Consider the following 64,115-nt stretch of genomic DNA (forward strand, 5'->3'; position numbering starts at 1 on the left):
GCTAGATTAAACAACTTTCCTGTCTAAAATGTGGTGCGCACACATGCATTTTGTGAGATAGTAGTTGTATGTTTAATCTTGAAAAAAATGTGATTTTTCACTTACATTTATGATTTGAATTTTACATGTAAAAAGGAGTACAATCTTGGATTGTATTGTAATGTTTTACATAACACCTGTTCATGTTGGAGCAGGAGTAACAAGACTGTCCATTGATTAATCATCAATAATTTGTTCAAGTTGCCTTAATTGGCATCAAAGATGTTGCCCAAAACATTAGCTTCAGCCTGGGAGTGATTTGACTCTCCCTGCAACAGCTATTTGGTTAGAGCATAAATGTATCAATTGGTCTTGAAACTGAGAATGCCCTTTTACTTTGAGACTGATTACTGAAGAGGATTTCTTCCTTAACAAATTACTATCCACCGTATAAGGTCTAATTTATACGGTTTAATCATCCTAGTAATTAGATTAATTTGATTATAAATAATCTCTCATTTCCTTTTAATAAAAGGAAAAACAATTTTGGTTAGTTAATTTTATATTTAATATTTTCTTATGCTTTTGCTGAATTACTTAGTTCAATTAACAAAATGTATAAAACTGGCAACCTGTGTGGTTTGACTGTGTTTTCCTCAGAGCTCCATAGTTCAGCTGTGAGGAGCCTAAAGATAAATACAAAAGGCAACTCTGTTGCCTACCTAATACAGGTCTGAAGTACTGACAGATAGTTGTTGCATAACCAGTTGTTAAAGAGGAACAGTGTTGAATTTTGAAACAGATCATTTTGTTCAATAAGCAATGTCTGTTCCATGACCTTTGAAGACCTGGTGTGGTAGATATGCGCTGGTTAACCTAAAGGCTGACTAGTACCCCATAATATGTTTATACACCTCACAACATACTTAAGAAAACAGAAAAATAGTCCATAAAAGACCAAATATTATCTAGGGATGTGTGAACGGGGTCGTCAAAAACAAAAGCCATGATAAACAGTAACCTTTCACCATCCAGAAACTGAGAAATCTGAGAAGGTTTTGAAGGAGACACCATTCTCTAATCAAACAGTATCTTCTCATTAGATATTTAATCAAGACTGCAATCGACTATTACTTCCACACAATGTCTCTGCAAGTTCTGTCAGTCTCCCACAATTCTCTATATTGCCCTGATACCACCACACAATGCAATTGTTGATGCCAGGATAGGGCCCTGCCGATCTCCAGTCTCTCTTACTGGGCGCCAGGCCAGTTTCACCTTCCAAATCCTTTCCACTATGGATTTTTCCGAGCAGATGAGCATAGTTTACTGAGAGAAACCACTAATAAGAATTCCTGAAATGTATGACATAAAATAGGAGAAAATAGTCCAAGACCAAGTTGACATATTATATATCCCTAGGCAGTGTTTCAAAGAAAGAGGCAGAATAAGCAAGAGTGGCAGGCCTGAGGAAGTAACGTGGTATGGGAAAGTCACTGTTGATAAAGTGTGGTGCAGGGCAGGTATTTGAGCCCTAGTATCGTGAAGGTCCTGTTCCCTATGAACTGAAAAAAAGGCTATCTCAGGTTAACTATGCAATACCTGAAGCCAAGTAAGAGCTATCAGTGACTTTTAAAAACTCTTCTTCTGGTTAAAGAAAGGAGGGGAGAGATGAGACAGAAACTGCAGCAGCTTTCTAGGTGGAAAACTGTTTTGCCTCCCTTTTAGGAAAAGAAACTAAGTTAGCATCTACTTGGGAAAGGACTGGCAGCTAAAAGCCAATGTGATAAGAACACTATGAAGAGGGATCAGTATTTATTTGTATTATACTATGAGAGGATTTTTTGTTTGTTTGTTTTTTGGTGAAGGGTAGGAGGCTGTTTTGCTTAAGAAAAATTCTTGGGCTTAGCCTGAGGCCCACCATGTAAACAGAAGGAAAATAAAATTAGACCAAGTTTTTCAGTCACTACATGAACTGGCTACATTTGCAAAAGTGCTGAGCTCCAGCTAAGTAGAATTAGAGATATTGGGTGCTGGGCAGATTTTCAAAATTGCTCACTGATGTAGGTGTCTAAACGCAAGTCATTGTGAGTTTCTTTGACAATCTGACCCAGCATGCTATTCTGTGTAGGTTATACAGCACTCATTAATTTAGTATCTGAGTATCTTCTGCTAGTGCATTGAGCAATGTGCCTACATAGCTGTCGCATGTCACTTGTTCTCTGATTCTTTCCCCAGAGGGAGAATTGTGTGAAGTGGAATGTCTTGTTTTGATAGCATGCTTTTTCAAACAAACCTCTGTTTCTCAGTTAGTTTTAAATCTCCCTCCCACAATTCTGTGTTATTCTTTCAAACTTTCTCCTAGCAGAATTCTCTCTGAACACAAAAGACTGATCCATTAAAAATATGAAAAACATTTATTTTTATCTTTACTTAGTTAACCAGTAAATGAATATAAAAGAAGCTGAGATATGTCTCTTATGTTTTGAAGCAAGCACGTGCATATCTAGTGAGTTCATGTGACTAGATCATTTCATAATGGCCAATCTTTACCTTGCTGATTTAGATTTCAAATACATGTTACATGGAAATCACTGATTCCATTCCTTCTGAAGAATTGTCCCTATGGTCATCAATGCTATACACAAATATAATGTGGACTAAAAGATTTACCTGGTGTTGTCTGGGCCCTTGTGGGCACTCAGGGTAGGAGGTGGGTGGTGAAGCAGTCAGGGCAGGGATCTGGGAAGTGAGAGGTGGTCTTGGGACTGAGGCACGCAGGATAGGAAGGTTTAAGGCAGGGTGGTGTGCAAGAATTGGGAACGGGGGAACTTCTCAGGGCTACCTGTGGCAGTGAGGGTGGTGTTGCTCCATCTGCAGCTCCCCTGGGAGAGATGGGGGTTGTGCTCCCCTGGCAGCTCCTCTTGAGGTGGGGGATGCAGTGGGGACCAGGGTTACACTTCCCAGTCCCCTCCAGCGGGTGGTTCCTGGATAGGGGTGCTGGCTGGCCTGTATGCCTAGTGGGTCTTTTGAGAGGGAAAAGTGCTGGGCTGCCTGCTCCCCCCCCCCCCAGCCTCTACTTGTTTGGGGAGCGCTGGACCACAGATACCACTCCACCTAGCCTCTTCTTGTTGAGGGTGGGGGGGGAGAAGGTCTGCATTTCCCGCTCCCCCTCCAGACTCTACTCATGGGGTGAGAGGTGGGGGAGCAGGATCAGGTCATAATTTCTGCCCTCTCACCCCATTTCTATTTGTGGGGAAGTGGATAGGTGGAGGCAGGGCATTGGGGCTGGGCCATGGCCATGGTTTTCACCCCCTCCCGATGACATCTAGGTGGCTCTCACTCCCCTGCCCCAATCTGGCACTGCAGCTAAGGTCCGGAGGAGGTTAGGGAAACTGCGGTGCAGAGGGAGCTACTTACCCCAGCTGGCCATTGTCTTACTGTAATGGCACTAGGATATCACACCACAAGTTTCATATCAACAGCAGTGCTAACAATATGCTTACGTCCTACTCTAACTCACTATTCATTTAAACAATGCACTTTTTTCTACAGTATTGGTTTATATGTCGTATGAAATGGTGTCATGAATATTGCTGAGTGAAAAGTGCGCAAACATTCTAAAGAATTTGTGTGAAAATGATTGAACATCTATGATCCTAATTATTATTAGGAGATAAAAAATATTATCGCTTTTAGTAAAAATATACAGGCTCTTCCACAGTAATTTACACCACTGCAGTGTGTGAGGTGAGGTGTGGTGAGCGTGTGCAGGAATGGGGAAGGACAGAGAATGCAAATAAGTTAACAATTACCCTGCAAGGAAAATGTAATTGGTGGAACACCTAAGTTACATTTTAACAGGTTATTTGGGTCAGGCAAAACTCTTTTCTAATTGTCTATTAACTCCATACTGTAAAATGCAGCTATTGAAATAAAAATGTAACACAATCCAGAACCTGAAGTCAGGTTGATTTTGCAAAGCAATGTAGAAACTGTCTGAATTATATTCCAAGGTGATATACCATATTAATTTCTTGCTGTCTAATGAATAGTAATAAAAAATGGAATCTAAATTACTGTATGTGTGATGCCTAGAGTCCTCTGTCTTAAATTATTACATGAGGATACCAATTAATTTGGACTTTATCATAAAATGCTAGCCTTCTAATAAAACTTATCAAAAATGTATTAAGACTTTGTTTAAATTTCTTTTCAAGTGACCTCTTTCCCCTATAGCAAATAGTTTAAAAAATGAGATCACTAGCAAGAACAGCATAATTGAAGTGAATTTTATAGAATACTAGAAGGTTTACCTGACATTGCTCAGGTCCTTAACTCAATACATTTTTGTTTTTCTTCATTTGAATCATTGTTCTGGGGTGGGGCTGGGGATGAGCGATTCAGTATGCAGGCTGTCTTCAGTAGAGCGGACTACTCCAGCCTTCGCTTACTGCAGCAGTTTGGGGCCATGTGTGAAGCACCTCTGCTTGGTGGCTGCAGGGCCAGCAGGCACAGCCAGGGAAGGGGTGCATGTCTCCCAATCGAAGTAGGTCCAGGTTCATCGGCCTCCTGCACTCCCAAGGCAGATTGAAGAATGAAGCAAACTGTGCACTTTTCCCTTGCTCCCTGACTAGGGGGAGCAGCCAAGCCAGCAGTGTTCCCATGCAAAAGGGGAGGGGGTGCTGGAGAAGAAAATGTAAAACAGAGAAGATCTATGTCATGTATTCCATAACAGTTAATGTTGTATTCAGCAGGACAAATGACTTGTCCTTACTACAAAATGTTTGCAAATAATTCTATGGCAAACTTCAGGGTATATCAAAACTTGTGGGTCTCATATTTTATTCCCAGATTTAGTGCTTTTAATTAGGTAATTTCTGCATGTCTGCAAGTTCCCTTTAGCTTCCCAAAATGAAGGTGTGTGTTTGTTCTGCTACCTACCCGCCCCCCACCGCCAATATGTGGTTTGGCACAGATGGGGTGCCTAAGGAGGAGGGCTCAGATGGCATCGTGGCATTAATGACAGGTAGGGGAAGATATGGAAGTAAGATCTGGACTGGCCAGCCAAGGGGAATGAGGTTTAGACAGTTATGTACTATTCCTTTTTCCGGTCCTATTCCCAGCCTTAAAAATTTTGGGAACTTTAATACCTGGCCTTCAGCCCTGAGGGTGCTGTTGCTGAATGCCAGGTCAGTATCCCAGAAGTCAGCTGTCACCCACAATTTAATTCTGAATGAAGGGGCTGACCTGGCTTATATCACTGAGACCTAGCTGAGAGTGGAGGGAGATGTCAGCCTTTCCCAATTGTGCCTGGATGGGTTCTTGGTACAGCATCAGCCGTGGCTTAATGGTCGGTGAGGTGGGGTGGCAATTGTCTATCAAGATACTATCTCACTGGCTAGGGTTGTGGTCCAACAAAGTGTCAAATTTGAGTTGTACTTGACGTTGGGTGGCCAGGATACGTTGGGTATGCTGCTTGTGTACCCCCCACCTCGTTCTATGGCAGATGCTCTGCTCGAGCTGGCCGACATGGTCTCAGATGTGGCATTGAGGACACCGAAACTTTTGGTCTTGGGGGACTTTTATATCCATGCCGAGGCTGTTCTGTCTGGTCCGGCCCAAGATTTTATGGATACCATGACCACCCTAGGATTATCCCAAGAAATAACTGACCCAACACATGTTGCAGGTCATACGCTCAATTTGGTTTTTTGGACTAAAGGTGATAGAGTTCTTGGGATAAGGGATGTGGCTACAGTCCCTTTGTCATGGACTGATCACTACCTGGTCAAGTGTAGACTATCTGCTGCTCTTCCCCTCCACAGAGGTGGAGGACCAATTAAGATGATCCACCCTTGGAGGCTGATGGATCCGGAGGGTTTTCTGAGGTCCCTGAGGGATTGTTCAGCCATTATGGCAAATAGTCCTGTAGATACCCTAGTTGATATATGGAATACCGAGGTAGCCTGGGCAGTTGATATGATTGCTCCTAAGCGCCCTCTTTGGACCAGTCAAGCCAAGTTTGCTCCCTGGTTTTCTAGGGAGCTGATGGCAGCAAAACAGTCTGTGCGACAGATAGAATGACACTGGAGGAGAACTAGAGTTGAGTCTGATCAACTGTGGGTTAGACCTGAACTGCGAGCTTACTCTGTGGCGGTGCTGACAGTGAAGAAAAACTACTTCTCCACCCATGTCGCGTCCGTACAATGCCGCCCAGCGGAATTGTTTCGAGTAGTGCGGGGCCTGTTGCAGTCTGGCACTCATGACGCAATAAAAGAGCCTTTGGCCCCCGACTGCAATCTGTTTGCAAAGCATTTTGCTAATAAGATCACCGGTATCCGGTTGGATTTAGACTCTAGTTGCTGTGTAAGTGGGGCACAGAATGTATTGAGTGCACCACCCAGTCTTTTTTCTCTGGATCAGTTTCAGCTATTGCAGACCGAGGATGTGGACAGGGTGCTTGGAGGAGTGCGACCAACCACATGCTCACTTGACCCCTGCCCTTCATGGCTTATTAAATCTAGCCGGGAAGGGATAACTGGCTGGGTCCAGGGGATTATTAATGCGCCTTGTAGATCTGGTATGGTTCCTGCTGCCTTGAAAGAGGCAGTGATAAAACCATTACTCAAGAAGACCTCCCTGGACCCACATGACTTAAATAACTATCGCCCAATTGCTAATATTCCCTTCTTGGGCAAGGTACTTGAGAGGACAGTGGCGCTGCAACTCCAAGCTTTCTTGGAAGAAACAGACTAGTTGGATCCATTTCAGTTTGGCTTTAGGCCTGGTTTTGGAACTGAAACAGCCTTCGTCACCCTGGGAGAAGATTTATGCCGGGAGATAGACAAGGGGAGTGCATCCCTGTTGATTCTCCTAGACCTCTCAGCAGTTTTTGATATAATTGACCATGATATCTTTCTGGGATGCCTGGTGGAGTTGGGAATTGGTGGCACTGTTTTGCAATGGTTCTGGTCCTACCTGTCAGGACGCTTTCAGAAGGTGGAGCTAGGGGGCTGCTATTCGACCCCGTGGTGATTGTGCTATGGGGTCTCGCAAGGTTCCATCTTGTCCCCTATGCTGTTTAATATCTACATGAAGCATCTGGGAGAGGTCATAAGGAGTTTTGGAGGACGGTGCCATCAATATGCAGATGACACCCAACTCTATTTCCCTCTGACATTAGAACCAGGTGTGGCAGTGACTGATCTAAATTGGTGTCTGGAGGCAGTGATGGTTTGGATGAAGTCAAATAAGCTGCAGTTGAACCCAGATAAGACTGAGGTCCTGTTGATCAGGAGACCATCTGTGCGTGAATGTGGCATGGCACCTGTTCTAGACGGGGTTACTCTCCTCCTGAGAGTAGCTTGGGAGTCCTCCGGGACACTTTTTTAACATTTGAAAATCAGATTTCTTCGGTAGCAAGGTGTGCCTTTGGGCAACTTCGTTTAATCCGCCAGCTGCGACCCTTACTGAACAAACATGACTTGGCCACAGTGATCCATGCTCTTGTTTCATCCTGAATGGATTACTGTAATGCACTTTATGTAGGGTTGCCTCTAAAGAGCCTTTGGAAACTTCAACTGGTCCAGAATGCAGCTGCTCAAGTTTTAACCAACAGTAGTTATGCGGAGCACGTTATGCCAGTGCTTCGGTAGCTGCACTGGCTTCCGGTATGTTTCCGGGCACAATTTAAGGTTTTAGTTATGACCTATAAAGCCTTAAATGAGTTGGGTCCAGGGTATCTGAAGGACCGTCTTCTCCCATATGAACCTGCCCAGGGATTGAGGTCAGCAAGGAAGGCTTTCCTTCGTGTTCCCCACTTGTGGAGATAAGATTAACATCTATGCAGAACAGAGCATTCTCAGCTCTTGCTCCTATGCTGTGGGATTCTCTTCCTTGGGATATTTGCATGGCGCCAACGCTAGCATTGTTCCAGCGTCAGGCTAAAGCCACCCTTTTTACTCATGCTTTTATTAATGTTTGAGTCTGTATGTGTGTGTTCCTCCTCTCTATATATTTTTAGCCATTTATGTCCCTCTGAGGTCTCATATTTTAATTTTTTAAAATTGTTATATATATTTGTATTTTTTATTGTTTGTAAGCCGCCTTGAATATTTTAAATAGAAAGGTGGGGTAAAAATATTTAAATAAGTAAATAAAATGTCCAGTCTTCACAATCTGGCATGCAGTGAAAAACATTAGGAAAATAACACTCTTGTAAAATGTCTTTTTAAAGAAAACAGAGCGTGTTATTTGTTACATTTGGGATTTGGCTGGAATGGGTGAGCAAAGAGAAGAGGGAGACAGTGGGAATGGGGTAGAGTATGGGTGGAGCCACAAATAGCAGGTCTCAAATAGCAGTTTCACCTACCAGCCATTCCCCTATGAGCATGAGGCCTATGATCTGGAAACTTCTGTTAGTTGTCTAAAGAAAGCCTTGTCTGCTTCGTCCTCCATCACTCTTGTTACTCTTACTAGTGACTCTCAATAGGCTCTTCTCTAGTTTCACAATGTAGCTCTGTGTAATCGTACTATTCTCTTAGGTAGGGGTGGTCAATCATTTTTTACCTGGGGCAACTTCAGAAATTTTTAAAGTGGCCTCAGACTGCTCCAGAAGGGGTGAGGCCTCAAAAGGAAGGGGCATGGCCAGTATACTTTCCTGCTTCCCCACCCACAGACCATGCCTAGGTGCCAATGGTGGTGGGAGGAGACTATGTGCGCTCCCCATTCTGCACCAGGCCAATCCGTAGACCATGCAGCTGTGGTTAATTTTGAAATAATTGGTCTCCAGGGCTTCCTGGTGGCCACTCTGTCCACATCCTGGCCTGGCCTGGCTGGCACCTTCCCATGAGGGCCTGCAGGGCCATTGAAAAGTACCCCTTCTGGTTGATATAATCGGAGGCCTAGTGGTTGAGGGACTGGTTGGGATATGGGTGCTGTCAATGACACCCCCCCACACAGATGGGGAAGTTCATGGCATCCAAGTTAGTGGTAATGGGGCTACATCACGCAGGATGGTGTTGATGGCCCTCGCCACCTATAGAAGGATTCAAACAGAGAATCACAGGGTTGCCAGAGCCCTCAGGAATTCCACGAGCCCAAGCCCCTTCCCACAGCAGGATCAACCCCAACTTACCCCATCCTGGCAGGGCTTTGTGAAGGCAGGACTGCCAAACCTCGAAAGTTCCCCATTCCCTAGGGAACCCCATTTCAGTAGTTCATCACCCTCCTAGGACAATAGTAAGAGTCAAACTTGCTTGAGCATGGCTCCAATGGTCTATTTCTCCATGCCAAACGGGTTCCCGATGGAGCAATAGCTGTCCAGCATGGCGATCTTCCAAATAGCAATGGTGACCCATTTCTGGAGGGGAATGGAAGGTTATATGTGGGTGCAGGACTGGACAGCTCAGCTAGATTGGCCAAGAAACATTAAGAAATAGGGTGTGACCACATTCTCAGTAGCTATTCCTGTAGCTGTATGCATATGCACTAGCTGGGTGCATCTTCACAGAATCCTTATCTCAAAATGAGCTACATGGTTTGAGCTACACAAATTGTGTAGCTTATTTGCAGTGTATTTTGAAATAGCTTATTTAATAATTTGGAGATGTCTACACAACACCAAATTTTGAAATAAACCACTATTTTGAAATGTCCTTTAATCCTCCTGGAACAAGATTTACAGGGAGGTTGGAACAGCATGCCCGTTATTTCAAAAGATATTTCAAAATAACAGGTACACTGTCAAGACACGGAATAGTTATTTCAGGATACCAGAAGTATTCCAAAATAGCACTGCAGTGTAGACGGATCCTTTGAGAGCTGAACCAGCCAGAGTCTTGGGGGGGGGGGGGGGGTTGAGGGGAGTATAGTATACATATAGGAGCTAAAGGCAGCCCTATGGGCTCAGCAGTGGACTGACAGAAGACTGGTGCACATATCTCCTTTTAGAGTTGGATCTCAATGTTTGTACTACTTGGGATACAGGCCAGTGCTATTCCAGATTTACTTATTCAGTAAGCTCTCCATTAGGATAATGTTTGAGCCATATCAATGTGTTATAGAGCTAGAGGGATAGCTACGCCACAGGAGGCTACGCAGGTTACAGGACTTGCAGTTAATTATTAGTTACAGAAGCCTAGTTACTTAATACTATCTGCCATGTTAGGTGACATTTTAGAGTACCTTCTATCCCCTGTCTCATGGAGCTATCATAATGGAGGGGTGACCTGACCAAATTTAAGTGAGTAGAATTGCAACCTAGTGTTTTGGGTCACAATAAGCCCATGCATCCATTATGACAGAGATGGCAGGGCCAATTCTGCCAGCCTAGGCAGCTGTAGCTAGAACAGCCTATGTTTAGTTAGCTACTTTTAAACTGGGATTTTATTCCTGTTAGAGCTCAGTGAGGTGAAGATTTGTAAATGTTTGCCTGACTTAGCTGAGCTCATGTGGAAAGATAGTGTCCTACAGAGTGAGATAATTATGGAAATCCAAGGAAGGATGTTTTATATACCGATTCCCATACTTGTACACTTTTGATTTTATATCTTACCAGTTACAGGTTTTCTTTCTTATCACCAACTGAGCAGACAAGTCCCCTAAGAACTGAAAGACAGGAATGTTGCTAGCTGTAAGGTTCCCTAGATTTTTGTGTGCAGACAAGGCTTTGTGGTGTGGGGGAAAAACTGAAAAAAAGGAGGTGAGACTTGCCACATATTGTAGCCACAATACAGACACTGAGAAATCTTCTCTAAAAGATAATCAGAGGTGAATGGATGTACAGATTGGACCTGCCTGGTCTTGCACTGTCGGGACCTGACTGGTCCCAAATGAGGGAATTTGCTGGACAATGGGAGGTCCCCTGAGATCACGCCTTCAGCCCACTGGCTCTCCCCACTGCTGGTTCCTTTGGTCCAGCCAGGCTTCCTGTTGGCCAGCCCCATCCCCAGCTCCAATACCTGCTGGGTAGCACATTCCCTTCTGGGCTGCTGCATCCACATCTCCGACCCCACTGCCAGATGTCACATGGTCCCAGCTGTGCTGCTTCTGTCACTTTGCATGGCCTGGCCCGGCTTCGTCTCCTGGGCAACCCTAACTATGCTGCCACCACCGCCGCAGCAGTTCTGGACCAGCTGTTGCTGCCCAGGACATTACGGCCCCCATTACGGCCTGGTCTGATGCAGCTCCAGCCAGGCTTTCCCTCCTGGGCATCATGGTCCTGGTTTCACTGCCGGGCAGCAGGCAGCCCAGATAACTCTCCACCACTGCCCAGGCTGCCTCAGTACCACCGCTGTCCTGGCTGCTACAGTCCCGCAACCACCAGACTCATGGGGTTCCCAGTTGCTGGCTCTTCTGCTCCAGGATTCTCTCATCCAAGAACATCCATGGTCATGCTGGACCATGGATCTTGCGAGATAATAGAGTTCCAGTTAAGGGAGATGCAATCTGTGCTAAAATGCAGAAGTGTAGATGTTACGTTGAAGCACTGCATTTATATATATGTAACAGCAACAAAGTGGGTAATTTTGTATAAGAACTACTAGATTTACAACCTCACAGCTTTGTTTAAAAATTATTCATCAGTATTCCAAATATTTACAATGTTTTTGCATTAAATATTTGTTTGTTAAAAAACTATATGGCACCCTGTCTTTCAAGCTAACTGGGAACTATTACTATTACATCTTCAAAAAAAATCCCCTTAAAAACAATGAGTCAAGGTTTTATATATATTAGCACTGAGGTTTAGCTCTGTGTAATTTTTTCTGAAAAGTCCTGACATGTCAGAATTCTCGTCTATTCTACAGAAAAGAGTTAAGCTGAGATGTAGGAAAAAGATACATGTAATGCAGGTAAGTATGATATTACTTCAGCACCATGCTCCATGTTACATAAGCATTATATGAGCTTGGATTTCCACAGTCTTTAAAGTAGTTGTTTGTAGAATTTAGCTCAGGAATGACTGCAGACTGACTGTCTCTAAGCCTAACTCACTCACTGCCCCATAGAAAATCTTGGCCTGCAAGAAGGATCAGGAAAGCTCTCAGAAATTTAAAGTGACAACGGTCATTTTTAATATGATTCTCAATACACCACATTCAAAAGCTACAAGTAATGCATCTCATGACTCTCAGTTCTTTAGCCTAATGCTATAAATGGATGGGAGGTAATGAGGACACTAGTGCCATTTTAACACTCAAATGAGGTATATTGTATATCCGAAAATGTAGTGCTTAGGATGTGGAGTCTACAAAGTAGTAATGGTTTTGGACATTGGGATCCATAAATAGGGCCATAACCGAGAAAAATAAAGAATTCCATATAATATAGTTGGGAGTAAATTACTGCCATGATATCCAAGAAGTAACATTTCATCGACAAACCCCTTGAATGATTAATCGGGTCTGTTCTTGCTCTTATTGAATTATGCATTTTGCTGCTGACTTTAAGAGTAGCCTTTAATGTGGTTCAGACTCAACTGACAAATCCTTTCTTGTGACTAGAATGTGCCTTGAGGGAAAGTGACTTTCCCAATATTACAGGTGAAATGATTGAAAATTGGGTTTAAGGGCTGAAGATCCAGATGATCATTTTAGCCAAAGAGAGAAAGCAAAGTTAAAGTTTTGTTCAGGTACATTACCAGTATGAAATTAGTTGTAATAAGACTCTCAGTATAATAATCATCTTAGTTAGAAAAAAGGTCCACACTTTCTGCTATGCCAATTTTATGCAAGAGGCTCTTCACTAGCTGGGGATTGCCAGAGCACAGTATGTGTTTTCTATACTTTTCCGCACCTTACCTGATCCTGAAAGTATCTTATGTGCTGGAACTACAAGGAGCATAGTGAAAGAGCCAATTCAGAGCCCGAGACTCCACCTATATCAAAGCAATCCTCAGCTGGATAGGTGTGATGATTTTCTGCTTCCTTGGCTGGATCAATGCACACCAGTAGAGGATCTGGCCTCTCTTGTTCTTTAATCCAGAAAGGGAGAAATTTAACAGACACTGAAACATGATAGTAAGCACTTCTTGAAAGGAATGTAGAAAGATTTAACTCATACTTGCAATATTAAATAAGAAAACAAAAGTTAAATATGATGGCAGAATAACTAATGTATTAAAGCATCTAAATACACAAGGACAAATTTCCTTGTTACATTTGGTTAATGTCTGTTATGAAAACTGTAACAGTAAATAGAAAGCTTCTTCAGAAGAAAGGAAGATGCTTCTCCCAAAGTCCTTCGATGTCCACACAGACAGGATTCCTGGTATGGTATTTCACATTAGCATTTTTGGGCTTTTGTGCAGGTAGCAAAGGGTGTGTTCTGATATCATTCCAGGAATTTTGAAAAATATTGCGTGAGTAATACAAAATGTTTAAACCCATGAGATCTTACTACAGAAAATGCATTTTTTTGAGAAAATCAAAAAATTCGTAGCTTGAATTTCAGACTGACTGTGAGAGGGAAGATGACCGCAAGATGAGGGAAAGAGGAGAAATTGCACATGACAATTGGAAGCCAGTCACAATAATATTAGTTAGCCAGATTATAGAGCCCCCACCTCCTCATCTAGGACAGGACTATATATCCACTTTATCATCAGAAGCTCACAAAGTTTCCCATTTTATTCAGGATATATATGTTTTTGCAATGATTAAATACTGTACCATGTATTTTGATTAATTGTTTCAGACATCAAATTCCTTTCATATTTTACAGCATTCCATAGAATAAACATGTATTGACAGTGATGTTCGGTTACAGCTCAGAACACACACTCGACTTTTCTGTGGATTAAGAAGCAAAGACTCTTATAAGAAGTCTAATTACTTTGTTTTGATTTTTGTTTTTGGCACTTCTTCCAGCGGAGTACCCCAAGCTCTTTTACCTAAAGTGATTTCTTCCTGGGTTCAAGAAGAAAGTGGGTTTTTTTTTTCACTTTGGTGGTGGCAGGGAATCTGTGACCTTGGGGAGTTTTTAAGCAGAATTCTCTAGGGGCAAGGTATTTTTAAAGTCTCTTACAGGGCCCGACCTCCTTGAAGTGTCAGCATAAGGAACAGCCTTGACATGATGGCAATACTCCCCTAATGGGAGGAGAAATAACACAGGGTCACATGCATAGACATTAGTCTGTCCTTATGCCAGGGGAAATCTTCTCCAGGCCATTGTAGGGACTGGACTCAGTATCTCTTCTGGGAAAAGTGGAACAGCTCTCACTCTTTATAACGCCATGGGTAAATCACCAAGTAAATATTTGGAAAAATATGTATTTGAAGAAAGTAATAGCCCTAAAGCACCCATTAATAACTATTGTGGGTTTTTAAAACTGTTTAAAAATGCTTGATTCCTTGTAAAGGGATTTCACTCACTAAGAAATTATTAATATGTATGAATGAGTGAATGAATAAATGAATAATGTGCTGCCTTAATGAGAATGTGTGCTATCATGGAGGCTAATATAGAAAATGGATTATACCTCCAACTTTTGCAGAAATAGGGTTTAAGTCTTGGCAGTGTGCATAAAATTATGATTACTGGTGATGAAGTGTATGTCTGAGGGCATAAGGATGTTTTGGACTGTTTCTAAATTATACACATTTTTAATTATAAAATTCATTAATTATTTTAGATGAATTACTAAAAGTAGCAAAAGACAAAGAACTGCTTATACAAATATACTTATGCAAAAATATGTAATTTAAATTATTATTGTAAAATGTAGGGTATAGAATCATAGAATCATAGAATAATAGGACTGGAAGGGACCTCGAGAGGTCATCGAGTCCAGCCCCCCGCCCTCAAGGCAGGATCAAGCTCCGTCTACACCATCCCTGACAGATGTCTATCTAACCTGTTCTTAAATATCTCCAGAGAGGGAGATTCCACCACCTCCCTTGGCAATTTATTCCAATATTTGACCACCCTGACAGTTAGGAATTTTTTCCTAATGTCCAATCTAAACCTCCCCTGTAGTGTGTATATATAGCCATTCTTTTTCATGGTTTGCCAGCATTACATCAGAAAATGTTTCTAGTTATATAGAATACAAAGATAAAATGGGGGCAGATGGCATCTTGTCATACATGCCCATATAAAAGTAGGTAGTGTTATTCCTTTTTCTTGGGTTGCCTAAATCTGTGCAGAAGACTGAAAAAAATGCCATGGGACAATTTCTTCCACCTCCATTTAAATGGTCAAGAAATAGGCAGGCTTTGACCATTTGGATTGGTGGGGGAAGAACTCACTACTGGTATAAGCTAGTAGTAGATTATTTTTGCCATGAAGCAGGTGGGGTACTAAGGAGTTAATTTTACCTGTTAAAATCTCACTACCCTGAAAAGAACAATTATAGTGCTGCCCTTACAACGGGCTTGAAAGTAAGATAATTTGTCCTCAGATGATTCCTTTGGGGCACTTTCAAACCAACACAGCATTATGTATATGGACGTATATGGACATATATGGACGTATATAAATGAATGTGATTTATAGATTTTAAAAGCTGCTTAACCCCCATAGGTCTATAAAACCCTTCCCTGTAAATAGCCTCATGATTCATAGTCACATGCTTCTGTGACTGCTTAGATATGTCTCCTTAGTGTAAAAAAAGGGTGCTATAGTGAACTTTCTGCTCAATATTTGTGTTTTATTTATCTCCTCCTTTCCCTTGTATGTTTATTTTCCTATTCTTATTCCTCAGAGGCTGACACTACTTTTAAAACTATTTGCATTTCTAAAAACACACCTTTTTATTATATGGTTTTCTTTGTCATATTCTTTCCTCATGTCATTTTCTTATTATGGAATTAACTGGGAACAAGTGCATGAATGTAAGCTTCCATTTTTCATACTAATTTCATTTTTCCTGTATTACAAAAGAATAAAGGGAAATTGGGAAAAAAAGTGTTAGGTTTGATGAAAGATGAAACAAACAAAATTGTTTTTAGATTGAGGGTTAGAAATTCTGCTAATAGGAACAGGTGCTAACCTGTAGCATGACTTCGTATTCATATTCTGATTTTAAGTATCATTTTAGCACTGTTGTACTTAAGTGATAATATTATTCCAAAAATTAATGGAGTTTTTTTAGAACGCTTAAACTTTGCTGTAGTCAAAAGCCAGCTAATATCAGCATTTAATTATACAAGTAACCGTATTACTTTTACAGTAATAGAAAAGCTCAGTGTAGCTGTCGTTTTATCACTTTCTTAGAAAACAGTTTACTGCGGTAGGGACTGCCACAGTTGTTACTGCAACCCTAAAGCTGACGTAGAGGGGGAGAAGGGAAATGGAGGATCTGTAACATGGTGGTTGATGCTGCCCAGTACCAGGATAACTCTACAGCTTGCACATGACAAGCTATTTTTTCTATTTTTGGTTCTTATGCGGCAGTTGAACCTTTGCTACTACACAGTCAACATAAGCAGCCTTGCAAACCTTTCCTGTCATGTAAGATGCTATACAGTGGATAGATGTGTAAGTCCAGACTTGCTGAGTTCTTCCAGCCCTATATTTCTGTTGTTGTATATTAGAAACCATACAACCCTCCAAAGCCATGACTAAAAATTCTGGAATCATTAAAATAAAGAACTTTCTTTTGAAATGCTGTTAGTGGTATCATAAGTTGTGAGAGGGTTAGACACCAGTTCAAAATCATTTATTGAATGCCCCAGCAAACAAGGGGAAAGGAGGCCGAGGCCTACCATGTAACCTTTAGCCTAGTGGTTAGAGAATGTAGAATCAGAGAGCTGGAAGAGACCTCAGAAGGTCATCAATTCCAGCCCCCTGCTCTAGGCAGGACCAATCCCAACTAAATCAACCTGGCCAGGGCTTTGTCAAGCTGAGACTTAAACACCTCTAGGGATGGAGACTCCACTATTTCCCTAGGTAACCCATTCCAATGCTTCTAGGAGGCCTAGTGAAATAGTTTTTCCTAATATACAACCTAGACCTCTCCCCCTGGAACTTGAGACCATTGCTCCTTTTTCTGCCAACTGTCACTACTGAAAACAGCCGTTCTCTATGCCCTTTGGAACCTTCCTTCAGGAAGTTGAAGGCTGCTATCAAATTCCTCCCCCCCCCCCCCCCCCCTCATTCTTTGCTTCTGCAGACTAAACCGACTCAACTCCCTCAGCCTCTCCTCATAAGTCATATGCTCCAGCCTCCTAATCATTTTGGTGGCCCTCCACTGGACCTCCTCTAATGCGTCCACATCCTTTTTTGTATTGGGGGGCCCAGAACTGGACACAATATTCCAGATGTGGCCTCACCAGAGCTGAATAAAGGGAAATAATCACTTCCCTGGATCAACTGGCAATGCTCCTCTTAATGCAACCTGTCATTAGCCTTCTTGGCTACAAGGCCACACTGTTGATGCATATCCAGCTTCTCATCCACTGTAACCCCCAGGTCCTTTTCTGCAGAACTACTACTTAGCTGGTTGGTCCCCAGCCTGTAACAATGCTTGGGATTCTTCCATCCCAAGTGCAAGACACTGCACTTGTCCTTGTTGAACCTCTACTGTGACTGCTGGGAAAGGCGTGGATGGCAGCTCCCATTTCAGCATAGAAAAACCATTACAAAGGTGAGATATGCTAGTGCTCTATAAACCAGGTGAAGTAAATAAGAAAGTTTTATTCACTCTTTCACATGACACAAGAGCTAGGGTGACCTGAGGACTGGAGATGTAAGCAAGTAGTCAGCTAGTCGACTTGCTGATATGCCTAGGCTTATCAGTTAGTTGAGTCGACTACTCACGCCCCCCTCCCCCCGCCCCTTGCTGCCTCTGACACAGGGGGAAAGGACGAGCAGGTGCTGGGGGGAGATGGCTTAAAATCTGGTTCTCCCCAGCATCATCTCCACTGTGCCACTTCCCCTCCCCGCCCCATGCTGTGGCCTCTATCAGTATGTGGCCAGCAGCAGCCCCTGTCTGAGGGGACCCACGGGCTTGCGCCACGTCTGGGACCTACCCACGCTGAAACTCTGCAGTTTAAATGTCATGAAAGCCAGCTTGGCTGCTACATTTAAACAGCAGAGCCACAGCAGAGGTAGCACATGGACTCAGCATGAGCTGAAACTGAGTGATTCTTCCCTTATAGACTAATTGTGTAGTTGATAAAATTCTATCGACTACACAATTAGTGAATTACCTGCAGCTTAACATGCTAACGGTGGACTTGAACAGGCAGCAGGTTTAAAAAACAAACCAAAGGTGGAACTTCTTCCTGCAAGGCACCATCAGCATGTGGCACTCCTTGCTATTGGACACTGTGAAGGTCGACATCAAAGCGAGTTCAATAAAAAAGTGAGCAATTACATGGAGAATGGCTCCACCAAAGGCTATTAGATAAATCTGAGACACAGTCCCATCCTCCAGGCATCCCTAAACCTCAGACTGCCTGGAGCTGCCAACAGAGGACGGTTTGCTTGCTAATTGTCTTCTGCTGTCCATTGCCTTTGAAGCATCTGGCATCAGCCACTGTTGGAAGACGGGTGACTGGACGAGCAGGATCAATGGTCTCACCCACTCTGGCCATTCGTACCATGTTAATTTCCCTCATAGTGTATGAGGGTCCCACTCTATGGGCCAGAAGTGGGGCTTCTCTGGTGTAGTATGGGAGCAACTGGATCATATCCCTTTTCTGCTCCCTAAAAAGGGTGTGTGGGGAAGGAGGAACATGCTATGGCACCTGGTTTATGCAGCTACCTCTGGTGATGGAGGCTGGGGATCCTTTGCGCTTTCCTGTTGACACAGATACTTTAGTTAAATATTATTTGGAGAGCAGCAACTCTGCATTGTGTAGTCCAGTGGTGAGACTACTTAGCTTGTTTAGTGGTGCTGTGAAGCCTCCGTCTGCCTGCTTTAAGAAGGGCTTTGGAAGGGTTTCCAACACAGTTGTGCTGCATGTGCCCTGGGGGATATGGGGCTTGCTTCCCTCTTGCTTGTGGAAGCTGTTTGTTTAAATGTTGGTTAGACCAGGTGCTAGTGCTGCCTTCCCCTGTAGCCTGGAGGTTTGGCTGTGGGCTTGGAGTTGTTAGCAGGTGTTGTTTTGAGTCTGTTCTAGTACTTTTGGTTGTGTCTGTCCTGTAATAAGCTTGGACTTGCTGCTCTCTTGTCTATTGAAGCTGCTCTGCTTGAGGTAGCGGCTTAAACAAGACAGCAGGAGGCTGGAAGCAGTTCATATGCATTGTGAACTGATAGGCATTTATGACAGTTTGTTTTTTATCAATAATCAGGATATGCTATTGAGAACTGGACTTAAGAGGATTGGTGTTGTCAATAGTCACTGCCAGCTGCAACTTCTTAGGCATACTGTTTAATCAACTACACCACTAGTTGATTAGTTGATAAGTGGGGGAGGCGCAGCCCTGGCAGCAGGCTCTTAATACATTTAAAACTCAGATGTGCATAGAGAGGGGGACCTGGCATGAGCCAGGACATCTGATTCCTGGCTCTCAATGGGTTCCCCCCAATGGCACACCAGCCTTAAATGTAAACAGTCTGGCAAACAGCAGGGGGATTTAGCGCAAGCCAGGAATCAGCTATCCCATCTTGTGACAGGTCCCCCCTGCTGTGCTTCTGATTTTTAAGAGCCAGCAGGCATTTAAGCAGGCTCCCCCCAGCACTGGCTCCTGCTCCAGAGGCAGCGAGAGGGAAAGCAACAAGTCAAGGGACAAGTCAACTATCCAATAAGCAGAGCTGCTCTCCACTGTGGGGATAGGACAACCCCTGGCGGCAGCAGGATGGACAGGAGGAAGAGTGGAGTCCCTACATCATTGCCTCCCATGGTCCAGTAAATTCCCTGATTCAGGTGTTACCTGTCCTTGGACTCAGTCAAGAAATAAAGCCCATGCAAAGGGTGAACTGAAGCATGTTTTTAGTACACATTCTTAAGGGCATGGTGGTACTCACACACACATCACATTCATACTGTCAGTTAGGAGGCTGGCTGCAGGTGCAGCATAGATTGCTTTCAATTTGGCTGGCCAGGCAACAGTCCCCTGGAAATTCGGCTATGAGGTGATGAGAGTTCCCTAGAGTCCCTTTGGATCCTGGGAGAGTATCTATTGCTTCCAATCAAGTCCTAAGCATGTCATACTGTTACATCTTATTGGGGAGAGAGACCTAGCAGCCAGTCATGTTAATTTAAGCATTTTGCAGGATCCTTTCTTGCCTTAAAAGGTTACAAATGCTGAACTGTTTTATGATTGGGTGTTTCTCATGCACACTTACATATTCATAAGCAGGAATACAATTAATTATATTACAGTGATGTAGATTTTTCAGGCAGGCTACTAACATGGGTCTTGTCCATAATAGGAACTGCCTAAACCACATTTATTCAAAGAAAAATACAAAGTTCATGTGTTTATTCAGCATTCATTCAGGGAAGGGGGAAAGGGTGGGAAATCGGTAGTGGAGCAAGGCACAGGCCCCCTAGTGGGGAGACTCTGGGGAGAGTTACTGGGGTGCTTGAGAGAGACTCTCCCTCAGGGCCTCTCAGATGCGCACCCCCACCTGATGGGCCTGGTGTATAGTAGCTATCCATGGCTGCTAAAAGACCCTTGCCTCCAGTCTGACCTCTGTCCCCCACCCTGGTAGGAAGGCTTCCCCCTTCCTCTCTACAATGTTGTGGAGGACACTACACGCTGATACCACCTTGGGGATGTTGTTCTTCCCCATGTCCAGGTGGGCCAGGAGGCACGGGAACTGTGTCTTGAGATGCCCAAAGGTGCATTCCACCTGAATCCTTGGCCAGCTGAGGTGGGAATTGAATTAGTCCCTGCTGAGGTCCAGGTGGCCAGTTTATGGCTTCATCAGCCATGGCATGAGAGGATAGGCCATAATGCACAGTAGCATCTGCACATCCCCAAGTGCAATGTCATGCAGGGGGAAGAATGTGACTTCTAAATACACTGGTGTTGTGTGCCCCGCCCGACCACCCATCAAAAATGTCTGTGAACTGTCCACAGGAGTCGACCAGGGCCTATAGCACCATTGAGAAGTAGCCCTTTTATTGGGCCATTCAATGACTTAGTGCACCGATTGGGATGTGGGGGTCCACTTATGGCTCCACTGTAGTTATTGCCAAGGACGGCAACTCCAGTGATGATCGGGTCCAGGTCTCCCAGATGGATGACCCTGTGCAGCAGGATGGAGTTGATGGCCCTCACAAACCTGCAGAAGATGACAAACACACACAAAACAGAGAACGAGAGAGGGAGTTCCAGAGCCCTTGGGAGGTGCTTGCTCCTCCCCCCCTCCCCAAGCACCCCAGGAGCCACCCTTTATGAGGCTGTCCCCCCAGCACCAGGACTGTTTGAGGGCTGGATGGCACAACTGCCCCGGGGACAGGGCTGCCCCTCTCAGTCCCCCCATCCCCAACCTCCTTTTCCCTACAGTTCCCCTTTCCAGGACTCCCCTTCCTCCCCCCACTCGGACTGTAGCCCGCATGTGCCTTACCTCCATGAGGAGGGCCCTGACAGTGGACTTCCCCACACCAAAGTGGTTGCCCACCGACCAGAAGCTGTCTTGTGTGGTGAGTTCCAGCTGGCTATGGCAACCTGCTTCTCCAGGCGGATGGAGGGCCACAGGTGGGTATCACCTAGTTGGATGGCAGGGGCTGAGCCATGCTTCAAAAAGGTGGCCCTTTCATGTAGAAATTTTGGAGCCACTGCTGGTCATCCCTCTGCTCCAGGACCAGCCTGTCCCACCAGTCCAAACTGGTATTGAGCCTCCAAAAATGCCTCTCCACAGTGCAGTATGGCTGCCAGAGGGTTCCCAGAATGAGCTCAGTGTTAAGCTCATGAAGAGCCATGAAGGTAGCTTGCACAAATTGCTGCAGAAACTGCAGCATGGCTATGTGGGGCTATCACATGCCCAGAGGCAGCTCCGCGTCTGTAGCACAATGAATAATGCTGTGGCATCCAAAAGCTGGGCAACCAGAGGCCACACTGCTAAAGCTTTGCTGTCCCTCGGAGAGGTAGGCAAGCATGCAGCAGAAGCAGAGAAATGGCTGTCCAGGTGGTCCCTTTAAGCACGTCTCAGCTAGACTTAGGCAGCAGCACTTGGAAGCAACTGGTGACCTAATGCCCTTCCTGAACATGTTCCAGGTAGCCTTATAAGTGAGATAGCATCTAATCAATGTGGACGCTCTCTTTCGAAAAAGCAGATCACTTTTTCTGAGTGGCGGCTCTCTTTCAAAAAAACTTTTTACAGAAGATCTCTTCCAGAAAAGCTTTTTTCAAAAGAAGCTTGAAGTCTAGCTGTAGGGCAGTTTAGTCATAGCCTGTGGCTCACAGTGAAGTTAAAACACAGAATTTTGGTGTCTCCACTATATACACACACACTCCTCTCTCTCTCACACACAAACCACACAAGACAACCCTGCAACAGGCTTAGCAAGAATAAATCATTGGGAATGTTCATAAAAAATATGTTCATTGGTTAAATCAGCTATAGGAATTATCAGTAATAAATGTTCACATTTATTTTTGGTGAAATAAAGCTTTGTACCCAGAGTCGCTATATGAGGGGTAATAAATGAGTGTTCTGGTAGACTTAGCAACAAACATTTTCGAAAAAAAATAATTAAAAATGTGAAAGTGCACAGTGTGTCTTGTTGGAATCAAATACTGAAAACATCTGATCTCCATCTGCCCACCACAGATTTGTAATTGGATTATCATACTTTGCTTTTTAAAGGAGCAAATAAAATCATTTGTTCAATTTGGATTAAGTCTAAGGCCCTGAAAAAGCACTTAAGCACATGCTACATTTAACAGTTCATTTAGTAAAATTAATCTCTGCATAGCTATTGTATCAAACCTAAATAATTCAACAAGAGAGAACAACGAATTAAAAGTCTCAATATAGCTAGATGTAAGCCAACTCTTAGCTGTAGGAAAGGTTTGTTATAAGAATATATTGCTCCTATCAGGCTTCATTACAACTCGTGCATATACTTTAGTCTGATCATATGTAGCACAGGCCTCAAAAATAACCATAGTAATATATAGTCTGGCTTATCACCTCCCAAAATAACAAAACCAAAACTAAACTAAAACTAAAAAGAATCAATTTCAATCTAAAAGTTAAAAACTAATGCATAAGTTTCTGTGAAAAAATACTTTTGTTTACTCTTTGATTCTTTTTTTTTTTTTTGGTGGTGTTATAGTTTCTGGGACCTTAAATGCATTGACAGCATACAACAACTCTGATCTTTATCTAGCACAAGAAGGAAGCAAAGAGCAAATGCACAATTATACTCATTAAATGTATGAGAGCACCCAGCTTTCTTTTGGTAAACTATTTTGAAGGGATCCTGTATTTATGAGGCCTACTTGTCTACACTACAGAGTTTTGTCAGAAAAATGGCCTTTTTTTCCGACAAAATTTGAGGAACATCCGCACCTGTCTGATGAATATATCTCCGGAATGAGCCTAACCTCCACCCACATCTGCTTATGCACTGGCTTGGGCCCTGTCATGACATTTTGCTAAGGACACCCACAGTTGTGAGCCAATGTGGTACTGCTCTGCTTTAGCAAGAGCGAGAGCTTTGGTGCTGCTAAGCTATGTGTCAATTCCTTGCCAGCAAGTCTTCATGACTCTGCCAGTCTAAATCTTGCCTTGCAGTTAATGGCTGTGAACCCTTTCACTGGACAATCTCAGAAATTAATTTTGCCTTCTCCAAAGTAAAAGAGCATGTGTCAACTGGTTAGGTCTGTGAAACACTCATGCTTCCCTTTAATACACTGAAATGGCTTTATGGTATTTGGATGGCTAGCCAAATGAAAGGAATGGTGCTTTATGGCTGAAGGAAGGGAGAGATGAAAACTGCTGTTAATTAGAGCTAAATAACACTGCAGCACAGAGACACAAGCTTTCTGCTACTATGGGAAACTTGGCCACACCCATGATATGTAGACATCTGGCTAACTAAATCATGATGGTTGTCAGACCAGAGAGTACAGGACTAGACAGGTTCACCTGTACTCCAGAGGGAAGGTATACTGTGACTGCAAAAATGGATTGGCAAAAGGATTCAAAAATAGGTGTTTGTTAAAGGAACAAATGCAGGGTGATTGGGGACTGCTATGGCAGGGAGCCAACCCCCATTCTAGTAGTTCACCTAACCATGCTATCAGGAGGGTGAATAGTAAAGCCCTGGCAATTTTTTGGAGGAGGCTGGCTGGGAAAGATGGGGAGCTGGTGAGAGCTCCCTGGTAAGGTAAGTTTCCAGAAATTTTCTGTGGGGACTTGGATGGAAAAACAGGCCCTCGCAATACATTTGTTAGAGGGTGCTGAATGGAAAAAGAATAGGAGCTGGTGGAAGCCCCCTGCCTTCTGGGTATGGTATGGGTCTGGCATAACTTTACTAGAGAGACCTGGATGGAAAAAGAGGGGGAGCTGATAACTATGGAATAAACATGAGGTTACCTGCACTGTACACTTTTATCTGCCAGGTAGTCCCAGACATCTAATAAAGAAGTTGCAGCCTGATTAAACCCATGTCAAATGTCTTTTGCCCTTGTTTCAGTATAGCCAGACAATAATGAAGTCCAGAGATTTAAATGATACTAAGCAAGAGAAAACGAGGCAAATCTAGCTAGAAATAAAATAAAGCAAAGGTGATTTTTAGAGATTAAAACTTAATCTTATAAATTTCAAGCTTTGCCTAAGTAGTTTTCTTAGTTACAGTAAGTTATCAGCATCCTCAGTCTTTCAAACTGGGGAGCCACCTTGAAGGGGAAATGTTGTACCTTATGTTTCCTCAGCAAAGGATACATGCAAGATCTTTGTGTTCCCCATTATTGCTTAAAGTATGTTGCCTCTGCCTCAAGCACCAGGAAGATTCTGTTCTCCAAGATACAGATTCTTCTTTACTTGTTTAGCTTTATGGCTTTCTTTATCTTATATGTAAATATATTTGCATTGTCTTCTGGCTTACAAAGTTTGACCCAGATAAGAAAATACAATTTTTTTTCTAATGCATGCAAAGTATTAAGCTGTGCTTCCCGCACATTTTAAGTACAGGCAGTCCCCGGGTTACATGGATCCGACTTGCATCGGATCCCTACTTACAAACGGGGTGAGGCAACCCCGCACTAGCTGCTTCCCCCCAGCAGACTAGGGAGACGCGAAGCTAGAGCCGCCCCCAGCAGACCAGGGAGACGTGGAGTGGCTTTTCTCAGCAGACACCTCAGCTTGAGAATAAAGGACTGAGGGAAGTGAGGTGTGGGAGAATAAAACTGAGGTCTGGAGAAATGTTTGGCTAGAGTTTCCCCTACAATATGTACCAGTTCCGACTTACATACAAATTCAACTTAAGAACAAACCTACAGTCCCTACCTTGTACGTAACCCGGGGACTGCCTGTACATATTTCCAACACCCATCTATAACTTTTTAGATTCAACCTATATGTATATCACAAAATGATTTTGTTAAGACTAGTGTCACCAGTTTACGTCTGGTACCTTATATGACACTTCTACAATACTTATTATCAGTATGCTGAGGCAACGAGCGTGTCAATCCTAATGTGATTTACATCACGATGGTGCTCTTCTGCCAGTTGGAACTGTAGGGTTCCTGGGGTTACAACTGTATCAGGAGATTAGGAGTTTCTGAAAGAAATAAACTTGTGTGCATAGGAGAGCTTCACGAGATACCTGTGGTTTCTGTCTCACATTCAACAGCAACAAAAAATATTGTCTAGTAAACCATTGCTAAAATATGAAACCTAATGCACTCTATAACTGCATTGTGATGGAAAAAGATACTGAGCAGCTTAGAATTAATGCTTGACAAAAGATATATAGCAGACTTAATTAAAAATGTTTGATAAAGTAACTTTTTAAATGAGGGAAAAGTCAAACACATTTCACCGATGTAGTTTAAAGAACTGTTGTACATTTTACAAAAGGAACTCATATTGCACTATTCTTCTGGTGCAACAAGAAGTTTCTATTAAATGAGAGCAACTCTGCCCACGGCTTTATATAATTATGTCAGAGCCCTAGTTTCAATAGTTTTTCAATAGATTGATTGAGTTGGCAGTAGCATTTTTTCTCATTCTCAACTGACATCACTTAATTTTATTCATTGCAGTAATTCAGTCACCCTCTTACACATATTTATTGCAAAGAATTGAAATCAGAATATTAGAATGTCTTTGCATATCACATATTAGAGACATTTAAAAATTGGACCCAAACAGATTTTTGAACTTGTGTTCGGTTAAGAAGCCAAACAAATAAGCAGAGTCTGAATTTCACAACAAAATATAACAAAACAATAGAAGCCTAATTCTTATTTGTATTCTAACAACTTTACATCATTGTGGTATCCCCTTTTTGCTTCCAGTAGCATATGTTAACTTCTCTGGTACATCTGTACCATATCAATATAATTATCATAGCTACGTTGTAGTGCCATATACTCCAAGACCAGGAGGCACCATTGGGATCATCTTTACTGACCTACTATACAATGAAGGCCACAAAACATCTTCCTCTAAATTCCTAGAGCAGAATGCTTCATGACCTCTGGCGGAGAGTGCAGAATGACACTTTGAAAATTGCTCCAATTGTTAATTACTATCATTGTAAAAGGTTACCCTTGCCACTCCATTATAATCACTATTTTTAATCTTTTTCTATCTTTCACAATTTTTTACGTGTGGCTTCATACCAAATTGACTAATAAGAACATACGAACAGCCATACGGGGTCAGACCAAAGGTCCATCTATCGCAGTACCCTGTCTGCTGACAGTGGCCAATACCAGATGCCCCAGAGGGAGGGGATACAACAGGTAATCCTCACATGATCCCTCCCCTGTCACCCACCGCCAGAGAAACAGAGGCCAGGGGCACCATTCTTATCCCTCCTGGCTAATAGCCATTGATAGACCTAACCTCCATGAATATATCTAGCTCTTTTTGAACCCTGCTAAAGTCCTAGCCTTCACCATATCCTCTGGCAAGGAGTTCCACAGGCTGACTGGGCACAAATTTGAAAATTGAACATTTTTAATTATGAATATGAATGTCCCAGGCTTTAAGGCCTCTAATCTTCTCTGCCTGAAGTAAACTGATTAACACTAAGAGTTCTCTGTAAAGGACTACGCAGGAGAAACACAAAAAGAACTACAGGCAGTCCCTGGGTTACGTACAAGATAGGGACTGTAGGTTTGTTCTTAAGTTGAATCTGTATGTAAGTCGGAACCGGCGTCCAGATTCAGCTGCTGAATCTGGACGCCAGTTCCAACTTACATACAGATTCAACTTAAGAACCCCAGGCGTCCCCAAGTCAGCCGCTGCTGAAACTGATCAGCAGCTGATTCCAGGAAGCCCGGGGCAGAGCAACTCTGCCTCAGGCTTCCTGTAGTCAGCTGCTGGTCAGTTTCAGCAGCGGCTGACTTGGGGACGCCTGGGGCAGAGCAGCTCGGGTGCTGCTGGGTTGGTCCAGTAGCGCGGCCGCTCCTCGGCATCCTGATTCAGGACTGCTGAATCAGGACCAGCGGCTGAATCAGGACTCCTGGGGCAGAGCAGCTGGGGTGCTGCCGGGTTGGTCCAGTAGTGCCAAGGAGCGGTGCTGCGGGACCAACCGGCAGCGCCCCACCTGCTCTACCACAGGCCCCGGGCTTTGCTCCACGTCTCCCTGGTCTGCTGAGGGGGGGCACTAGCTGCGTCCCCCCCCCAGCAGACCAGGGAGACGCAGAGCAAAGCCACGGAGGACCCGGGCCGGATCCGCGGCGCTTCCAGATCAGCTGGAAGCGCCGCGGGTCCGGCCCGGGTCCTCCGCCACTTTGCTCAGCGTCTCCCTGGTCTGCAGACATAAGTCGGATCCGCGTAATTTGGGGACTGCCTGTATTTACATATATGCAGACATGTTTTGTACCAGTAAGCATCTTAATATTTTACCCTTAAAGTCAATGGGAATTCTTGAATTCCCTTTTAAGACTTTAGGGAGATCTCTTCTCTCTTTCTGCACATTCCCTTTGGAATTGGCATCTCTGCCAGTGACCCCAAACAAGACCAAGGGTGCTAAATGCAATGGCCTCCTCTCACTTTTCAATTCGTGATGGTCCAGGAACAGCATCTGCAGGGCCTTCGGAGCTCCAGATGCAATTAGAACCATTGCATTCAAATTCCTGTCACTCTTCAATTATGCTGACTGGTTATTTGTCCTTGGCTGCAACTGCCACCTCTTTCTGCTTGAGGTTTTCTTCCTTCCTTCCAATATCCTTCTTCCCTCCTTTATTTCTTCCTTTCCATTAATCTCTCTCTTCATTTTTCTCCTTCAAATTCTTTTAGTTTCCTCCCATGCCTCCAGAAAAAAAAATTAAACAAATAATTTAACTAACACCATCCACTGTGTGTGTCTGTCTTCTTTTTTTGATTGTAAGCTCTTTGTTGACAAGTTACTGTCTTTTGAGGCACTTAGAAGACAACTTTGCATGTTTTTCTTTTTATATTGATTAGATTGATAAAATAATCAGTAAGAACCAGTGGCACCATAACTTCAAGTACTCTGTTGCTTTGAGGTGCTTGGCTCCCATCTCCATGTATATGCTCAGCCCCGAGTAAAATGGGTTTCTATTGGTTTTCCACATGTCTTTAGGCTTCTATTTCAATCTGTTTATCTAGGACTTCTTCATGTTTTCATTTATTTTATTTTCTATAGCCCTGCTGTTCGGTGCTCTGTAAATAGCAGATTGAATCCCTTTGCACTCCAGTTATTTTTAATAAAGGTTTCTATTATTGACATTTCTCTAGTCAGTGCATTTTTATTTTTCTCCTGAGAAAGATAATGTTTGATTTGAATATACAGGCTATGTGAGAGATCAAGGCGTTTATATTTCAATTTGGGTTGAACAAACCCCCTGATTTGATCTCGACTAAGTATTTATTGAAATTTACTTTTTCTACCTTCTTCTGCTACTGTAAAAGAATATTTCTGTGTAGAGATAATGAGTTTTATTGAAGCTTAATGTGTTTAGTTTTAGCAATATGTGTCCCTACTTGCACATTAATACCTATTTACCTGTTCTGTTACTTATTTTACTAAACAAAACACTGTTTCAGTATAATATATTTCCTAATGTAAGCAGAAGATGATACTATAGCGAACACACTTCTCAGACTGATGTTCTTAACATGAGTGTTAAAATACCTGACAGTTTTTGATGGGATGAACCTTATTGGACATGCATATTTGCCATGACCTGGAAAAACAAACAAATCAGTGTAAGGAACACAAGAAACTATGGCCTTGCTTGTACAAAAAGAATACAATTTTAAGAAATTCAGCTGATCATTCAGTATAGCTCTTCTGTTGTTTAATCCTGCACTCTGATTTTGGTTTTGCACAGATGGGGTCTGAAAAGTATTTCATGACACCTAAGCTATTAAAAATGAAGTTTAAAAGCCTTCCCTATTATATTCACACACACATGTAACTTGTGATCTTTGGACAAAGACAGAAGACAGAGACTTTTGAATCCCCAGAGGGTATTAATGGATATTCTCAGTTCAGAGCTTTCATTTTACTAACTACGGCCTGAGGCAGCAATAAATCATTTTCAAACAGTCCAGTGAATAAAAGATAAGTACAAATATCACCAGAATCAATAGCCTGGGGTTTTATCATTGTACTATAATTACTAACATAATTTAGCTCTAATGCTATCTAAAATTGAGTTTAATTACCTAAAGGGAAGAGTACAATGGGATAGTGCATGTAAGCTAAAAATGACAAATTATGTAGACAAAAACAGACCTTCAGCTGAGATTTTCTAACCAGCCTAGACATCTAAACTGCCACTTGAACCCACACTGCCAATTTCAAACAGATGCAGGAAAGGATAAAAAATTAGTTTGTAAACATCTATATATTTGAAGGAAAGTATTCTGTATGCCTCCGCAACAATGGGCTTCTGTTCCTTCCATTTACATCTCTTTTCTTGTTAATGATGACGGTTTTGAAAATTGCACAATAATTTTCCTTTAGTAGGCAGATACTGGGGCAAAAAGCCTGTTATTATTCTACTAGTAACTATGCTTGGCACTGCAATTTTGCTCTTCAAACCTGACCTGAAAAGACAATATTTCTGAGGGAAAACAAAGTAATTGAGTTCCTACACTCATCTAAGCAAAAATGGACAATTGTGCCAAAGAGAGGTTTTCATTTATGCTGTTATCTGCACAGTGCTCAGCAGCACAGACCACAATACTTACTTCAAATGTGCCCATTATCAGAAGGCTTTAAAAACAAAAATGCTTGAGTTGTTCTCATTAATGTATTTTGTTTTAAATTGGCCACTTTCCTAGAATACAATTAATTCTCATTTTTCTTAATATAGCAAATGCCTTTTCTAAATCACTTTACCAATCCAAATAGATTTAACTTATTTTTGCATTCAGTTTATTTTTTAGACTACTCTGTATTTATATGGAACATGAGCGTGTCACCATCACCAGCTTCCATTTTGGTACATTGTATTGTTGTGTGCTCAGCTCCAGAAACCATACTTCTACTTCATGTAAGAATTTAAATGCTGTGAGAACAAGGGTTCAAAGAAAATCCTATAGTTCTTATTCAGGCAAAAATCTGCTAAACTGAGTGGGAGTTCTGCCTAAGAAATAACTACTTACATACATAAAAGGTCACATTTTAACACCTCTACTCACCCTGAGTAATATTTTAGTCCACAAGTAGTCTCACTGACCTCAACATCAGGAAAGAAAAACACATAGTTTACCTCAAAGAGATTACTCATTGAGTAAGTACTGATCAGTATAAGAAAGGAAGAACTTTGCCCTTAATTAATTTTTCATAAGGAGGTAGAGCTTTCTTCAATTACAGACATATGAAAAAATAATCCAAGCTCCTCTGATTTTTCCTGTCATATATGGGGAAATAATTCATTAAAATGTTCAGCGTAATTTGATTTTATTTGTCCCAAATTAAAGCTCTATTCAAAACTGCAATAATGGAAAGTAAGGGGGTGCAGTCAGGATAATAGATTGCTGGAGCAAACAGAACAAATTTAGGGGAAAAATGGTGTAGGAGCTGAAATACTGCATTTATTATGCCATTCCAGAAAATGAAGTTCAAATTGAACATAACAGAATAGAGCCAAGCTTGGAATGATTGATTGATTGTGAATGTTTAGAAATTTCTTGTGAACTTTTGTTATAATATGGTAAACTCTATTGACAACTGGTCACAACAATAGACTAACATGTTTATCATGTACTCTGGCTCTCTCTGCTTGCTACATTTAGGATACAATTGTGCATTATTTGAATGACTAAAGGAATATTATCTAAAATTATTTATTAATTTTAATTTTTATCTTTTTGTGATGTGATTTACTTCAAGATGTGAAATTTCTCTCAATCATTGTAAAATGGCAGAATAATACACAATGATTAATCATTTTTACATGTTTACAAATTAGCAGGCATGGTGCATTTTTTCTGGCATGTAGTTGAAATCTGTAATTTGAGTCTTCATAGATTTCTATCCATATTAAAAATTAGTTTGATGGTTTCAGCTTTTTAGTTGATTTTTTTCTAGTTTCTCTGGTACTTGCTTGTACGTATTTTACATTAATTTTGGGGTATTTTACAATGTGAAATATTGGGCCAGATCCTTAACACCAGTAAGTTTTCTTCCCATTACTCTGGTAGGACAAAGCAAAATCACCAGCAGCACAGAGCCAGCAAAATGGGTGCCTTACAGATGTGATACATGACAAATGCTATGTAGTCAAATGGAAGTTAACCAGTGGCAATATGGCTCCTTCATAGAATGCTACCTTGTGAAGAGGGCCATATGTTGGGAAAAACGAACCCAAACCAAAAACATCCCTTCCCTGACAACTCCTCTGACTCTATAGTCTTAGGGTTTCCTTTCCCATAGAATCGTAGAAGACGAGGGTTGGAAAAGACCTCAGGAGATCATTGAGTCCAACCCCCCCCCCCTCAAAATCAGGATCAATCACAATTAAATTATTCCAGCCAGGACTTTGTCAAGCCTTACCTTAAAAACCTCTAAGGATGGAGATTCTACCACCTCCCTCAGCAACATATTCCAGAATTTCACCACTCTCCTAGTGAAATAATTTTTCATTATAGAGGAAATAGATCTCCCTTATTGCAACTTGAGACCATTGTTTCTTGTTCTGTCATCTGCCACTACTGAGAATAGCCTGGCTCCATCCTCTTTGGATCCCTCCTCCCCGCTTTCAAGTAGTTAAAAGCTTCTACAAAATTCCCCCTCATTCTTCTCTTCTGAAGACTAAATAAGTCCTGTTCTCTCAGCCTCTCCAAAGTCATGTGCCCCAGCCCTCTAATAATTTTCATTGCCCCCCACTGGTCTCTCTCCAATTTGTCCACAGCCTTTCTGCAGCGGGGGGCCAAAATTGGATGCAATACTCCATATGTGGCCTCACCGGTGCCAAATAAAGGGGAATAATCACTTCCCTGGATCTGCTGGCAGGCTATACTACTTAACTTGCCAGCAAGAAAACTATGGGGCTGTGTCTAGACTGGCCAGTTTTTCCGGAAAATCAGCAGCTTTTCCGGAAAAACTTGCCAGCTGTATACACTGGCCGTTTGAATTTCTGCGAAAGCACTGACTTCTAACTGTAAGAAATCAGTGCTTTTTGCAGAAATACTATGCTGCTTCCGTTCGGGCAAAAGTCTTTTTCCGAAAGACTTTTGTGCAAAAGGGCCAGTGTAGACAGCAGAGATTTCTTTTCCGCAAAAAAGCCCCGATCGCGAAAATGGCGATTGGGGCTTTTTTGCACAAAAGCATGTCTAGATTGGGCATGGACACTTTTCCACAAAAAGTGCTTTTGCGGAAAAGCGTCCTGCGAATCTAGACGCTCTTTTCTGAAAATGCTTTTAACGGAAAACTTTTCTGTTAAAAGAATTTCTGGAAAATCATGCCAGTGTAGACGTAGCCTGGGAGATCACATCAAAAAAACTTTACTAAATGTTAAGGTAAATCACATTCACCACTTTCCCTATATCTATAGAGCTAGTTATCTCATCATAGAAGGCAAATCAGGTTGGTCAGGCATAACTCGCTCTTGGTGAATTCCTGTTGACTGTACTTGATCACCTGCCTCTCCTCCAAGTGTTTGAAAATTGATTCCTTGAGAACCTGCTCATGAATACTGAGGATATATAAGTTTGGAGGCTTTGGTATAAGAATGTGACCCTGGAAGAGTCAGCAAGATGATCACCACAGTTTTCTGTTCTCTCGGCCTTTTCCACAAAAGATTTCTCCTCCGAGATTTGAGGGGTAGAATGTTCAGTCCAAAGTATTTATAACCTTGACGCTACATCTAGCCAGGTATTTTGTTTTGGTTGATATAGAGAATACACAAAATACAGTTTACCTCCTCTGATAAAGAAAATAAGAACTCAGCAAAAAGTTTTGAATTAAGATCCTTTCATTTACAAATAAACTTTTTGAACAAGTAACCGTTTACCCAAAAAGTTGACTTTAAAAATGTCTTGACTTTTTTTAATAAAAATTGTAACAAAAAATTCCCCCCCCCATGATTCTTGGTGAGTTATTCAGTAAACAAAAAGATGGATGAACTTGAGACTATTATAATCAACACTAGAAGATACACCCAGTATTGCTCGAGTCCTTAACTCAATTAATTTTTCTTCATTTAAATCACTGACTTCTGGTTAATTACTGGGGTCAGTTTAAGGTATAACGTTCAGGGCCAGATTCTTTACTGTCAAGATCTGGGTTATGACTTTCCTACAAGTCCTGAATATCAGGTTGCATTGCATAGGGGGAGGCAAGAGATTCAATTGCAACTCAGAGAGAAGCAGTCTGGTTCCCATCCCGCCCCTCACCCCCTGGCTCCAGCAGTGGTTGGGCTGGCTGGTACACTTAAGAAATCTGAGTCCCTGGCCCTGACTACCCATGCCCCTCATACTTGTGCCAGAATTTTGCAGCTCTGAGGCTACATCTAGACTGGCATGATTTTCTGCAAATGCTTTTAATGGAAAAGTTTTCATAAGAACATAAGAACGGCTGTACTGGGTCAGACCAAAGGTCCATCTAGCCCATTATCCTGTCTACCAACTGTGGCCAGCACCAGGTGCCCCAGAGAGGGTGGACCAAAGACAATCATCAAGCGATTTGTCTCCTGCCATCCCTCTATCATATCCCCCCTGAGTCTCCTCTTTTCTAAACTGAAAAGTCCCAGTCGCTTTAACCTCTCCTCATATGGGACCCGTTCCAAACCCCTAATCATTTTAGTTGCCCTTTTCTGAACCCTTTCCAAGGCCAAAATATCTTTTTTGAGGTGAGGAGACCACATCTGTACACAGTATTCAAGATGTGGGCGTACCATAATTTTATACAGGGGCAGTAAGATATTCTGGGTCTTATTTTCTCCCTTTCTTAATAATTCCTAGCATCCTATTTGCCTTTTTGACCGCCGCTGCACACTGTGTGAAAGTTTTCAGAGAACTGTCCACGATAACTCCAAGATGTCTTTCCTGATTTGTCGTAGCCAAATTAGCCCCCATCATACTGTATGTATAGTTGGGGTTATTTTTCCCGATGTGCATTACTTGACACTTATCCACATTAAATTTCATTTGCCATTTTGTTGCCCAATCACTCAGTTTGGTAAGATCTTCTTGGAGTCCCTCACAGTCTGCTTCTGTCTTGACTATCCTGAACAGTTTCGTATCATCTGCAAACTTTACTACCTCACTGCTTACCCCTTTCTCCAGATCATTTATGAATAAGTTGAAAAGGATTGGTCCCAGGACTGACCCTTGGGGTACACCACTAGTTACCCCTCTCCAATCTGAAAATTTACCATTTATTCCTACCCTTTGTTTCCTGTCTTTTAACCAGTTCTCAATCCAAGAAAGGACCTTCCCTTTTATCCCATGGCCATGTAATTTACACAAGAGCCTTTGGTGAGGGACCTTGTCAAAGGCTTTCTGAAAATCCAAGTATACTATATCTACTGGATCCTCCTTTTCTGCATGTTTGTTAACCCCTTCAAAGAACTCTAACAGGATTTCCCTTTACAGAAACCATGTTGACTTTCGTCCAAAAAATTATGTTCTTCTACATGCTTTACAATTTTATTCTTTACTATTGTTTTGACTAATTTGCCCGGTACTGAAGTTAGACTTTCTGGTCTGTAATTGCCAGGATCGCCTCTAGAGCCCTTTTTAAATATTGGTGTCATGTTGGCTACCTTCCAGTCATCAGGTACGGAAGCCGATTTAAAGGATAGGTTACAAACCACAGATAATAGCTCAGCAATTTTCCATTTTAGTTCTTTTAGAACCCTTGGATGAATGCCATCCGGTCCTGGAGATTTGTTAACATTAAGTTTTTCTATTGGTTCCAAAACCTCCTCTAATGACACTTCAATCCGGGGCAGTTCCTCAGATTCATCACCCAAAAAGGACAGTGCAGATTCAAGAATCTCCCCAACATCCTCAGCTGTGAAGACTGAACCAAAGAAATCATTTAGTTTTTCCGCAATAGCTTTATCATTCTTGATTGCTCCTTTTATAGCTCGATCATCTAGGGGACCCACAGGTTTTTTAGCAGGCTTCTTGCTTCTAATGTACTTAAAAAACATTTTGTTATTTCTTTTTGAGTTTTTGGCTAGCTGTTCCTCAAAATCTTTTTTTGCTTTTCTTATTACATTTTTACACTTGATTTGACAGTGTTTATGTTCCTTTCTATTTATCTCAGTAGAATTGGACTTCCACTTCTTAAAAGATACCTTTTTGTCCTTCACTGCTTCTTTTACACGGTGGTTAAGCCATGGTGACTCTTTTTTAGGTCTCTTGCTATGTTTTTTAATTTGGGGTATACATTTAATTTGGGCCTCTATTATGGTGTCTTTAAAAAGTTTCCATGCAGCTTTCAGGGATTTGGCTCTGTCACTGTGCCTTTTAATTTCTGTTAAAAGCATTTGCGGAAAAGAGCATCTAGATTGGCACGGACGCTTTTCCACAAAAGCACTTTTTGCGGAAAAGCGTCAGTGCCAATTGAGATGGGGCTTTTTTGCACAAAAGCACGATCGCCATTTTTGCGATCGGGATTCTTTTGCGCAAAACAAATCTGAGCTGTCTACATTGGCCCTTTTATGCAAAAACTTTTGTGCAAAAGGACTTTTGCTCGAACAGGAGCAGCATAGTATTTCCACAAAAAGCACTGATTTCAGACAGTAGGAAGTCAGTGTTCTTGCGGAAATTCAAGCGGCCAGTGTAGACAGCTGGCAAGTTGCCAGTCTAGACACAGCCTGACAGTATACCTTATCCTTTGTGCTGTACTGTATGTGGCTCAAATAAGGAGAAGCAGGGGTAATTTATGTACACAGCAAGTCACAATCCAGTCTTGATCAAATTCCAATTTGATCTGAGCAAGTGGATCTGACCCACGAAAGCTCATCACCTAATAAACTATCTTGTTAGTCTTTAAAGTGCTACATAGTCCTGTCTTTTGTTTCAGCAAGACCAGACTAACATGGCTACATCTCTATTATTAAGTCAGCTCTGTCACTGAAATGCTTTTATAGTATGAAATAGTGTGTTGGCTTTTAGAAAACTGAGAATCTTTTCTCTTTGTTCACTGTGGCAGTTAAGACTTCTTGTTTACCTTTCATTTTAAAAGAACACACTCATCCAAAATGCAGCATGAACAACAATTATTAACTTTGATCACTAATTACAACATCTGTGTTGAAATAATATATGCTAGACAATTTAAAATCTATTGCCATTCTCACAACCTGACTTGTTAGTTTGTAGATGTGCAAGAATAATTTTTAGTTTGAGTATTTTCTGTAAAGATGATGGCAGCAAATTCTACTTTCTATACAATCTTTCCATCAGTCTCTTCATCAAAGTATCTCTGTGGTTAAAAAGAAAACAAAAAACAACAACAGGAACAAAATACATGAGTACAGCTGTGATGGAAAAGACAAGTAAAATAGACATAAGTGCCAAGCTGATTGTATTTGTAATAATCATAATAATTGTATTATAAGATATCTTTATGCACTATCACACAGAGAATTCAGAGTCAATAAAACTGATTCCTTCAGTTCAGCCATTTTTTTATGGTTGCAAGATATTTGGTGTATTAAGAACACAAGAGAAAGCCTGAGGTATTTATTCCATCTTTACTACTTTGGACTTTAATTTTGTTTGTGCACAGCCACGTCATAATCTTATTTGCATTCAGACATCACAAGATCAGGATTTTAGCAAACAGTTTAAAATCTGCTCCAGCAGTGAAATATTTACATTCTTTTTCTGGGCTTATGAAATTAAAATAAAAGAAAAATTCCATAAACAGACCCTCTATCCGGTGGAGGGATGGGAAGAGTCCTTTTGGTATTACCTTTAAATCCTGGTGGATTGAAAGTGCTCAAATATTTCTGCTGTTAAATTTCTTTGATACTATCCATGTCTAATTTCTCTGAATTTTCTGTGGTGTCAAGAATGAACTAAGACTAATATAGTAAAAAGAAAGTACTGCTAAACTTCTCATTGTCCTCCCTAGGAGGGATTTTATTTTTGGTCTCCTATATTTTGCCTTGTAGCAAACTTGCTGATATGGCACTTCCTCCCCTCCCACACACCAAACCCAGTTTATATGTCTAAACAACATAATTCATTGGCAATGGCTGTGGGTTCTATCTAAGCTTTCATTTCACACTTTATACGGCAGTGTAATGTCTTGATTGTATCGCTGCTGTGATTCATTCGTTGCCCTGTTACAGGGATAGAATGTTAGATATCAGCATGTCTATCCTTAAACTGCAGTGGATATTTTACCTCAGTATTTTATAGTGTTCATTGACAAGAAAAAGGTAATTAAAAATGAAGATGTACCTCCTATTCTCCACACAAATCACATTTTATTGTTATTCATGCTTTTTATACAAGCGTTTGAAGGGAATACATCATAAATTTTTATGGTGTACATGAAAAAAGTGGGTAATATTCCAAATAGGTAATAACTTTACAAATTGTATGGAAATTAATGGTAAATGGATTGCCAGTGCTGCTGCCTTTTAGATACACACTGCAATAACATTAATCACTTAGAGAGATTTTTTTATTCAAATGCTTCTAAGTTCAAGAAATCTTTTACAATAGAACACATTCGTTGCCTTGTTGAACGTTCGTATAGATTGTGGAAAATGTCCGCAGGTAATACAAAATCTATTTTCTCCTTAAATTATTGACCAATCAATCTCTGTATTTGAGTAATTATAGAATCTATGGGGGAATTCAAATTACAGTGTCTGAAATGATGGTATAAGAGGGACTTTCCCAATCTGTTGTAGGCCATTGCATGTGAAAGGTAGCTTGATGAAATAGTCACTAAAATTGGGCCATGAAGAGCTTTTCCTAGCAAAGTGACAACTTGCTATTGATTATGTTGAGTTATGTTCTAGCACCATGGGATCTGCTGAAAGAATGAATTACACAGCTGCACTGAAGTGATAATATTCACACACGACTTCGGTAGCATCTTGTCTACAATCATACACATTTACACAGGAGGCAATTAATACGCCATGATATCATGATAAAGCAGGAATGTCAAGTATGACACCAGAGGTATTTCCATTGTTAGGAAATCACTTGACAGCATATTTTGTCATAAGAAAGAGACGTAAAACTAATTTAAACAAATATTTAACTGGCCTGTACCAATAAGCATTTCTGGGTTTGCCGACACAGTGCTTTAAACCCATGAAATGTATGCAGGTTTGTTACACATTTTATTAATACTGCTTATGTACCTTGGATGTTGGACCACAGAGTGCAGGGATAGGGAGTTTCTGGCTGCAAGGCTGGGAGCACGGCAGGGGGAGCGCATGGCAAAGAAGGTCTGGTGGCAAGGCCAGGAGTGTGTCGAGGGGCCCATGGCAGAGGAGACCACTGGCACAATAGGAAAGCTATGAGAATAGCTATGACATTCATTAAAATCTGTGGCACATAGGCTATGTCTACCCTGCAGGCTTTTTGCACAAGAACAGCTGTTTATATTGAGTCTACGCTGCACGTGTGTTCTTGCACAAGTAAATTTACAGTAAAGCATCGGAACAGAGTGCTTCTTGTGCAAGAGTTATTCCTCTCCCCACGAGGAATAAGCCCTCTTGAGCACAAGTTCTTGAGCAGGAAGACAGTGTGGATGGGCAACAGGGGTTTCTTGAGCAAGAAAACCCTATGGCTAAAATGGCCATCAGAGCTTTCTTGTGCAAGAGAAGGTCCACACTGCCATGGACGCTCCTGCACAAAAGCACCTCTGTTGCGCAAAAGCATATGGCAGTGTGGCTGCACTCTTACGCAAGACCTTTTGCGCAAGAACTCTTGCACAAAACAGTTCTTGCACAAGAAGCCTACAGTGTAGACATAGCCACAATGTAACATGTAATAAGACTATTATAACCCTGTGTCCAAATTCAAACACTTGATTTTACACTCCTATTTCCATACTAATGCTAGCTCTAAAGAGGCAGACTACATAACATCAAAACATTCTGCACAACAAACAAACCCAGTGTCAGCAGACGGTCAGGGCAGTGTGTGTGCGCGAGACTTTAACATCTGTGCCTTTACCGCTAGGACTGGGGTCCCGTCGCGGAGGGCAGCCAACATGCTGACAGACTCCCTAGAGTCTATAGGAAGAGCTTATTACAGCTCAGATTTCAGCTGTTAGGATACAGGATCCCTTCTCAGCGGGCAGTCTAGGGAAGACTGAGAGATGCCCCAACAGATCTGTCACCTGGGAGTGACACGATCCAAACGCCCAAGCTCTTCCTATACCTGTCCCTTATGACCGGCTGAAGTTCTTTTAAATTGTGCTTGGTTCTGTTACAGCAACTGAAGGAGTCAGGTTAAAATTTAAACAGTTACAGGTTTATTAAAGCAGCTTATAAATCATATGGTTAAAATGGCGATTGCTCTATTTCTTAGCTGCTAGCAAATATAGATCTTAAAAATGGTTACAAAGAAAATAAAGATAGAATATAGAAATAATGGTACCAAGTGACAGCTTAATCTTTAAAGAGCTCTAAGTCTATGTGTACACTTAAGACAAAGGACCACATCCAGGTACAATTTTTACCCCCTTCTGTGCCTCTCGACTCCAGCAAGTCAAGCCTGGGCCGGTCCCTCAATTCCTAGGAAAGACGAATATGAGGTGGGCGTCCCCGTGGAACCTCGGGAGGTCAAACACCTAACCCAACCAGCAGATAGATGGTAGATTGACTCTCAGAGTAAATGTGCTGCTGGACCCATCTTTATACCCATAGGGGCCCGTATCCTCTTTCTTAGCTAAGATGCCAAATTGTACTGGTCCATTTCTGTGGCACCAGTTCTTACAAGAAAGTTTTAACTTAATTTACACTTGCAAGAGAGAGAACTAAATTGTGAGTACTAGACATTTTTTTACTGGGTGAGAGATTCCTCCCCCTGCGGACGGCTGTGTGTTCGTATCAATATGGGTTTTAGTCAAGGGCACTCCTTGGCAGCCTCTTGGTCAGCAATTGGCGTATCTCTGTTTACAGTCATTCATGGTCACAGCAGCCTGCATATCCTGAGCCTCCTGCTCCAAGGTTTTTACTGCTCTGTGTGCCCTGCATGCTCCAGGAAAGCAAAGATGGATGTTACAGGGGGGTTCCTGTCTGGCTACACCAGTGCCAAACCATTTAAAATCCATGTTCCCTAATGGCATATTCAGTTATTTCCTGGTTTCCTGATTCCTTTTTCTCTGGCCTTTTTGGTGCATTTTGAATCTAATCCTTAGATTAGAGGAGTGCACAGAATACATTTGTCTGTATCGTGTGTCAATACAGCGTCTTTATCACCCTTTGAAGTAGGAATAAGAGATCCTCCGGAAAAGGGCTTTATTCCGGAGGATCGTGCCAGTCTAGACGCTTTTTTCCAGCTTTTCCCCATGCCGGAAAAAAAGTGGCGGCCATGTTTATTTAAATCCCGCGGGGGATATTTAAATCCCCCGCAGATTTCCCTATTCCGAAGTTGGAAATTAGCATGCCCCTTCCGGAGAAGGGGCCAGTGTAGATGTAGCCGCACAGAATACATTTGTCTGTATTGTGTGTCAATACAGCGTCTGTATCATGCTGTATCGGAATACATTTGTCTGTATCACGTGCACAGAATACATTTGTCTGTATCAGAATTCATTTGTCAGATCATTGCCTCTGTCATTATGCAGCCTTTGAACAATCCAGAAGGCGTCTGGACAATCTGCAGGGCATATTAGTGCAGAGGGGATTCTGTGTGGGACAGGAACAGGTGCTAATGGAGGCACTCAAACCTGCAATCTCATAGCCATAAGTGTAAGTAATTAGTCAAAATTTTCCTTTTGTTGTGCTCTGTCTCTCCCCTAATCTGCAGCAACACTCTATGAACATGTTCACCTATTTCGCCTTACTCTGAGCAGCCGGTCTTCTCTTTCCATTTTTATTGCATCTTTGCCTTTTCTTACTTCCTCTGGTTCTTCTGGAACTCTGCCATCTTTTATTCTAGCAAATCTCCCATCAGTTCATGGGTCCTTGCTTCCAAAAATATGATCCCTATTCCCAACAGCTCCTGCTGCCAGCTATTTGCCCTGGGGAAGTGAAAGGACCTTGAAATGGGAAAGAAGCAGCACATCATCATCATGCGACAAAGGATAATCCCCACTCCACAAAAGATGTTGCAGTAATTCAAACTCGAAAATGATACTTTTCAAATCAATGGGCCATATTCTATTCATACATCACTATGTCAATTCAGGACCACCACATATATCATTTTAAGATATACATATACAATTGAGTTGATATTATTTCTATATCCCCTGCATTCTCTGGGGGCTTATGAGTGGTCTAGTTATTAGCTATGGCTTTTCAAGCTGGTCAGGAAGCTCCCAAGTAGAAGCATGAATGTCAATTCAAGTCAGTGAAGGATAGCCATCTATGTATGCTAAGAAGTATATCAATGCAAGGAAGTATTAGGGAAATGGCATGGTTTGTTCCCTGAATGGAAGCACATCAAGTCCATAACTTGTATTAACTTCATATGCTAAGATGGAACCCCTTCCATCCATATATTGATAACAAACACACACTACAGCAAAAACTTACCCAGTCTCCAACACTTGCTCTGATGCAGATTCCCAAGCAGACTGCTCTCCAGAGACATCCCCAAACAACTCCTCCAAGTACAGACTGAAGATGTGGTATTTCTGATACATTATCATAATCCAAGCATGGGCAAAATATGGCCCGCGGGCCAAATCCAGCCCTCCAAACCACCAGATCTGGCCCATGGAGACAGTGGGGAGCCCCAGGCAGGCTCCTCAGTGTTCCCCGCAGTCCCGCACGCCATGCAGAAATGCAGCTGCAGGGCTCCATTTCTGTTTTAAAATCGGAGGGGAGGGGGAAAGTTTTAGGAGCCGCTCTGCCCCTAGCACATTCGCATTAGCCGGTTTGTGGCAGAAACCAGCCAATGGGAGCTGCTTGTTGGAATAACAGCAATCTAAGAAGAATCACACCTCCTCTCCTGGGCTCAATTATTCATGAAGCACATGGCCAGCCAGGCAGGGAAACATTTTAAGCTCTGCAGTCAGGCAGGCTAAATTGGCAGCTGATAAGTGAGTCTCTTAGCCACAGCCTGCTTCTGGCACCACAGCCCTTTCCTGCCCCAACTCAATGCACCCAATCAACATACCCAAACCCTCTGTCCCCCTCCTACACCCATACTCCCCCCCCCCCAAGATCACAGTCCCCTCCTACCATAGGTCACATCCCAAACCCCTGCAGTCTAGTCCCCTGCCCTAGGTCAAAACTGCCTGCTTCATCCCAACTCCCTCCCAGATACCAATCTCCTTCCTGCACCCCAGTCCCTTACCCCAAACTCCCTTCTTCACCCAACCTCCATCCCAGACCCCGCATCTCCATTAATATCATGGAAGAGTGCGGCCCTCGACCACTTTCCAAAATCTTGGAGTGACGCCGTCAAAAATTATTGCCCACCTTTGGCATAATTTCTTTGGTTACCTTCTAGCCAGGTCACTTATTTTTCATCAAGTGGCTGGTTCTCCTCTGGAAATGCCTGGGATCACTGAATTATAAGGGTTCCATCTCCACTCCACAGCTCTTCATGCACTTTGTAGGCTCAGTGCTTAATATAGTTCCCCAGTTTAATGCTTCATAGAAGAGACATGAAGATGGGGAGTTCCAGAGGCACCATTATCATCCTTGATATTGCAATATTCTGTCTTTAGCTGCTTGATTCATTAGGACTTGTTCTTCTGTCCAGTCAATGTTTCCAGCTGCTCACATATAGTTTTATAGCTAGTGGGGACAAGAGCACAAGAACTGAAGTCAAATGTCTTGCTTGCATCATGCCATAAACTAAGTAGAATCCTGCGATGTTCCTCTAGCCAGCTAGCAGCATACTCTATACAGAACTTCTTCTGAGCGCTGCCTATCCTAATACCTGTGAGCTTGGACTATTTTCAGCTGAGTAGTCTGTGTGGAAGCTAAATGCCAAGCAGCATTTTAGCTTCTATCTCCTGGCATAATTAATCCACCTCCCCAAGAGGCAGAAGATATACTGACAGGTAAACTCTCCTACTAATATAGCATTCTCTACAGTGGGACTTAGGTTGGAATACGTACATTGCTTAGGGATGTTGATTTAAGGTTGTTTGTAGTGTAGACCATAGTTAAATGACTTACACAAGGCCACAAAAATACTGGGGTCAAAATTCAAGAGCAGATCTGCCTAACATTTGGCTTTGGGGCATTTCTTTTAACCTACTAGATAGCAGCACGCTCCTGGCTTCCTGGGGTGTTGTCTGCACTTTCTATGCATTTCTATGCAGCTGTGGGGAATGCTGACATAATGAATCTTCACAATATACTGTGATATCACTACATAGTACATGGTACACCTGTGGAGGGAGGAGATAAACATCACAAGTGAGTTGCTATTGTACGTTTTCTCCACACAGTATGCTCTCTACTACAACCTTACATAAAGCTCATTCCCGTATGTGCTGGGGTAGTGCATTACAGCTGTCCAGTTTTACAGGAGGTTCAGTATACTGAAGCAGTATCAATGGAGAAGAGAGAGGTATTAAGCAAGAAGTTTTGCTTATTCTAGGCAGTGTCACCTAGCCAATGGTGGCTCAAAGATGGACTGAGTAATAGAAGCAAAGAGACAAAGAGGAAAGACTGTATACAGATAGAACATAAGCAGGTAATAAAATGCCAGGTGTGTCAAAAAGAGAAAGAGAGCAAAGGAAAGTATTTCTATGATTAAAGGATAGCCTAGTTATCATTGAAATGGAGACCCAGGATGGGAAGAAGCCTGAGTATTCCTAATTAGGAAGGGAGGCACAAATTTGCTTCAGGAAAAGGAAAAAGTTGAAGAGCTGGTGGACACTGGAGGGATGCAGGCACTAAAAAAATTGGTTGAAGAAAAGTGCAATTCACTTAGTAAATATATTTGGTTTTCATATACTTCCTGTTCTTTAAATCATAAAAAATACATTTGCTTTACTTTCAGAATCCTGTCTTCTCCTACATATAGCAATCGCCATTCATATGGAAATGAAGAGACATGAGTAAGTTGGCAAAGGCTGTGATGGCAAGTGACTCTCAGGGAGCTGATGGGCGGGGGGGGGGGCAGGGGAAGGGAAAGAGCGGTGAGAATATCTGGTGCTAACTCATTTATCTGTTTGCACTTGTTTACTTTACTATAAATTACTAAAAAAATGAGACTGATTAAACTAAGATTTTTAATACAATTTATTTTGAATAAATAACCATCCTACTTCAGTTATAAATATACCATCTTATCCCTGCCCTAATGAAAGTCACTGAGAAGCTTTCATTGAACTTTAGACCAGGCATATAACATTTCCATTCTATGAAAGACATCTGCCTTGTACAATAAACTACAAGCATTTGTAGTCCATGAAATGATTGTCAGATTTCAAAAGGACCCATGTAAGAAGAACAAAAATAAACATACATTTTAACAGCCTTTTAAAAGGCCCAAGAAATAAATCTTGTACTCTCCAACTTTCTTGTGTCATGTTAAACAAATGGGGATAATGCCATGAGGGACAGTGGCAAGGGGATTTGAATAAGAGAAAGCAGAATAGAGATGAGTTCTCTTCTTCCAACAGGTCACAAAGGCTATGTCTAGACTGCAAGCCTCTTTCGAAAGAGGCTCTTTCGAAAGATACTTTTGAAAGAGCCTCTTTCGAAAGAGCGCGTCTAGACTGCACGCGGAATTTCGAAAAAGCAAGCCGCTTTTTCGAAAGAAAGCACCCAGTGAGTCTGGATGCTCTCTTTCTAAAAAGCATGTTTGCTTTCAAGAACGCCTTCTTTCGAAAGAGCACTTTTGAAAGAAGGCGTTCTTCCTCGTGGAATTAGGTTTACCACCGTCGAAAGAAAAGCCGCATTCTTTCAATTTAATTTCGAAAGAACGCGGCTGCAGTCTAGACGCAGGTGAAGTTTTTTCGAAAAAAGGCTACTTTTTTCGAAAAAAACCCTGAGTCTGGACACTGCCAAATAGGACAAATGCCGAACCCTACCAGCTAGCCAGATTTAATTAAAATATATAGTACTTACAGGTTTAACTGAACTTTTCCAACAAAAATGGATATCATCTCCTCATGCTATGCAATGACAGCTTCAAAAGACATTGTGCCCGAAGGAAACAGAATCCTACTGAACATTATGAGAAGTGGTACAATGTCTACAGGAGCAAGTAGAGCAGAGAAGGGGTTGGCCCCCTGGATTTTCTGCCTATCCTTGAACTGACAGAAACCTCAGGCTTTTCACTTTCTAAAGAAATCCTAGACCTGGTTTTGGATCATTAGACTAGTAGAACTCACTCTTACCCATAATCAAAGGATACTGTTTTGGTCTTACCTAAATTTCAGTAACTTTGTAGCCTATAGCAATTACTTTTCATTAGAATTTAAATTGTTAAAAGCTCAAACAGATTCCTACTTCTAATGAAACAAAATATTTAAAAGGTCCATGTTAGCCTTAGGAATATACAGTCTTCTTAATGGCAAGACATAATTTTATGTTTTTGCTGCCAAGAAAAAAAGATCAGCTAAGCAAGTCTATATTTAATTGCAAATGACCATAAATATGAACAGCCATAGGGCCTGCACAAACATTGATAGGTTTAATTAGATCTGGCTTCATAAAGGAGCTTTAAACTTCCATTATTTTCCTCCATAAACATCTGCTTCATTATTTCCTCCTTCCCCTCTCCCCATCATATAATAGATGTTTCTCTACAATGAAGAACTATACAGAAAAAAAGCTGATCAGTTACTAGCTAACCCTGAAATACAGGCTCTAAGGGTACGTCTAGACTACATGCCTCTGGCGACAGAGGCATGTAGATTAGGCTACCCGGCATAGGAAAATGAAGCAGCGATTTAAATAATCGATGCTTCATTTAAATTTAAATGGCTGCTGCACTGAGCCGATCAGCTGTTGGCCGGCTCAGCACGGTAGTCTGGACACTCTGGTCGACATCAAAGGCACTTGTCGATCTCCCAGGTAAACCTCATCCCAGGAGGCATTCCTGGGAGGTCAACTGTGGAGCGTCCAGACTACCGTGCTGAGCTGACAAACAGCTGATCGGCTCAGCGCGGCAGCCATTTAAATTTAAATGAAGCGGCAATTATTTAAATCGCCGCTTCATTTTCCTATACTGGGTAGCCTAATCTACATGCCTCTGTTGCCAGAGGCATGTAATCTAGATGTACCCTAAGTGTTATATACAATGTGAGTATCATATATATAGTAGCCCAATGTCTATGAGTCTGTAATGCTGATATACATGGCCCCACCCCCTGGCCATGTATGTCAGCGTCCCATCCCCTTCCCCTCCCTCCGTGGCAGCTCGGCTGACTGTTGCGCCGCTCAGCTGGGCTGCGGCAGGGGAGCAAGTGGCGACAAGTGGCTGTTTGGGCTCCCCCGCGGCAGGAAGGGAAGGGGGGGTGGGGCGGTGACATACATGGCCCTGCCCCCTGGCAGTGTATGTCACTGCCCCACTCCTCCTCCCCCGCAACAGCACTCAGCTGAGCGCCATGGCGGGAGGGGTAGGAGGAGAGGGTGGGGACAGACGGAGGGGGGAGAGAGGCAGGAGGAGGGGAAGAAAAAGGGAGAGTGAGAGGCAGGAGGGGGAGAAGAGAAAGAAAGAGACGGAGAGAGAGGCAGAAGGAGAGAAAGGTAGGAGGTGGAGGAGAGCTGAGAGAGAGACGGGGAGGCAGTAGGAGGAGAGAGAGAGACCGGAGGCTCAGGAGAGAAGACCAACGTGGAAGAGAGACCTGAAAATCCCGTCTTATGATGGCCTAATTGTCTAGTTTATTTAAGAAAAGGTAAGCCAACCATTTCACAAAGAAACTGAAAATATCACTGTCTAGTGGACATTCCCTTAGTCATCATGCCAATTATTATGGAAATTTACTAAAGAGATTCAGTCAGGAATCACATTAGAAAATACCTTATTTGAACTTTAATACTTGATAATGCTTAACCCTTGTTCAAGTCTTCTCATCTTCAAAGCACTATACAAACATTGTTATGTGTGTGCTGAATCAGTCTATTGACTATAATCTGTCTTTTTTCCTCATATTATCAAAGTATACATTTTCAGTTCTGATATCAAAGTAAAGACTCCATTATTGTCAGTATAAGCCACACCATTCATTATTTATTTCTTAGCAATGTCTCAGTTTAACGTCAGAAGGGACCATTAGATCAACTAGTCTGACCTGTGTATCACAGTCCATTAAATTTCACCCACATATTCCTATGTTAAGCCCAAAGACTTTAAAATAAAACATTTCAGTCCTCAGAAAAGTCAACAGTGCACCATGGATAGAAAACCAGAAACCAAGTTGGCACCAGTGTTCAGGAGCCTATAATGTGGGAGAAATGATTAGGTGAGCCCAGCACACGCACCCTACCACAGGCCACAAAGGGCAGCAAAAAACCACCACCCTAAAGATCCCTTTAATTCTGACCTGAGGGAAAAATTCTTTCCCAACCAAGAATCCGGAGATTAATATGCCCCTGAGCTTGTGAGCAAGACACCAGCCAGGCAAATAGGAAGGATTCTCAGTATCAGCTCAGAGCAGTGGTTCACCTCCAGCAGCAGCCTTGCTCTGAAGCATCAGAGATTGGTAGCTAACCACCACCTGCCACCTAACAAACTCCAGACAATACAGATCTAGTGAACTGTGCTTCGGCAGGGTGCCTCCCCCGCCCCCAAACTCAGGCAAGCAGCAGGCTGAAACCATGAAGCCAGAAGCTTAACTGGAATAATTGGTTTAAAGCAGATGTGCACGTGTTACAACAATGTCGCCAGCCAAACACGCAGTCCAGCTCTCGTGACGGCTCATAAAGAGGGGCAGGTGGCACTGAACAGGTGATTTGCAGATTAACAGACTCCAAAACCAAACACGGTTACCATGATCAACCAGATAAATCCCCTGCACACAGTAGCCACAAAGTTTAATATATATTTTGAAAACAAGGTTAGATATCTTTTAAGAGCCCAAGCAATCATGAATCCACCATCTCTTGGGTGTGGTGTTCCAATGTTCAATCATCCAAACAGCTAGGAAATTGTGTCTTAAATCAAGGTTCAGTTTACCCAACTTCAACATTTAGATCCTGGAACTTGTTTTGCCTTTGGCAACAGGATTGAAATGCCCCTCATTATAGCTTTTCCTGCTTCCCATCTGTAAGAATGAATACATAGTCAACAGTCATTTCTTCTCCTACTGATCAGAAAGGTGGAGACATTTTACACATGGTAAGACTTGTTTTCCATTCCCTGGGTTATTTTGAGGGGAGGCTCCTTTCATATTTCTTTTTTGAAGTGAGGACATCATAAGCAGACACAGCTTGTTAGCTGTCTTATTAGTATGGTGTAACGGAGATAAACTGACCTCCCTTTGCATACATTCAAGTTCATAGCCAGCATTTTTACCATAGCCTGGCACTTATTGCTCATATTGAGATGACTATCTAGGAAGATCTCTAAATCCCTCTCTGCTAGGTATCCTGGAAAAGCTCTGCCGTGACCAAGGAATGCATTTGCTTTTCTGAAATTTTTTTTGGAAAAGCAGATGCTTTTTTTTTGGCATCCCCATAAACCTCGTTTTATGAAAAAGAAGAGATGTTCCAAAAGAGGGTTTTTCCCAACATTTGGCCCCGTATAGAGGGGCCAAATGTTGGAAAACCCTCTTTCGAAAGAAAAGCGGAAAAAGAATACGCAAATTGTGAACTGCAATTTGTGTATCTTTTTCCGCTTTTCTTTGTAGCGTAGATATAACCTTTGAGTTTTTACTTTCTAAGACCTTGTTCCATCCTTTAGGTACCTTCTTAGTTCCTATATGTATTTCCTTCCATTTAACTTTATTAAAGCTATTGCACACATCATTTAATGCAAATACAAACAAAATATCCGTATATTCCATATGATTTGCTGTAAATACTATGGCTGTGTCTACACTGGGCCACCTATTCCGGAAAAGCATCTGCTTTTCCGGAATAACTTGCCAGCTGTCTACACTGGCCGCTTGCTTTTCTGGAAAAGCAATGATGATCTACTGTAAAATTGTCAGTGTTTTTCTGGAAAAACTATGCTGCTCTCGTTCGGGCAAAAGTCCTTTTCCGGAAAAACTGTTCCGGAAAAGGGCCAGTATAGACAGCACAGTAGTCTTTTCTGCAAAAAAGCCCCGATCACGAAAATGACGATTGGGGCTTTTTTGCGGAAAAGCGCGTATACATTGGCCATGGACGCTTTTCCGGAAAAAGTGCTTTTCCAGAAAAGCATCCTGCCAATATAGACGTGCTTTTTCCGGAAATACTTATAACGGAAAACTGTTCCATTTTAAGCATTTCCAGAAAAGGGTGCCAGCGCAGACGTAGCCTTTGAGTAAAATCCTGTTACCATTAAAGTCAATTGTAAAAACTCTGGTTGATACTACTGGTGTCAGGATTTCATCAAATGAGTCTAATTCTGCAGCCTTAATTCATACAAGTAATCTTTATGTAAATCTCATGGCTTCCACTTATTAGAAAAAGTCCTATTTGCACTCATTTGTTTTCATGGCATATATTTATGGCCCAATCTTGTTTTCCACGGAGTTGATCAGGGTATTCTAAATTGTCCGTTGGAGCACTGATCTGAATAACTGTAGTACACTTTAAGGCAGTATGGTTAGTATTTCCAAAGATCATAAGAAAGTAAGGCAGTAGGCACCCAGATTCCATTGAAATTGAGCATGTGGGGCATGGATTTCAGATGCATCTTAATTGCTTTAATCCTCCCCCTCCAACATGGATCTACCCCCATCACTGACCTGGATCTTCCACCTCCCCCTTCCTTTTTGAGAGGCAGACCCATGCCCACTTCTGTTACGTAACTGAGCTGGCCTGCTTTCCTTTTGAGCTTCTCCTTCAATTTAGACATGCCTTTTAGCTGTGGAGTAGTGGGGTCTGCCTAGATCCAGAGCAGCTGCTTCTTCTTTACCAGTGCATGGTTTTATATAACCCATCACAGGAATCCATAACTACATGGCATTTATTAGGAAAATGCAGTCTTTATAAAACCACTCATTGTACTATACATAGCATTTAACATATCAAATAGACTGAAGAGAAAGTCTTAGTTCCCACCTGTAAAGGTAAAGGGACTACTCATATGCTTAAAATTATTCAGTGTGTTTAGTTATTTACTATGGACTGGATTCCATAAATAAAAATTTGTCAATTTTGCAAATTTTTGCAAAACACTGTGAAAAATATTGTTATTTAGGGACAAAACTATACTTGTATTATGCTTTGGTGATAAGTTTCATTATGGTCCTTTATATCTTTAAGTGTTGTCATTTGATTAGAGACAGCTGAGTCTTCAGCAGATACCATAAAAAGTAATCTTGAGGGGGTAGCCAAGTTAGTCTGTAAATACAACATGTAGATGATGTTAGAATTGTTTTTGAGGCTTTTGTAATATTGCATTCTGGCTGACTGAGATTGTAACTTAGATGATGTTGTTTGCTGACAATATCAGCTCGAGTATATTTGCGGAAGCAGTCCATATAGAAGCCAAGACTCATTACGACCGTTAGAGGGGTCCACATAGAAGCCTTCCTCTTTGGTGGGGGAAGGGCGGAAGGAGTAAGATCAGCGTGTTTAATTCTTATGCAAATAGTATGAACAGGGACATCTGCTGGCTCATACACTACCTTCTACATCCTAATGACTTAATCAACCAACCAATGGAGGTGCTAATTGTTCTTATCAGCTTCTTGTAACTATTTTAACCTTCTACTCACTGTCTCTCTCTCTATATATATTTTTTTTTCTTTCCCCCTCCTTTTTTCCTCTTTATTTACTCCTTCCCCGCCTCCCCGCTTATTTATTCTTGGATCTGGACTTCTGATAATCCAGTCATCTGAAGAAGTGGGTTGCACCCATGAAAGCTCATGAAACCAGCTACATGTTTTGTTAATCTTTAAGGTGCTACTAGTCTACTTGTTTTTTGTTTTTCATAAAAAGTACGATTAGAAAAAAAATTCAGTAATTTTGAATTGTCACTTACAGGTTAAGTACCAAACTTGCCATCATCAGGGTTTTTTCCATAGGGAATATTATGGAATTTTAGTTGCAGTTTACATACTCTTCTCTCAGAGGAGAACAATCTATTCAGCTGCTTATACCATTGTTGTAATTCAATGCTCAGCAGCTGTTCAACTCATTTGCATCATACTAGGGTTCTTTGTTCCTGAGTATACTGATGCAATCTGTGGTAGATTTAGTTCTTCACAGGGAGCAGTGAGACTCAGGCCATGTCTACACTACCAAAACTTAAGAAGTAGTGTGCACAGCACTATGCTGTTGAGAGAGCTTCTGTCAACATAGCTACTGCCATTCATTAAGTTGGTATTATTATGTCAATGGAAACACTTTCCCCTAACAGCATAGAGCGACTATGATATTTCTTACTCTATGCAGGTTGGATTTCCCTGGCCTGGCATCCTCAGGACCTGACTGGTCCCAGATGAAGGATCTTGCCTGATCTGGCAAAGTCATTTCTCCTGTCCCCTTAACTCCCCTGGCAGCCCAACTGAGCCATGTGCTGGGCTTCCCTCAGGGCCACATGAGGCTCCTACTCCCACCCTTTGCAGTGCACTGGGACTCTGATCCTGGAACATCTGTGGCCCTCCCATACCTTGTCAAGGTATCTGTCTTACAAAAACACCATAGAAGAGCTGTTAAGATTTAAGTGACCATACAATTTCTAACAAGCACCTTGCCAAGGCTTCAATGAATGTTTGTTCCATGTTGTACACTTTTTTACATCAATTGCTGTAGAGCCACTCATTTAGCAGATCTTGCTCAGCTCAATAACTACCTTTCCATGAGATAATTTCAACAGCCATTTGCTTTGAAGTGTAGATGTCCCTTATAGAACATTTCTTCTTTTATAGCAATGGTTTTCAATAGCAAAGTCATACACTTTCATTCCAAACATAAAAAATAAATTTTAGTGTAAGCAAGGCTTTAATTAGAGACTGGAAATACACTTTCTGGAACAATGCCCTATAAACTGAATGAGCTGTTATGGCCGTTTGGTAAATTATTCATGTATCTACATTTCAAGATGAGTGAGCATGTAGCATAGCTAATAGCAATAGCTAACAGCATAGGTCATAAAATTATTAGATAGAACCTTGCACAGGAATGACAGAGGAATACCTACCTGAAAATGCAACCAACACAACATGCTGCCTTTGTTGCCTGAACTGTGGTGATGAGTTTGAAGCTTATCTGCTTTCACAAGCCCAAAGGGATTTTATAAGGAAAAAAAAAGCAAATATATGATGTATCCTAAAAATACTTTTGGGAAACATTTCTATTCTAAGTTAATAGTCTATGAAAAAAGTGTACTGTTACAAAGTTTATAAAAGTGGTCAAAGATTTGCCATGGAAAACTTCAAATCAGAAAATAGGGTTTTAGCAAAACTTGAAAATTGTTTGGAAACAGTAAGAAGGGCAGGGAATTATTTACTTTTCCACCATTTCAAGATTTCCCAATGGAAAAACCAAAATTTCCCAACAGAAAAGAGACCTAGAGAAATCTTCACAGAAAAATCTTGCTTTTCTGGCTAGGTCTCAAAATGTATATTGCAAAATGTAGCTTATGATACCCCCAGAGTAGACTCCAGATATAATGAGACAAACAGATGTAAAATAAGATTATAGAATGGGAATGTAAATAGGTTAGACAACAATGAGGGAGATAAGTCATTGTTTGTGGGATTTAGTTTATTAAATTCTACTTCAGTGAATTTTATTGAGGTTCATATTTGTTCAAGTTTGAAAAGCAAAGAAAGATCTTGTCAAACAAATTTAAAGTTTGTGATAACTTGCATTTTTAACAGATGTCAGTTAATACATATAATTTATAGCCTTTAGCCTCCTATGTCTTCTTCACATTATTGGAAACAAGTGAACTTTTCATTTAACCTAGGCACCAAATGCTTGCTATTGAATCTTTGCTCAGCCATTTCATCATATTCTTCCTGAACCCCTGTTTGCAAGTTGCAAAAATTGGGGTATTGATGTTTCAGCTTCAGAACTTTGCTTTCTTGCCAAAAGAGCCAAAGACTAGTTGGAACAAACAAGTGTTTTCTTTACACAATGAGTGGTCTAGAAACATTATACAAGTTAAAACAACAACAAACATTACAATAAAGTACATTCTTTGAGAAGGCTGCTATTCAGTTGGACTATTAAATACTTCAATTATTTTTCTAGTTTTTTAAATAGAAGCGAGAAATATATTTGGGGAAAAAATCTTGATATTTTGTAGTCAGATAATGAATTAATTTTACTCATTGACGGCAATTTAGTGTCTGCAAGTGTCACTGCATTGCTCCTTTAATTCTTTGAACAGAATGAATTTCTGAAGTTGTACGTTTAACATTCTCTGATCATGCATACACAGCTCCGTAATTTGGGTTCTGAATTTCAATTCACAGTAACTAAAGGAAAAGTGATATTTCTACTCTACACTATCTGTTAATTTTCATTGAGTCTGACTCCAAAATGGTGGAGGAATTTGAATATAGAAAGCAATGTTAATATATTTCAGATGTGTCTGTTATGGTAGGACTACAGTACTAGCTCTGACTGTTAGTATCATTGTACTACCATATCTGTTGGATTCTTCATTAATGGCTCCAAGATCACATCCTCTTTGTGCATCTCCATTCCAATTACCCTCCTGTAAGATGCTCTTCTCCTCCACTCTCCTGCCAACAATTTCCCACTTATCTTGTTTTGGAAGGTGGATATTAGCCTTCCATATGATCTACACACAAATTAATAAGGTGTATCAGAGTTAAATGGGCTGTGGCTGTCTCATCTTCCAAAATGGAGCATAAATATAATGGGACTTTCAGGGCATGAATCACATTTATACTAAAGCCTCTTCATACCAGTTGGGCAGTAAGAAATGGTCATAGTAGCTGTGTAAATGTAGCATGCTACCACCTCAGGGCACCTTGGCACCGGCAGAGTAAAATAAAAGGGAGCTTCATACAAAAATTAGAAATGGACCCAATATCTGCCCACATTGAAAAAAAAGTCTGTTGTAATCAATTCCCCCACCTTATATTAATGAAAACACCATCCTAGCCACCACGCACGTAGAGGCTCTCTACATAAACATCCCCCACACAGATGGAATACAAGCTATGAGGAATAGTATCCCTGATGATGCCACAGCACAACTGGTGGCTGAGCTCTGTGACTATCCTCATACACACACAATTATTTCAAATTTGGTGACAATATATACCTCCAGACCAGTGGCACCGCTATGGGCACCCGCATGGCCCCACAATATGCCAACATTTTTATGGCTGACCTAGAACAACACTTCCTCAGCTCTTGTCCACTCACGTAGCTACATTGATGACATCTTCATCACCTGAACCCATGGGAAGGAACTCGGGAAGAATTCCACCACGATTTCAACAACTTCCACCCCACCATCAACCTCAGCCTGGGCCAGTCTACACGGGAGGTCCACTTCCAGGATACCACAGTACAAATAAGTGACGGTCACATAACCACCACCCTATCCCAAAAACCTACCGACCGCTATGCCTACCTTCATGCCTCCAGCTTCCATCCTGGACACACCACATGATCCATTGTCTACAGCCAAGCACTGAGGTACAACCGCATTTGCTCCAGCCCCTCAGACAGAGACCAACACCTACAAGATCTTCAACAAGCATTCTTGAAACTACGATACCCACATGAGGAAGTAAGGAAAAAGATCAACAGAGCCAGATGTGTACCCAGAAGCCTCCTGCTCTGGGACAAGCCCAAAAAAGAAAACAACAGAACATCAGTAGCCATCACCTACAGTCCTCAGCTAAAACCTCTCCAATGCATCATCAGTGATCTACAACCCATCCTGGACAACAATACCTCAATTTCACAGGCCTTGGGAGGCAGGCCAGTCCTGGCCCACAGACAACCCGCCAACCTGAAGCAAATTCTCACCAGCAACTGTACACCACACCACAGTAACTAACTCAGGAACCAAACCCTGCAACAAACGACGGTGCCAACTCTGCCCACATATCTACACCGGCGACACCATCACAGGACCTAATCAGATCAGCCACACCACCACTGGCTCATTCACATGCACATCTACCAATGTAATATACGCCATCATGTGCCAGCAATGCCCCTCTGCTATATACATTGGCCAAACTGGACAGTTCCTACGCAAAAGAATAAATGGACACAAATCAGATATCAGGAATGGCAATATAAAAAAAACCTGTAGAACACTTCAGTCTCCCTGGACACAAAATAGCAGATTTAAAGGTAGCCATCCTGCAGCAAAAAAACTTCAGGACCAGACTTGAGAGAAACTGCTCAGTTGCAGTTCATCTGCAAATTTGACACCATCAGCTCAGGATTAAACAAAGACTGAATGGCTAGCCAATTACAAAAGCAGTTTCTCCTTGCTTGGTGTTCACACCTCCAGATCAGCTGCTAGAAGTAGGCTTCATCCTCCCTGATTGAATTTACCTTGGTATCTCTAGCCTGAGTCTTGCCTGCACATTTATACCTGACTCTGGAAATTTCCTCTACATTCGTCTGACCAAGTGGGTCTTTGCCCACGAAAGCTTATGCTCCAATACATCTGTTAGTCTGTAAGGTGCTACAGGACTCCTTGTCACTTTTACACAGCACCTGAAACTCAAAATAAGATACGCAATTTGAGCTACGCGAATTGTATATCTTATGTTGAATCTATTTCAAAATAGCTTATTTTAAAATTTGGCGCATTTACACAGTGCCAAATTTTGAAATAACATGCTATTTCGAGCCATCCCTTATCCCTTGTGCAATGAGGGATACCAGGATGGCAAAATAGCTCTCCCATTATTTCGAAAAATATTTTGTGTAGACCTGGGGTAGCTATTTTGGGATTCCTCTCATATCCTGAAACGAAGACATACCCTGAGTGTAGGACTATGTGCATTGTAATACTCTAAGATGAAATTAATGTTTCCTTTTATTTTGTTCTTTCTTTCCTAGGATTACCTGAAAACATGATTTCAGGTAGGTCGGAGGGTTCATGTTTTTGGATGCCTGGTAGTGCACATTGCCTTTTGTGAGTGATTCAGCTTGAGTGACTCAACCAATAAAATTACTCTCCTTCGGTATGCTATTAATTGCTGAAGCTATTTGCAACAGCACGTCTTGTAAGACATAACCCTTTGCTTGTGCAAATGAATAGGGAACTGATGGGGCCAGGTCTTTTCCTCCAGATAAGGTGTATGTTTTTAATAGCAGTGAGATAAATGCAAATTACCCCTCTCTGTAAAATCTTAGGGGAGACAAGGCACAGGGTAGTTCACCTGGATATAGATAGGCCAGGTCAACAACACTATACCATACACAGAGTTGATAGTCTTCTGGAGGAATTTTTTGAGCAATACAAGATGTGCCTTTCCTCGGGGAATGCATGTTTAGTGCATACAAAATGTATCAACAGTAGCACAGTACTAAATATGGAAACCAAGTCTCTTTCAAGGCATTATTACCTGACCACATGCACTCTTCTTTCAGTTTTCTATTGGGGTTCGTCTACATTGGCCCCTTTTCCGGAAGGGGCATGCTAATTTTTCAGATCGTAATAGGGAAATCCGCGGGGGATTTAAATATCCCCCGCGGCATTTAAATAAAAATGTCCGCCGCTTTTTTCCGGCTTTTAGAAAAGCAGGAAAAGAGCGTCTACACTGGCCCCGATCCGGCCCGATCCTCCGGAAAAAAGCCCTTTTCCAGAGGATCTCTTATTCCTACTTCGAAGTAGGAATAAGAGATCCTCCAGAAAAGGGCTTTTTTCCGGAGGATCGGGCCGGATCGGGGCCAGTGTAGACGCTCTTTTCCTGCTTTTCTAAAAGCCGGAAAAAAGCGGCGGACATGTTTATTTAAATGCCGCGGGGGATATTTAAATCCCCCGCGGATTTCCCTATTACGATCTGAAAAATTAGCATGCCCCTTCCGGAAAAGGGGCCAAAGTAGACGTAGCGTTTGATGTTTACAGTAAGGAGTTTAAAAAAAAAACCAAACTTCATGACAATATGACATTGGCTAGTGATAAGGCATCTTAATATTGATATGCTGGAAGGTGCGTGGTTCACAGTAAGTGCCTCTTCTAATTGTGGGAAATCACTAGACTTGCAAAAATTAGTGGATGTGATTGCTCATTTAACCTAATTGGAAGGTGGCTATCAGTTAAATCCCCTTAGATGACCTCTAGCTGAAAAAAAATAAAAATAAAAGCCACCACTCAACTCACAGGTTTTCAAGGGAGTCTGAATGGGGGCTGAGTATTTTTTGGTGGAGCTATATATGTCTCTAAGTAAGAAGCAGACAGAAACAAGCAGAAAGCCAGGAGACAAAAGTCAGGTGCTGACAAAAATAGCCTAAAGGGAAAGTTAAGAGAGCTTTTTGGGTAGAATGCTGTCTGGAAAGAGCCCTGGAATTCTGAGCAAGAATACAGTCCTGTTTAATTCTTACTTATCTTCAGGGAAGAAAAACTTTGCATATATTCATTGTAAAGAAGTAGGATCGCATCAAAGTATCACCCAAAAAATATCACTGGTTTCTCCTCTTAATAAAAGCAACCCTCGAGGCCCTGAATATTGGTTAAGCACTCGGTCTAAAATTATATTAAAAAAATCTTTGAAAATTAAATGTAATTTAATGTTTATATTGATTCATGCTATTTGATTTGCAAGTTTGATATATCTAATTTGAAGCTTAGTTCACAAAGAAGGAGTAAAGAGTGACAGTACTTCTGTCTGAAATAAAAGGTTTTACAATACTGAAGTTGTGACAGATACCTTTTTAGCCAGCCATAGAACTTGAACCAAGGACCTGCTAAGACCATGAGGTCAAGCTAAGAGCAGAAATATGCATATCCACAGTGAGCTGGACTTGTAGCCAGACATACAACACTGAATAGTGGGCTAATCAGTTGCTATGCCATTTTAGGTTTGCTAAGGGTGAAAATTTCATTCCTATTTTGTAGCATTTCTTGGAGATGGTTTCTGTGTGTGCTAACTTCCACTGGGTGAAGGAATTGAGGCTTAATACAAAGAGCTGATTTTCTCTTTCCGTAATTTTATGCTGAACAATTGAGACAAATGATGGAGAAAAAAATAAGGTAAAACTCTGGTCCTAATTAAGTTGAAGGCAAAACTCCCATTGACTTTAATGGAGTCAGGAATTTACCCTTAGAATTTATCTTACTAGTATTATATCCCTACCATCTTCAATATATACCTCCTAGGTATATATAGACCTTGTTATATTGTGTGATATTATGGAAAAGAATTGAGTTTATAGGAACTCCCACATTAAGTGTAAAAATGTACCTACTTAATGTGACATAGTACTTGGAATTCTCTAAAATTAGAAAGAAAAAAATCTATTGTTACATTTGAGGCAATATTTTAAATCTTGTTATTACTGGTATCAGCAGATAGAATTTTAGTACTGAGACAAATATTCCCTCACTTTTCTAGTTTGGTGTCTTGGCCTATATTTTTCTTTCATTTGCCCTTCAAGAATACATTAAATTCTGTTTGAGTGTTTGGCAAATTTTAGATAGAAAAATGTGGTATCAATATGCTATTATTAATATAATCATGCTCACTGGAGTTGCATTATTATTTACTCTAACATTTCTATACACATGGTTAGTGTTCAAATTATATTAATCTTGCATATAGTTGGGTCAAAGTTAATTTGTTTTTGTAACCATCCTATAGATAGCATAGGAGTACAGTCTGTATATCCTGTCAGAACTGAAACCAGATACCTATTGCACAAACTGCAAATCAAACATTGCCCCGGGAGACTCTCCTTCAGCTTATGCCTGATTCTCAGTTTCATTATCCAGATTTTAGGGTAGCTTTTTTTCATTGAACAGTGCAAATAAAGGTTTAATTATGATATGTTGAAATAATCATAGCTCATAATTAAATATTTACTCAATTTCTGTGCTAATCTAGTCAATATATACTGGCAAGACTTAAATTCAGCCAGAACCCACTGAAGTGGAACTGTGATAAATATTTTCCAACCTGGAAGCCCCCCATCCTCAGCATGTGTGCACTGATCTCTAACTCCCCCACTAGGGCTAAAACCCAGAGCACCAAATGGGGAAGAGGTTTGCTTCTCAAAATAACCTTTGAGAATTTAAACCCTGTGTACTGGGAACAAATTTTTGCTTCAGCTCAGCAAAAGTATCATAATGAGCTTCCAGCTAAGCAAGGGACTGGATTGGAAGTGGGAATGAATTGAGTAAGGAAAGTGAAACAATGTATTCTGTGGTGGTGGGAGGGGGGGGGGGGTTGCTGCCTACTACATTGATTTATTTAAAAATCAGATTAGTCATGCATAATTGATATAGAGAAAGCACACATAAATAGTAAGTACTGTTACTTTGACCTGTTATCTCACTTCATATTGAAAATACCTAGTACCACATTATTGTTTTAGTTTCTAAGGGCTGGCTTGTGACTTTTGCTACAATAATGGAGTTAGGAATAGTGCATAATTGCACATAAGTAGAACTGGTCCAACTGGTCTGCCCACTCCCCCAATATCTGCACTGGAGTAGGAATAGTGACCCTGAAGAAACTATTAATCTGCATCCTACAAATACAGGCAGCTCATACTGCAACTTTATTATAAATGTAGCCTATATAAGGGAGTAAGGGAGTGCTTTATTGATTTTACTCCCATGCATGTGAGCACAACAAAGGTTGTACTGGTGTTAAAATTTAATCCCTCCCCCCACATTAATACATTTGACTTTTTAGATTCTTTCTATAGAGAGTACATAGAACAGTGGACAGAGATACAGTAGACTTGTATTCTATTCCTGTCTCTGCCACTAGCCTGTTGGTTGACTTTAGGCAAGTCACTTTACATATGTGCCATCTGTAAATTGGAAATAGTGATACTAATTTTTTTGCAAAGCACTTAGAGACGTGCTGTTGAAAAGAGCTATAGAAGAGATGGGCATTTATTGTATATATAATTCCTAAGTCATTTGGAATGGGTCCTCAGTTGTTATAAATCAACCAAGATCTATTTATGTCAGTTCACAGCTGCTTAGGATCTGTAGCTTTTATATTTTGGGAAGCTCGTTTAAGGGCAGATGGTGACCATTTTTTCTTCTTTATGTTAGTTGCATTGACTTATATAGATGAACAGGTTCTTAATTTATATGACGAATGAACTGTTCGCTATAACTGGTAAATAGGTACAAAAGTACTTTTGCATAGACAAAGCATAAATGTGTTCTCAGTTATACTGCCATATATGAATTCAAATAAACTCAGAGCATGAGTTAAAATGATAACATTTACAATGAGATTAAATATTAAGCCTTTATTTTCAGTGTTCAACAAAAGAGCATATTTAAAACATGCCAAGAAAAGCAAACTGTCTGTTACCTTTACTTATGTGTAAGTAGTGATGCTTTATTTATGTTTTAATCAAATTGGAAAGTGATTTTTTTCATATCTACTAATACTGTATATGATATAAAAAGACAACAAAAGAGGCTATTAGAGTTGGGAAAAATATTGCAGACAAAATTGTTATTTCCCAGTTATGAAGCCTTTATAACCCTCTGGCCAACACATTCACCTGGGATGAAGGCAATCCAGCTTTAATTCTCCTTCCTGACAGATGTAGAGAAGGGGCTTGGAAAAGGGTCTGACCTCCCAGGGGAGCATCTTAACCACTAGGCTTTGAAAAATTCCGAGGAAGCTATCAGCATCTCCTTCTGAAGCTATTCCAATCTGTATACACAGTCATAGATCCCAGGCCCCTTATGTCGAGACGTATGCTCTAATCTGAGCTAAAGAATCATTCTAATACTCTGACTCAATGAAACCCTTTCAGCAAACAGGTAAGTTATCCCAGGCTGGATTAAAAATCTTGAGCAACTAAAATGATTTTTTAAACTTTTTTTTTTATTTGTCAGAATCTTTTTGAATGTTTGCTTTCCATTTGATTCAGCCCAATAGAACATCCAACCAACCGAAGAATTATAACATCAATTCTGTGCTAAATATTCTGTGCTAAATACATAAATAATGTGCTAAATATGCTACAGCTGATTCTTTGTGCCTTTTAAAACAACTTGCCACAATATTTGTTTAAAACTAATAGACAGCTGCTGCTACTTCATCACTGACAAGATCATGGAAAACTGTTCTACAGAGCGTGTCAAACTTTATACTCTCTTAACCCTGTTTAATAGCTTATGCTAATTCAATCTGTGGACTCAGACCAGAACTTAATAGACATATTTGAAGCAAGAAAAACCTACCACCACACACAGAACTAATTAGGATTCTTACCCACTGGAAGGCTGGATTCCCATCATCTTCAGCGGGCTTTAGATCAGATCCAGATTCAGCAGAGGCCAAAGAATGATTGGTCTGGAAACTGAATGTCTCTCTCTTAATGAAGGCCTCTCTTCAGGTTAGAATTCTGTTTTCTGCAAAAAAAAAAAAAAAAAAAATCCAGGGCCAGCTGCTCAACTGGTGACAGTAAGCTGTGCTCTACTGAAGGCAGTGGGACTACACTGATTTATACCTACTGAGGATATGGCCACTTGTCTGAGACTAATTACCTTCCATTAAACTTAAGGGGGGAAATGTTCCCACCTGGATTTCTTAACTTCTACTTATAAAATCTGGGAAGGGAATCACTCTTAGTAAAATTCTTTCAGGCACCAAGGTAGAGAAAAAATACAACAGATAAATATGTAAGTAGTATATACGTTTTATGATAGGTTTAACTACAGATTGAATTTCCCTTGTTAAAACTGGTCTCTTGATTAACTTCCAACTTCACTGGAAGTGAAGTGAGAATAATGATAGTGAAATAATTTGTTAAAGGTTATCGAACTGACATACATAAGAGAAGACAAAGACTCATAAGGGAGAATGTCTCTAACTTTCTTAGAATCTGAAAATTATTGTTCTGAGAAAAGAACATTAAAACCTGATTTTCTCTAGTGATCTAAAATATGCTCTATACAAATATTTTTAAAGTTTCCAATTGAAAATACATTTCCCCCCAATTAAATACATCATCCAAATACTTATTTTGTTCTCTGCTCTATAGTCTCTGAATACCTTGCAATTGTTATTGTGGATTTTTACCATCTTATCACTTCTGTGAGCTCAACGTTATCCCATGTTTACAGATGGGGAACTAAGAGATGGCACAGATTAAGTGATTTGCTCATGTTTACACAGGAAGCTGGTGGCTGAACCTGTAATTGAATCCAAGTCTCTTGAGTCCCAGGCTACTGCTCAATAGTCTAGATCACCCATCCTACCTTGAAGGTATCTTGAGAGGAAGAGAAATGTTATGATATGGATCATTTATTCCTATTTAAATTGGCCTCAGCTGCTGTAAACTTGTGTTAGTAGAAGAGGTTTATGTCAGCAGAGTTTCTGAAATTCTGACTTTAGAGATCCCTGGGCAGTCTCAAGTAGAAAGGACCAGAGCCATCATCAATGTAGCCTTCCTTAGTACCATTTTATTATCTCCCTTTGACTTTTTCATGTCATTATCACCAGTTTTCTTCCATCCCTACAGCTGTATCTTCCCATTGCTCCATCAATGCCTCCCTCCTTGATTACCGGTCAAGCTTGAATTTGTTTTTCCTTTAAAAAAAGGAATCTCACAGCTAACAAGCTATAAGAGATGAAATTTGGAATGCCTTATGTATACACCAAAAATTCTTCTTGAAGACCCACTAATTTGAACTGAGAGGATGCTCAAGTTGGCGCTGGTAGTACTGTTTCTTACAAGAAATAAGGGAAGTTGAAGAAGCAAATGCTTCTGTCAACCTCCCACTGTGCAGACAGCAACAAAATGTGATTTAACATACACAGTTGTAGCTACCTTAATTACATAGCTGGAGTCAAATTATCTTAAGTCTACTTTCTCCTTTAGTGTAGGCCAGTCTTAAGTCTTCCCTCTCTGACATTGTCTCATTACCCCTTCCATCATAATGCACCTCCCCTTATAATGCCTCTGTTTATTGCTTCAAAGCCCACTACTTTCACTCTCCACCAGATCTTCTCCTTTTCTCCAGCAGTCCATGCCATCTTTTTTACCCAAGATTCCTCATATTCATGTTGCTACTGTGTTTACTGTGCATTTTGCATCTTAGAAGTGGCTGAGGATTTTTTTTAAGTTTGCTACATCTGCTGTTTCCTGTATTAGAAGTTCATGAGGTAGACCTTCAGCATGAAATATGACACAGTATACCAGACATGGTTAAGCAAAAAAGAGAATATAGTACAAGTGTGTCCTTATACAGATTCTGTTCATTTTACTCTGAAAAGTTGAAATAAAAGCATTTC

At 41.3% G+C, this 64,115-nt stretch overlaps 1 long non-coding RNA gene across 1 annotated transcript; it reads left to right on the plus strand.

The window, feature by feature from the left end:
• The first annotated feature begins 27,832 nt into the window (after positions 1-27,832).
• LOC142829616 (uncharacterized) lies at positions 27,833-53,937 on the plus strand. Its single transcript, XR_012904200.1, has 3 exons — positions 27,833-41,397; positions 44,618-44,675; positions 52,117-53,937. It is a non-coding gene; the product is annotated as an uncharacterized LOC142829616 (long non-coding RNA).
• The last annotated feature ends 10,178 nt before the right edge of the window (positions 53,938-64,115 follow it).

The sequence above is a fragment of the Pelodiscus sinensis genome, chromosome 5, assembly GCF_049634645.1.
Source record: "Pelodiscus sinensis isolate JC-2024 chromosome 5, ASM4963464v1, whole genome shotgun sequence".
Taxonomy (NCBI): Eukaryota; Metazoa; Chordata; order Testudines; family Trionychidae; genus Pelodiscus; species Pelodiscus sinensis.